The sequence below is a fragment of the Miscanthus floridulus genome, chromosome 9 (genome assembly GCF_019320115.1).
Source record: "Miscanthus floridulus cultivar M001 chromosome 9, ASM1932011v1, whole genome shotgun sequence".
Taxonomy (NCBI): Eukaryota; Viridiplantae; Streptophyta; class Magnoliopsida; order Poales; family Poaceae; genus Miscanthus; species Miscanthus floridulus.
In genome coordinates this window covers 59,904,791-59,976,879 of record NC_089588.1, presented here as the reverse complement: position 1 = coordinate 59,976,879, position 72,089 = coordinate 59,904,791, and the positions used below count along the sequence as shown (strand labels likewise).

General features: G+C 45.8%; 4 protein-coding genes across 4 annotated transcripts; all 4 read right to left on the bottom strand.

The window, feature by feature from the left end:
• Positions 1 to 36,597: 36,597 nt before the first annotated feature.
• Positions 36,598 to 37,491, bottom strand: LOC136479992 (BAG family molecular chaperone regulator 6-like). Its single transcript, XM_066477681.1, has one exon. It carries the CDS (start codon positions 37,489 to 37,491, stop codon positions 36,598 to 36,600), a length of 894 nt encoding a protein of 297 aa, XP_066333778.1.
• A 234-nt stretch (positions 37,492 to 37,725) lies between these two features.
• On the bottom strand, positions 37,726 to 38,301 carry LOC136479991 (uncharacterized). Its single transcript, XM_066477680.1, has one exon. It carries the CDS (start codon positions 38,299 to 38,301, stop codon positions 37,726 to 37,728), a length of 576 nt encoding a protein of 191 aa, XP_066333777.1.
• An 8,121-nt stretch (positions 38,302 to 46,422) lies between these two features.
• LOC136479990 (uncharacterized) lies at positions 46,423 to 54,801 on the bottom strand. The gene is made up of 2 exons (XM_066477679.1): positions 54,731 to 54,801; positions 46,423 to 47,038 (listed from the first exon to the last, which is right to left on the bottom strand). Exons 1-2 carry the CDS (start codon positions 54,799 to 54,801, stop codon positions 46,423 to 46,425), a joined length of 687 nt encoding a protein of 228 aa, XP_066333776.1.
• Positions 54,802 to 66,407: 11,606 nt separating this feature from the next.
• On the bottom strand, positions 66,408 to 70,843 carry LOC136482008 (pentatricopeptide repeat-containing protein At2g13420, mitochondrial-like). The gene is made up of 2 exons (XM_066479266.1): positions 70,179 to 70,843; positions 66,408 to 68,257 (listed from the first exon to the last, which is right to left on the bottom strand). Exons 1-2 carry the CDS (start codon positions 70,791 to 70,793, stop codon positions 67,292 to 67,294), a joined length of 1,581 nt encoding a protein of 526 aa, XP_066335363.1. The 5' UTR covers positions 70,794 to 70,843; the 3' UTR covers positions 66,408 to 67,291.
• Positions 70,844 to 72,089: the final 1,246 nt, after the last annotated feature.

Sequence of the window (72,089 nt, the reverse complement as noted above, 5' to 3'; positions counted from 1 at the left end):
GCCCGTTTGTAACCCCTACTACGAACTTTTTCAGTGCAAATAATACGAGCAACAGCCGCAAACTGGACGTAGGGACATTCTGCCCAAATCAGTATAAACTTTGTGTCTTTGAGCACACCATCAAGGTCCAACATGCAATAAATACAAATTTACTAACTGGTATTTACTTGAAACACCGACAACTAATATCAGTTCCACTTCCATGCCGGCTAGGATTCGACGACAAGCAATTGCCTCATATGTGCAGTTGTGTACGAGTTTGATCCGGCCAACTATAACAAAACACGATCGTGTGCGTATGGACGATTATCACTATCTATTTATACTCCTAATAATAAAAAAAACTAACCAGTCCTGACTATCAGTATACCACCCCGTCCGTATTTCTCCGTGCCAGGAGTCTCGAGGTAACGCTGATAGTAATCCTAATGAATAAATTTCTCCGATCTAATCTGATTTCCTAATAAATAAACATCATGTATTTTTTTCATCGTCGTTTCTGTTTCTGCCTGTTCCATGGTTGGTCAGATGTTTTTTTTTCTTTTTTTTCTTTCCTAATATTAAGCGGGACAGGTAGTCCATCCGCGGGTGTTTTTAGATTCCGTTTTCACGTGGTTTTGTTTTTTTAGTTTCGTCCATCCTTTTTTTTTGTTTTTTTGTTCTGCATCTTTTTTTCTCGGTTTCCTCATATGTTTTTCTTCCGTGTTTTTCCCTTTTTTCTCTCCTATAAAATATTTTTTTTGTCTGCTCTGACTTTTCCTTTCTTTTTGTGGTTTTTGTGTTTTTCAAACTATATAACTCTCATTTTGATTTCTTACTAATGCTTTGATCTCTAGTACTAAATCCCCTGGTCGTATTTTTTAATGAGTATTTTCAACATTTTAATAGATATTTTCACCACGAATTTGTTGCATCCATTATATCCTCTGCTCGAGTTATGTTACATTCACGTATCCGCTTCCTAATCCATGTGTTTATCACCGGTTTTATCTTCGTGTCGAGGTAGAGGTAGCTTTGTTCTCCTTCCCTCTCTCGGGTCCTAACCTGTTCCACATCTAGAGTCTCATCAGCATGTGCAAATGGATTGACGTAGACCTATGGGAGCCCTCGAGAGGGCGTAGGAGAATAATGACGATGAGGCAAGACAAAGGACACATAAAGCATACTGAAATTATGAGGACCTGCTGTTAGGAAGAACGACAGTGGAGTAATCGACTGACCCTCACGTGATCCAACTACTCCTTGCCGGGCTGACCTCCACTAACTGTTGCGTCGTCACGTGCACCAATGGCATGGATAGGTCTCCCATGCATGCCACTCTTCTCTATCGTTAAGGACACTCTAATGATTGCACGCTCGCTCAACCACGGTCAGCGGGCCATGCCTATGTCACGTCCACTCAAGCACCACTAGAGCCACGCCGACACGAGTGTTGTACCGCCCCATCGCGTCATTGCACAGTGCTAGCCCATGTCTTTGTCGGTGTTTGGCGCACTGATGTCCTAGGTTGCCTCATGGTGACAATAGGCGCGAGTGCTGTCATGGCCGCTGTGCCCACACACGGCTTCGCCATGCCGCCACAATCTTGCCACCAATAATGCATTAAATTATTCTCCCGTTGTAACGCACGGCCATATATATTTGCTAGTATAATATTAAAGAAACAAAATTTCTTCACTCATTCTTTTCCTCCGCTCCCAAACTACCAAGGTAATTGAGTGTTTCTTTCATAGCGATTTTTTTACTTCTCAATCTGTACTAATGCCCTTTGTGTCTTGAATGCGATTTGAACTCATGTCCCACAGTTATACAAGTTAGGTTAACTCACGCCTAGCGATAATGAGTATGAATCCGATCTCAATACATATTGGGTTGCATCCTACGTCGTATGTTACCCGGACTCATGACCTAAGCTCATACGAGTTAAAACAACTCATAGCTAGCTATGATACGGAGTCCAATTCCATACTTCTATATCTATATCTATATCTATACTTAATAATCAAGAGGCAAAATTTTCACCTCTTTTTTTTGTTCCATTTTTTTGGTCTGGCCTTCCACCTACTTGTGAGGACGGTGAAAACCCAATTCCTAATCCAAATCCAAATCGAAAAAAGAGTAGAATTCTATTCCTAATAATATTGTTATAAACCGCAATTTTCTTTTTTTGCCGTAGAGACCAACAAGACTGGCCTTCCAACTACTTGTGAGGATGGTGAAAACTCAATTCCTACTCCAAATCCAAATAGGAAAAAAAAAGAGTAGAATTCTATTCCTAATAATATTATTATAAACAGCAATTTTCCTTTTTGCCTTAGAGAACAACGAGAGAACGGGAACGAGAACGGAGTCCAATCCAGACGCCTGTTTCCGTAAGTTCGAATTTCTTTTCCCTTCGAGAGCATGTTCTTTTTTTCCCTATTTATTGGTTGGTCCCATATAGAGGATAGAGCACGCATTCTCTCTTTTTTATATTTTTTTCTCCCTTTCCCTTATCGTTTCTTGTCCGGTTGGTTCCTCTATTTCTTTGTTACAAACTTTGTTTAGATTTCTCATGATTTTTTTCCTTTTTCCATGTTCAAGTAATAATATGAAAATAGAAATAGAAATAGAAAGACAAATAACAATATAGTAATAATGAATATATTCAAGAGCACGTTCTTTTTCCTATTTATTGGCTAGTCCCGTATAGAGCAGAGAGCACACGTCCTCTCTTTTTTATATTTTTTGTTCTCCTTTCCCCTATCGTTTCCTGTTTGGTCAGTTCCTATATTTCTTTGTTACAAACTCGTGTTTGGATTTTTCATGATTTTTTTCCTTTTTTCCATGTTCAAGTAATAACTATGAAAATAAAAATAGAGAGATGACTAACAATATTATACTGAACATAAATATACACATCTATATCTATACTATCTAATAATAATGGTACAATTTCAGCCCATGGCATACAGTTTTGTTCTTTTTTTATTTCAGCCCATGTGCTTTGTAACCGGAGGAGAAAAAAACTATAAAGATTGTATTTTAAATTTCGATGCGGACTTAATAGGATATTGTTGTATTATTGTCAATATTAGCTTATATTATAGATGTAATGATCATCGGTTTGAATCTCTACAAAAAAAAGTAAAATATGAATAGATATATACCATTTTGTCATCTTTTTCATAAATGTAAAATAGTTTTTTTTCTTCCCTTACAACGCACGGGTATATTTTTAGTCGTAATAATTTTCTTCAGCCTCTTCTATCCAACTCGGTTTGTTCCCCGCGTTACCCGACTCCATCGTGTTTTACCATTTTTTCAGACAGTCCACAGTACCTTTCATTTTTTTCGTATCAATTTTTCCTGAGTCTACCCACGCGCTTAACTTGTTGGCCTCGTGCGTTTCACTAGCAGTGCGCCCCACCCGCCTTCGCACCCGCTCCTCAAGGTCTGTTATGTCGGCCCTGTGCACTGCACCACGTCCGTGCCTTAGCTCTGTGCCCTCATCATGCCACGAAAACCGTGCAGATTCCGAACCCTGCCAGCTATGCATGCGCCGAGAGCTCGGACTCTCTGGGCCACGCCGGCCGCACGCGCCCTGTGCAATGAAGAACCACCTGTGGCCCGTGCACGACTATTCTAGTGAAGATAGACGACTAACCTGTGTGTATATATTGTAAGATGTTTTAAAGGTGTCAATATAATATTGTCGCCGACGGATTCAAAGATGACAGAACTGTGAACGTGAGGAAGATGTTAACAACTTAAGAGTGAAAAAAAACAACCCATTACAATGTATTGGCTGTGACAGAACCGCCCAATTTATACAAGATCAAGTACGGTTGTCCCCGCTAATACGTTGACACACCCATACTTTCACTCATATAAACCCGGTAGTCCGCCGAGTGTCCCGAAAGACCTCGGTAAATCAACATCACAACCAAGATCGCGTGATTAAACAAATACACATCACATACATCGAGTTGCAGCGGAAATAATATTACAAAGGGGTTAACAAATAATAGTACAAGTTTGGGTTTCAAAACCGCTTAGTGAAAACAACATAGCTTTCAAATGATTACATTAATATAAGTTCCAAATATAGTGCTAGCATAAGTGACATCATCCGACAAAAGCATATAGATGAGAAGTAAGTATAGAATCACCGAGCCCACCGGTGGTGAGCCACCATCATCAACAGGTCGAGAACATCACCTGCAACAAGGTGGGATAAACCCTGAGTACTCGAATATACTCAGCCAGACTTACCCGTCTTAAATCAAAATAAAGCGACACCCAGGATTATGCATGGCTTTCTTTAGTGGGCTAGCTGACTTATTTGCAAAAAGCATAAGCTATCATGAAGAAACCATTTTAAGTACTTTGCATCATCTTTATTATGACATATCCATCTAGGTAAGCACCTGTACTATAGCAATCACTTGATTAACCAATAACATCCAGTTATCAATTTAGATTTAGCATATCCCATACCATCTAGATAACCATCAATGTTCCATAATAATTACTACGATGCAGTAAGTCGAGTCAAGTGCTCACTATCCAGGAGCGATGGCGATTCGAATCGATTCCTAACCAGCTGGTGATTTATTCCTTACACAAACCTCACTCACCCGCTAAAGTGAGATATTGATCACCGAGTCAACTTTCCAGGAATCTCGAGTTTGCCAGGAACCACATGTACCCGGGGGCCGACCGACTGCACTTTGGTCTTATCATCTCGCCCCCGTGTCCTACCACACGTGCTCCGGCACAGTGCGCTGCGGGCAATCTACTCGGCCCGAAAAATCTCCCAGCTTCGCGGTCGGAAGGTACTTTATCCGGCCAGCTAAATGTAAGGCATGCATTCAACATGACTCGAGGGCCAACAACGGTCGGTCCTTAATCGACACAGATAGAAACTAACAGCACCCCAGAACCCTGTCTGGTTGCCTCCAACTTTTTCGGTCCGGTCTCCAATTATCCATCACACATGATTAATTCCAGGATATCATTCTTTCCATAGCTAAATTCTTCTAGTAACCACCTATAATGTAGGTGACAGGATATCACCGATCGCTACCGGTCTAAGCAAGGCTAAGCAGTTATTCGATCCTGACCTAACAGGGTAACAAGGTAGTAAGGTAGGCAAGGATAGTAATAAATGCATCAACGGTTTCAATCAACTCCTACAACTTAATGCAACAATATAGATAAACTCATATATATAGAAAGAATTGCTTTTATAAAGTAGGAGACTTAGAATGCTCCGGGGCTTGCCTGGGATCCGACACAAGTCAGTTCAGTTAGCTTGCACCATCCTGGTGACATCTCAGGTCCGATCACTGGCTTAGTCCTTCCATCTTCGGGATAGATCCATCAAACACTATCTTCGGGTTTGGCTCCAATCATCATGTTCTTCACGTGGTTCATCTAGCGCACCTAGATGAGATGCAAGATGCGTGTGTATGAATGTGATGAATTGTAACACAAGATGCATCACATAAACATTCAAGACAAACACAAGATTATGCAAGACATAGACACCAATAGCTATTTAACTAACCTCACACCACTAACTATAGAGAGCAAGCCACTCACATAAACTCATATCAAGCAAACAAGTTATTCACAGAAATCACAGAGTCAAGGCTGCAACAGCAGCAGCTAATTTTACTCATAACAGGAGTTGTACTAATCCAAAAGACATGCAACAAGACAATCTGGAAAGCTTATGGAATTTTCTACAATTCATCTTTAATCATCTTATCATGATTCTCAAGTTAACTAAGTCAATTATATCCATTTACAGAAACTGGTCCACAATTGACAGAAAATAGCCATTTCTGAAACCCAACTTTAAACAGCTGTAACTCTTAAACTACTTGTCCAAATGACACCAAATTTTAATAGAAGCGAGATACATGAATTATCTACAACTTTTCTATAAACAAGTTTCACAACAAAGCACATTATCATGAAGAACTTTGCTAAGTTCCCAGATCTGTCCATAAACCACATCGGCAAGAAATAATTATTAACTTATGTTGCAAATACATAATTGGGCAAAACCAACTTTACCAACATTTCACACATGACTAAAGAACACCAGAAAACCTAGTGTCCATGACCAAATAAATTCTTTTAATGCATTTCTTAATTTATTTTAGATAACAAGGTGACTTAATGAACATATACCAAAAGTGGACAATAACTTCTACAAAAATTACAGTGGCTCACATATCCTCTCAATAGTCTACTGTACAAATTTCACTCCATTTGGATATGTATAGCAACCTCTATGAAAAAGACAAGTTGCTAAAGCAAGAATTCATGTGAGAGCAAGATAAACCAATAACTCACTCATACTTCATCCAATACTCATGAAATTTTTACCACACATCAACTATCACATGAGTAGCATGCCACAAAAATTTCACTTCATTTGGAGCCCTAGATCTACAGTTATGAAAAATAACAAATTCAACTAGCATTACAACCTTACTGCACAAATCTATTTTTACCGCAAAATATTTAAACTAAAACATGCCATATCATAGATCCACTGCATAGACAATTTCAGAAGGATTCCAAAAAGTCCTCATTTACTATTTTACGAATTTTCTACGATTTACTATGAATTTCCAAAGTTCCTGCAAAATAATTACAAACCAGTCCTTACGGCACTATTCACATGAGTCTATGACATTGCAGCTAGGCCCTTGACTTTCGTCGAATTGTCGCGCGAGGTCCCTGACGTGAATTTGGAGCAGAGGATCGCTGGGGATCGCTGCTCCGGCCGGAGGAGGCCATTCCGTCGGCGGCTGAGGGGCGGGGGAGCACCAGTGGGTCCACGCGCACCCGTAGGTGGCCGCAGCTTGCTCCGAGGAGGCCCGACGCGGCCTGGCCACGCACGTCGGCGGCCTGGACGACGGCGGGAGGTGGCAGCTTACCGGCGGTGGTGCTCCGGTGGCCGATGGCTTGGGCGAGCGTGCGCGCGAGGTGCAGCACGACGAGGCAAAGGTGGTGGTGCACGTGGCTGTGGCCGTGGGGGCTTAGAGCGGCGAGGACGCGGCGAGGCCGAGCTCGGCCCGCCGACCATGGTGGACGCGGCCGCGCTCAGCGCTACAGAGGGGCAGAGCGAGAAGGGGCGAGTGAGGGAGAGTGCTGAGAGAGCATGGAGGGTGCCGGGCTTCACCAAATGTGAGAGGGAGCAGCAGAGACGCGTGGCGCGGAGGTGGGACGCGCGGCAGCAATGGAGGGCGCGCTCTGCTGCATGGTTGACGCGTCGGCCTACTGTCGAACACCTGGCGTGCGTCGGTGAGGGCAAGGTGGGGAGCCGATTTGGGCCGTCTCGGGTGCGAATTGGACTTTGGGCCTAAAACGAAGTTTGAAGCCCGTGAACTGCTCTTCATTTTTCATTTAGAGACCAAGGTCATTAGAGCTCTTCAACAGCGGGTAATTAGGCCACAAACTGTCAGTGTCAGCGCCTTGATAACGGTCACGGAAATTCACTTTCGGAGGTCAAAACTCGGTCAAACTCAGTGTAACTTTTTGCATGCTCTTCTCCATAGTATAACCTTCAACTTTTATCTTTGGACCAAGTTGAGTTGCTTAATGAATTTTGGAGAACGCGGAATGCCAACTTCGTTGCTTAGCGAAACTGACTTAGAATAATTCTAAGTGTTGAAATCAGCAGCAGGTTCCAACTTCGAGCCTCTGTTTGACTTATTTCCAAGTTGATCTAGCTCTTGGTCCAAATACAAAGTTTGTTCTACATGATATGTACTACAACTTTCATTTAAGGTCCAACCTCAAAACTGGTATAGAACCTACTGTCCTACTTTGACCAAAGTAGGATCACGATGAAGCTTAAATTATCCTTTTTGATCCATTGGAGTATTTTCTTGGCATTTGCCCAACATGAACCTTTCATGACTTTTGTTGTAGAGTTCATCTAGAGTCATTTGGGCATGGTTGCAAGATTTGGTTGACGATCGAGAATTCCATTCACTTTATAAATTAATTCAAGCAAGGACAGAACTCGTCATTTCATGTGACTTTTTGATTCCAAACTTCATGAAACTTTTCGAGTGCCCAATATAGATGGGTATTGATGTGAGACACATGAAGATATCCCAATCACACCACCCAAGCATATATCTTGAAAAGGGGTCTATAGGCGAGCAAAGGTGCAATATCCAAGTTTAGGTTGGGGCTCGTTTCCATAGGTTTGACCTTGACATTTTCATCATCACTTAATATGCCATGTTTGAGCTCAAACCCATTGCTTAACTGGTGGCAAACACCTAGGGTGTTACATTGGCATTTTTGCTAGTATTATTTATTAGATTTCATTGCAACATATGTGCTTTTGCTAGTAAAAAACAGAAAAGAAAAAGCGGCGGAACAGACGATGGAAAAACCAGCGGAAGAACTCAAAACTACCAAAAAAAAACCCCGGACCATGTAAAAACAGAAAAGAAGAAAACAAAAAGAAACGGATCAGAAAAAAGCGGAACGAACCAAACGAAAAAACGGAAAAGAAGAAAACATAAAAGGCGGCAGATGACAGAAAAAGCGGACCAAACGTATAAAACAGAAAAGAAAAGATGGAAATTAAGAAATTCTTCGTAGTTTAATATTAGGTTAAGATAAAATTAACATGTTTTCTTTTCACTCGATTCGATTCCAAGTACCATGCTTAGACCATTATTTCTGGTTTGTGGATGTAAAACATGACTTCAAATTGGTAGGGTATCAAAGTATTTTCGGTTGCGAATCATATGATATCAGATTTGTATAGTATATATTTTTTAAATTTTACTAGCAAATATACACATGCTTTAGCCGACTTATTAAACTTGGAGATTTAAGCAAGATCATGACTAGTTTACAACAACGTTTATATTTGCACTTCTCCTATATTTGAGATACCTAAATTTTAAGATGATTTCAGGCAACACTTTTGTACTACCAATTAGTATAAGTGAATTGTGACTTTTATGATATGTTATTTGTCTTTGTGTCATAACATATCAAATTTTTGTCTGTATCAGACTATAGAAATAATTATAAATTGTTGAATTGTCTTTGTGTCATATCAGATTTTGTTAGGTTTTTGGTTTTATCTAATGAGTTTTTTATTCTCGGAACAAAAAATTGTAGATTGTGTCTATAGAAATTGCAACGTGCTAAAACTACAATTTTAGTATAAAATATATTCAATAATTGTCGCTGAAAAAAACCTAAAATTCAGACACTTGAAATTTAGCAAATCCCTTAAGTTTGGTTTAAAGTAAATTAGAAAATACTAAAGTTAATTTAATCTTTGTGTATTATTAATAATATTAAAACCTATTTATAAATATACTATCAAATAGTTCCCATGCATCATTAGTAATATTAAAATTAAATAATTAGTCACTATTTATGGAAATAAAACTTTTAATTAGATTCATGATACATTGTTCTTTGCGGATATGAACGGATATTCCATATTTTTTACAAATACAGATCTAGAATCGGATAGAGAAAACCTAAAAAATGAATTATATACATTCATTTAGTATCCACATTAGAAACTGATAAGAATATAGATATCAATATTAAAGTTTTAATTGATACGTATGTTGGATAATTCAGATATCTATTTTTCATTTTCCATCCCTATCTGGCCGTGCTTGTTGGCGTCGATTGGCTGCATGGCATGGCTGGTTTTGAAGCGTAGCTGCAATGCGGTGTGGGAAGTCCAATTGAGTTGGGTTAGCACTTTGGCAGAGTGGAGCCGGGCCGGCAGCATGTCAGGGCCGTAGAGGAAGCTTGTCGTGGTCTTGATCATAGTGGCAGCAGCAGTTGTTGTGATTGGCTGCGGCCCTGGCCTCTGTCTTGTTCCAATGGGAACCTTAAGCAAGGCCGGCGGTGCCTGCATCAAGGAGCCGGGTCACCGCCATGGTAAGTGCCAATGTCCAAGTTGCCTCAGTGTGAGTCAAAACCAGTGATCACCGAAACCACCCACAGCTCCAGGACCTCATCCCTGATGTGTACATTGGAGAACTCCAGCAGCACGAACCGCAAACGCCACCATCACCGATGTATTGGAGAACTCCTGCAGCACGAAAGGTTGCAAACACCATCTGGTGATGTCGCATGCGACGACACAGGCACCCTTTGTTGTTGCGCAACCCCTTGTTGAGCACTTTTACGGACTCCATTGCCATCCTTTTTTGTGTTCAGGAGACAGCGCAGCTCGTCGTGCTCTATCTAGTTCACGCTTACGCTCTTTTGGATATGTGATAATATTGTTGATGAAATTGGATGTATTTGCAGCACCTATATATTGATAAAAAGTACGGTCTCAAATAAATTACTGAAGGGCACATATTGCAAGAACATTAATTCCTTATTACATTGTCATGAATGACATTTGGATTGCCCACTATATTTTTTCTTCTCAAATAGATAACATTAATGAAAAAAACAATGTACCTGGGTTTAGATCCGGTGATGCATCAGTCAAGTCAATTATGCCACTTTGATCTATACATCTATCGGAGTACTCATCAACATATATATAATAACATAATATTAACCTTGGTCTCGGCATCATACAAACACAGCAAAAAAAATAATTAGTATTAGGAACAAAAGAAACCAAAATGGTACATATGTTATCTTTATCAATCTGCATGAGTTCGTATGAGTTGTTTCGATGTAGCCAGTCACTATCTTCATAGCCATCAATGTTTTCCGTGGTTGATTCAACTCTAACTAGTACAACATAATTACACAACAAATAAGCGAACCAATGACTAATGCAAGTAGGTGGTATCATTCATACACAGCAAAAAAAAACTTTTCTTAATTTGCAAAGTTTTAGTCCATCTGATTTTTTCCTAATTTGCACAAAACTTTTAGCTCAATGTATATACATTTACAATATATACATCACTATACATTAAATAAACTAAAAAATGGTAATACTGAATTCAGAAACGGAAAATCAGAATGTGGTGGACCTCTCGACCCAGCAGCTAGTGCAGTTTTTGCCTTTCTCAGAAGATACTTTTCTCTATGTTTTTTATTTTTTTCATCCCTTTCTTCTTGAGCCATTGCTGCATGTCATGTTTTTTCTCTTTCTCTTTTACGCTGCGTTGCGCTTGTGAATTTGATGGTGTCTGACCAGTTGTTTGTAAATAAGTTGATAGATATTTACTTAATCACCACAAATAATACAAGTGAAAGCGTCTATGGACATGTGCATAAACAATTACCTCCATTGATGGTGTTTGTCAAGTCTGCAAATGGTGTATGACCTTCATTATTTTACATAGGTTCCATTACAATGAAACTGAACATAAAATTAATCCCTAGTTTCAATCAGAAATTAATCTCTGAAAGTGGTCGAAGTTAGCAAGCATAATACATATTCAGGCCAGACCACAAGACTTGGTTCCGAAACAAAGCAATTAACAAACTACACTATTTAAAAATTCAACAGGAAATGCTCTAACTGGTTTAATTATGAAGTACGCAGCTATTGAAGTGCCTGAACCGTTACTTAGGTATCTTGCTGGGTTTCAACTAACTGAGATTAATCAGTTCAGAATAGACCAATTCCCTAAGCTTTCTACTATTGCCAGAATCTTGGAGAATGAAAGAGTGAATTAAAAGGCCTTTCAAAATGATAACCATTAGAACATATTGTCAATAAGCATTCTAAAAATACACATGCCTACGGTATGTAGTGTTTAGTTCTTTAATTTTTTTATGCAAGACCATTAGAATGGCTTGATTGTTTCTACAGCTTGTGAATCTTTTATACAAAAGAAATGAACAAGAAAACACTAATCCACAACGAGCAACACTGGCAGAAAATGAGAAAAAATTGAGGATCTAAACAACACCATAGATTTCAAACTTACCCATCCCCAAGCATAGAAAAAGCATGGCTGAATCTTTTGTTTTTAGAGGTGGTTGCAATAGCCGGGGCAGATGAGGTACATTAACAACTACTAATTTGCCAGCGATCACAACTTTGGATTAAAATCAATTTAAGTAGAGAAGACTTATTGCAGCCAATTTTGCATATTTTTTATCTAAAGATATTCGTCTCAGTCATAGCATTACTTGCTCCTAACTGGATTTTGATAGAAAAAATGGAGGCCTCAACAAAAAAAATGAAAGCTAGAGAAGCAACCTGAATACTATAGGGAACAAAACAAAAGGTTGAAACAAGGAAGAAGAGTCAATTTTAGATTGGCATTCAGATGTTCAAAGAGCACTGCCAATGATGACTAAGTAACTAACCAAGGATGTACCAAAGACTATGAAAACTATTAAAGTCGTCTGCAAAAAAAACAAATTAAATTAATTTAGTGACAATGCAGATGCTACCTGGGTTCTGTTGCCACAGCGGAAAGGTCGAGCTCAACGAACCGAACATACCTGATGAGCTTATGAGGGTTTGGTCAAGTGACGATGCAGATGCTAGGCACTTTTGTAACAACATTAGGTTTTTAATGGCTATTTCTCCTTCACTACTCTAAATTGTCGCCTCGATAGCGCTACAGCAAGCATGGAAAACAGTGGCATATACACCTTCCATGCACACAGCTAGATCTACCACAACATAAGCTCATTTGGCGAAGAAGATTGTAAAGAGCCAAGACATCTTGAGCTTTACTTATACGACAATGATCCAAGTCTTGAGTACCGCTATTGACGATGCCGTGAAGACAAGTGCTAGAAAGACAAGGAAGTCATTGAGAGGCTTATGGCCATCCTTCGTGACAACCCATACTCACAACATCTTAGGAGTGTGGGCTAGGCTGAACACCTCGAGGACTATCCTGTCACACTAAACCTTGACTAGAGACTGGACCAAAGAACATACAAATTGTTGTTGGCTTCAGAGGTGGCTGCTATTTGGATCGAGGGAAGCGAACTCCTTGGTTAGTTCGAGAATAGTGTTGTCCTACATGGGAAAGATAGAAGCAGACACTACATTCGCTCATATCATGGATGTTATGATGCTCTTTCATACCCTCTATTCTTCCCTAAGGTTGAGGTTGGGTGGCACATGGATATTCTGAAGAAAGGAGTTAGTATGGAAGAAATCATCGTGTACCGTGCCCTACAGAAGGCTCATAATGGGTCAGAAGAAGAAATAGGTTTGTTGTTCTTCTTATTAATACTTTGCATACATGTACCTCAATTGTTATTCTACAAATAACTCTAATTCATGGCTATTTTTTGAAGACTCCCCTGGTAGATTATGTGTCGGGTTCATAAACCCAGGGTCCCAGATGGGCCCGCTTCCTAGCGAAAAGCTCGGCCCAGCAGACGGCATTATAACAACATGCGACTCCTAGGCCGGCCCAGATACCAAACGACAGGCCAGAAGATTGATCCAGTCTCCAACCAGAAGGCCTAGCCAAGGAGGGGACAGCGCTCGCTTCTAACTCTGACCCTCTTTTCCAATCGGGAATACGCCGAACCTCTGCTTACAGCTCTTCTCTGACCGGCACGGTCGGAGCCAACTGGGAATGACCGACTGAGGATGCCCGCTTAGTGAGGACCCAAGAATTAGGCAGAGCAGATAAGGCAAGGTGCTCAAGTCAACCGCAATACTAAGGACCATACCTTGCACGCCTGCAAGACGGTACTACCAGGACATGCCAGAAGGGTGCTCTGCAACCTTCCAGGTATGTCAGAACCCAAACAGTGTTGTGGGTGCCAACATTTGCCTTACAGTGTTGTGGGTGCTGTCATTTGCCATACCAGGCGAACACTGTAAAACCTACCACATGCGTCTGACATAAATAGTATTGTGGGTGCCGAACAACCGTCTTGTACCCGATAGTGTGGGCAACAAGACTTAATAGCATACGCACACACACACACACACTCTCTCTCTCTCTCACTCACTTGTAAGGCCATCCCCTTCACCTATAAAAGGGGATACACTGTCTCCCAACAAAGGAATGGTCATTCCAACTCTCTCTCTCTGCTAGCTTCAGACATTCTGAGCACTCGAACAGCTCCACGGCTCTAGAACTCTAAAGCTACATAGAGTATACGTTCTCATACTTAGCGCACTGTTGGAGCTCCCGTCACTCTAACCCTTCGGTTCAGAGCCTGACCAGACCTTCGACACCCCCTTCTTATTCCCATTCATTTGTAACCCCACAACAAACTTCGAGCACCTAGGCTCAGGAATAAAGTCACCGACTGACTGAAACTGGACGTAGAGCACGTTGCCTAAACCAGTATAAACCTTGTGTCATTGAGTGCTAGGCCACATCCAATCACAACAGCACGACAAAACTACAAATATTTACCTGTTGATCACTTTTCGCACCGACAGTTAGTGCCAGTCCATGGGGATGACGCCGTGCAGTTCACACTTTTGGTCATCGGATGGCCCACCTTTCCACCATCTTCATCATGATGGGCTCAAGCGATACAGTTTGCTTTGGCTTGCTATAATTTCCCACAGCACCCACCTATTAGGATGTGGGTTCCTCGCATCTTTGAGCTATTCCTAGACCTTTCTCTTTGGAAGCCTAGACTTCATCGCCGACAGGCTTCGGCGTGCTTCGCCTCTCGAGGAGGCACTTGTCCCGATGCCCATTGGAGGAGGAGCGCCCTCCGTCGGCTCTGGGCCACCCGACGACCTCAACGATGAGACACCTATGCTTCACCTCGAGCCCAAGCTGGGCTCAAACCCTATTGTGAGTAATGTACATATTGTTCTTTACTCACTATTTAATATCTTCCGCTAACTCTTCGGAGGGACCCCATTGTCCCCACTGCAACCGCCATGCGACCGGTTCCCCTACGGCCTCGCGTTCCCCTACAGACGCATACACGCGGGGGCTCCGAAAGATGCTGACTGCCATCCCCTCTCACATCCGAATTCATGGGGATGTCGGGCTACACTCCCTGCCTCTTTCCACGACCTCATGGATGATGAGGTTGAAAGCGACAGCTCCAGCATCAGTGATGTTGTGGCACCTCGCCACCCTCTATCCCAGGAGTGTGCTATGGCAGATGCTCCGGGGCAGCCACCGGTGGTAGCGAAGTCTCTATAGACTCACACCCGTTCGGACCCTCGTGTGGAGGCCCCCGTGCATGTGTAGGAGCACGGCAAGGAGTTATGACAAAGGCATCAGAGCCAGCCACCACCTGCACTGGCACGCTTGGTGTAGCACGCTCGCCACGCACACGTAACCCGACGAGCAGCGCCCGGGGTCATGCCCGTCAGGTCCAGCGCAACATCCTAGATAGAGGAAACGATCCCCCATAGTTTACTCAGGCTGGCCAGAACGTCACCGTTGCGACGATGCTTCTACACGGCCTTCCCGAGCCTGTCGCCCCCTAGGAGCAGGCGATCCACCGGAACCTCCGGGCGCTAGTGGAAACATCCACTGTTCAATAGGTGAAGAGCTCCGCGTCGCGACACTGGCTCGCAGCCTCTTTCCCCACCAGGGAATGGGGGCGCACCAGTCGAATCGCTCCATCTGCTCACCACTACAGTCGCCGAGCGTGGAACAGGAGGCCGCATCTATGCCATGGCCTGACCCAGCGCCCGCTCCACACTAACCACCTATGCGCGAATGGCTCAGGCCAAACTATGACGCTCGCAGTGTCATCAACAATTGGCGTCAAGCTCGGCGTGATGATGACATCCATCAAGGGGCGCTAGGAGCAGGCGGCACGGGCTCCGGCCAGACCATCGAGGGGAGCGGGGACACACACATAGGCATGGTCGCTGACCAGACGACTGAAGCCCCAGCCTAGATGGCCTAGGACCATGGGCCATTGGCCGTCGCATCCAGAAAGCGCCGTTCCCACAGCGCTTCCGACCACCCACCAACATCACCAAATACACCGGGGAAATGAATCTTGGTATATGGCTCAAAGACTTTTGGCTCATCTGTCGAGCTAGAGGGGTGGATGATGACCACTTCATGATTCAATACGTCCCCATCTTTGTAGGAGAGCATGTTTGAGCATGTCTTGAATTCCTCCCACCTGATAGCATCCGTGACTAGGCAGATCTCAAAAGGATCTTCATCGAGGATTTCCAGGGGATGTATGGTCATCTTGGGAATTCCTAGGACCTCAAGAGCTACCAGCAGGAGCCCAACGAGTCCCTGTGAGATTACACCCGTAGGTTCTCAAAATGATACAACTCCCTTTCTGATGTCGTTGACGCGAACGTCATCAGTGTGTTCCTCTTTGGGACAACCTATGAGTCCTTGATCCACAAGATCGACTGTCTAAAGCCCTGTACCACCCGCGACTTGCTCGACATCGCCATGAACCATGCCTCCGGCGAGGAGGCGGTTGGAGCGGTATTTAGTGGAGGCCAAGACAATGGCAAGACCAAGCGTGCGGACCAAGGCGAGGGCCCCTCCACGCAAAGGAGCTAAAATAACAAGGGGGATTGGCGTCGATCGGCCAACTCTGCTTTGGTCATTGCGGCCGATCGTGCGGGCAAGTAGCCCTAGCAGGGTCAACCCAACCACTTCGATAAGCTCATGGAGAGCCCATGCACCAACCACTGCCTACCCCATCAAGAACCTCTACAAGGACTGTGCAAACTCCTCAAGCGCTTTCTACGATAGGACGATGGGCCAAAGGAAGGAAAGGGCAAGGAGGCAGCAGCCAAGAAAGGTGGCGCGACAGGCAAGGATGATGATGGCTTTCCCGACCCTAAGTAATGCCTCATGATCTTTGGGGGATCTGATGCCATCTACTCCAAGCACCAACACAAGGTGCACTACAGAGAGGCATGCATCGCCTCTTTCCTTACCTAGTCAGAATCTCTGATAACTTTTGATCAGAGGGACCATCCTTCCCACGTTGCTAGACTGGGTCACTACCCACTCATTGTCGACCCCATTGTCTGCAAGAAGCACCTCACCAAGGTGCTGATGGACGGAGGACAGCGGCCTCAACATTATCTATGTCAACACCCTCAACGCCATGCGCTTCCCTCGGTCGAAAACTCCTGCCTAGTGAGCTCTCCCTTCCATGGTGTGATCCTAGGGGACTGCAGGCATACCCGCTTAGATAGATCGACTTGCCCATCATGTTTGGTGACCAAGCCAACTTCCGCTCAGAGGTCCTCACCTTCGAGGTGGTGGACTTCCTAGGGTCCTATCATGCCATCTTGGGGCGGCCATGCTATGCCAAGTTCATGGCGATCCCCAACTACACCTAACTCAAGTTTAAGATGCCAAGACCGAATGGTGTCATCATTGTGGGTACCACCTTTTCGCACACCTACACATGCGACCATGAGCATTACGAGCTCGCCACTGCCATCATCAACTCAGCTGAGCTCCCTCAGCTCAGAAATTTGTCGATTCTAGTAGTCCTAGACAGCAACAAGCCAACCTCCTCAACTGCCTTCCACCCAATCGAGGAAACTAAGGCAGTGGGGATCGACCCCACCGACCCAACCAAGACGGTGCTGATCGGGGCCAAGCTCCTGGCCAAATAGGAATGCGATCTTGCTGACTTTCTATGCGCCAATCATGATGTCTTCGCATGGAAACCTTCTGACATGCTGGGCATACCACGGGAGGTTGCCGAGCATGCATTATGCCTCAGTCCTAGGCTCAAAGCCCACCAAGCAATGCCTGTGTCAGCTTTAATGGTGAGAGGCGTAGGGCCATAGGCGAGGAGATCGCCAAGCTCCTGGTAGCTAGATTCATCAAGGAGGTATACCACTCTGACTGGCTAGCCAATCCTATTCTTGTTAAAAAGAAGACCAGGAAATGGAGAATGTGCATTGATTATACTAGTCCTCAATAAGGCATGTCCTGAAGGACCATTTTCCTTTGCCACGCATACACCAGATAGTCGACTCCACCTCAGGATGTGAAATCCTCTCCTTTCTAGATGCCTACTCAGGCTACCACCAGATCAGCGATGAAAGAGTTTGACCAGCTCGCAACTTCATTCATCACCCCATATGCTTCGTACTGCTACATAACCATGCCTTTCGATCTGAAGAACGCTGGCGCCACCAATCAACGATGCATGCAGTAATGCTTCGCCGACCAAATCAACCCGCTCGACCAGCCTGACCAAGTCGAGTAGCCAAAACCAACAATCACCATCTATGTAGATGACATAGTGGTCAAAATGGCTCAAGCTTGCGACCTGATCACAAACTTGGCCACAACATTTGCAAACCTTCGAAGGTTCAACATCAAATTGAATCCCAAAAAATATGTCTTCGGGGTTTTAAAGGGGAAGCTGCTTGGATACATCGTGTCTGAATGTAGCTTCGAGGCCAACCCCAAAAAAATCATAGCCATCTCCAACATGGGCTTTATACGCAACATCAACAACGTACAAAGGCTCACCGGTTGTTTGGCCACCCTAAGCCGGTTCATCTCCCAGCTAGGCAAACGGGGGATGCCTCTCTACAAACTTCTCAAAAAGACAGACGTGTTTGTCTAGATTGAGGAAGCGCATCATGCTTTGTAAAGCCTCAAAGCATCACTGATGTCGGCCCCAATCCTCATCGCTCCTGAATAGGGAGAACCCCTCCTCCTCTATATCACGGCAAGCAACCACGTGGTGAGCTCCGCCCTAGTCGTCGAAAGGGAGGAGCCGGGACACCACCTGAAGGTCTAGCGACCCATATACTTCGTTGGTGAGGTACTCACCAATGCCAAGGTTTGGTACCCCTAGGTGCAGAAACTTCTATACGCCATGCGGATGGCGACCTGGAAGCTCCTGCACTACTTCACCGACCATTAGGTCATGGTCGTCACTTCATTCTCGCTGGGAGACATCATCCGCAACCGTGACGCCGTGGGATAGATCTCCAAGTGGGCACTCAAACTAATGGGCCATGACATCATGTATATCCCCCCGCACCGCTATTAAGTATCAGGCTCTCGCAGACTTTATCGCTGAATGGATGGAGGTCCTAGCTCCCGACCCCAGACATCACCCATGAGTACTGTACGATGTACTTCAATGGGTCTGTGATGGCACTCGGCTCAGGGGCTGGAGTGGTTCTGATCTCCCCAGATGGGAGCAGGCTCCGCTACGCGAATCCGTCTCCATTTTTTGGCCTCAAACAATGCCACGGAATACAAGGCCCTCATCAACGGACTGCGCATCACCATCGAGCTCGGTGCTTTGCGGCTGTACTGTTCGTGGTGACTCAGAGTTGGTCATCGACCAAGTCATGAAGGAGTCCTCTTGTAAAAGTGATGTTGACTAGGCCCGATCTTCCGAAAGGTATGATAGCGTCGATTGGTGGAGACTCGACGTTCATGATCTAGGCTTCAAACCAAGACTAATTCGGACCCCCGCAACCGTTACACCACTGCTCCATTGGTTATCAACCACGTGAACACGATTGACCTCGCCGAGAAGGCTTTCCTGCAAGCGAATCGAGAACACAAGCAAGAACGGGATGAACGCAATCTAAAATTGCAAATAAATATGAGGCTTATGAAATCAAGAAAGATTTCAAGTCTTTATTCGAAAGGACTAATCGCCACAGGCGAATAAGATCAAGAACTAGGGCCCTGGTTCACAGCAAGCGGCTTTGGCGGCGACAGTTGCAGCAAAACAACGTCTGTTTCATGAGGAAATCAAGAACTAAACAAAACCCCCAAACCCTAAGGAGAGCGACGGCTGCTATTTATAGTGTCTTGGGCGTCACCCCCCTGGACGCGCCCCCTAATGGGCCCAAACACGATACACGGTCCAACGGACCAAAAGATGGTGTCGCAGCACCCTGGCAGATTCTGGACACTGACTTGTTTCGATTATTCCTGTTGATTCCGAAGGGATTTTGATGTGAGACAAATTGGGTTGGCTTCCTTATCCAATTAGCTTTCTATCCATATGTGGATCATCAAAAACGGAGTCCGGATGCGTACTGGGTGACCAGTTTAAGGCAGACTGGTCCTGGAGGCCGATGTAGACTCGAACTTGAGTTGCTTTGGGCCTCCACCTCGGGGACTCGAACCGAATTAGCCTCGGACCTCCTTCTTGACTTGGACACCCTTGCTGGCCTCCTACCCCTCCATACCATGTGCCAAACATGGTCATATGCATGGGTGTCATGTCCTCATCATCCTCCCCTTCTTGACGAAAAGCCGTCCTCGGCGTCGATTGTGCTTGAAACTGATCATGCACAACATAAAGGAGAACGGGGTTGCGAAAACAAAGGGAACTAAAATAATTGTGAGAAGGAACGTGACCATGTTTCCAAGTTTGTAGCAAGTCATCTCGCATAAAAATTTTAGCAAGCATGTAGACTCCATGATCCGAATGCACACGATGTATGTCAACACTATCCTGCAAAAGATTAGAACTAACCAAAGACAATGCAGGAATAGATGATCTAGCAGACATAGGTAGCAACCAACAATGCTCCCCTTCTTGGAAGTGAACTTGTTTCTTTGAGGAACATGAGAAAATGTTTGTATTATTATGGCTGCCCTCTAAACGATCATAATCTTGTACAACAAAAGGAGAATCCATATTACTACGAATGTATACTCGATGTATCATATATTGTCCCTTGTTGTTATATTTGCCAATAACATGATATGTATGTTTTGAAAACCAAGGCAAATCAACATATTTAAATAGGCTCTCCTCCAAACAATCTAGGTTACACAAAACATCAAATTCAATGTAACCCAATGTAAAGAAGACAACAGTTTGAACTCATCAGTTTTAGTAGCAATACGAATAACATGTTTATTTTCAGCACAAGTGACTGGTTCCAAAACATATAAAACTGAGGCATCATCAACCAATTCATCTTTATCATAAGAAACTTCAAGCAAATTATCATGGGACAAAGATAAATCAAGAGAGGGTTCCACTAACAATTGCTCTATGATAGCATGGTTTGTGGAAGAATTTAGTACATCAAAACTATTCTCACCTTCCGTGAGTGTAGCACCATGGGCATTACCTGTGTTCTCAGTAGTAGTAATAGGTGCATTGTGAAGTGATGGTTCTGAATTTGCATATGAGGTTGTGAGCTCCTCATTTTCTTCCATGTCATCCTCTCGCTTATGTACATTATCCTGTAGAAGGTTAGTCATAGCAAGAGGAATAACAACAGACTCTTCCTCTAAATGGTGCACCTCATCATATGAAGTCAAAATAGGAGGTGGATTAACAAAGGTTTCTCGCATAAGAAGTTTCATATCATTCCAAGTTTGAGGCTTATCAGAAGGATCTAAAGACTCCCACCAAGATAAAGCAGAATGTCGCAAAACACTAACTACATTTTTTACCTTCCTCCTTGGACATATAAAGCGAGTAGCAAATATGTTATCGATGGCAATTTCCCACTCCATGTACTCATCAACACCTATACCATCATAAGTCGGTGGATACGAACAACATGTCATTGTTAGAAGACAGCAAAAGACAACACAAAAGTATTATCCCTATCAACTACTTAGGTTGTGGACAAGGAAAAATAAGACACTCAACTCTCAAGTGTCTTACCACGGGCTTACAAGTGTTCTTACCAAAGCAACATGTGGTGCAATCGGTCGGTGACTGTGATACCGTTGTAGCTTGAATGTAACAGTTGCAAGGCGAACCTGTACTTGATTAGAAGAAGGTGGAGCTTGGACAGGCACAATATAGTAGCAAGGAATAGCAAAATTTGCAACTGAATAGCAAAGCTGAATAAGTATCCCAAGTACTTGTCTTAGTTGCCAGGCCTACTCACGTTCCAAGTACCAGATGTATCAAGTGATGTGAACAGCAAGAATATGATTAGGAACAAGGTAGAAATCAGCACACGCAAACACAGCTCAAATGGCGCTCTCTATGTGCTCCTCTAGATATTGTTCCTCTTTTACCCCTCTCTTTTTTCTACTTTTTTGGGCTGTCATTGTTTTTTTTGAGAAATTTTGACTTTTTCTTTTTCTTTTTTTGATGTTTTTTCTTCACTTAGGAGCACAAAAGAAGTAACCACAGAAAATATGAGCTTAAACAAGTGAAAGACATGGCCTGTGGAATTTCTAGAAGACGTGCTCGAAATCGACAAAAACCTTGTGACCACGAAAAGAGGATCTTGTGACCACTTTTTGACCAAAATAAAAATCTCCGACCCCAACAAGATGGGGATGGACGGATCCGAAAAATTTTTCTGATCAATTTTGATATATGGAACGTCAAAATCTGAGTTCATATGCGAAAACTAGACCAGTTTTACGAACGCACTTTGAATTAGAGGACAAAACGGGAACAATGCGCGCAAAATTGGTCACGGCAGCAATGATTTGAGGGAAACAGTGAAGACAAGTATAGGAAATTAGATTGTGTGGACTAGGGTTTGATGGATACAAAGGAAACTCAACAAGACTTGGAGATGTTCATGGATTATGATAAAAAACAAAGGGGAAAACACAAACTGGACTCAAAAACGATCTAAAACCAGCAACAAGAACTTGACCTAGGGCACAAACTCAACAACGCGAAACAGAGATGAAATTGCATGGCACAATGAGGCTATAGGACAGGGAATATGTGACGATGTATATTTTTTTGGCTTTTTGTGGACTATAGGTAATGCAAAAATAGTAACAATCTAAAGGGGGAAACAAAGTTATACCTAACGGGCAACAAGGTCTCTGATACCACTTGATGTAGACTAGGCCCGATCTTCCGAAATGTATGATAGCGTCGATTGGTGGAGACTCGATGTTCACGATCTAGTCTTCAAACCAAGACTGATTCGGACCCCCGCAACCGTTACACCACTGCTCCATTGGTTATCAACCACGCGAACACGATTGACCTCGCCGAGAAGGCTTTCCTGCAAGCGAATCGAGAACACAAGCAAGAACGGGATGAACGCAATCTAAAATTGCAAATAAATATGAGGCTTATGAAATCAAGAAAGAGTTCAAGTCTTTATTCGAAAGGACTAATCGCCACAGGCGAATAAGATCAAGAACTAGGGCCCTAGTTCATAGCAAGCAGCCTTGGCGGCGACAGTTGCAGCAAAACAACGTTTGTTTCATGAGGAAATCAAGAACTAAACAAAACCCTCAAACCCTAAGGAGAGTGACGGCTGCTATTTATAGAGTCTTGGGCGTCACCCCCCTGGACGCGCCTCCTAATGGGCCCAAACACGATACACGGTCCAACGGACCAAAAGATGGTGTCGCAGCACCCTGGTAGATTCTGGATGTTGACTTGTTTCAACGATTCCTATTGATTCCGAAGGGATTTCAATATGAGACCAATTGGGTTGGCTTCCTTATCCAATTAGCTTTCCATCCATATATGGATCATCGAAAATGGAGTAAGGATGCATACTGGGTGACCAGTTTAAGGCAGACTGGTCCTGGAGGCCGATGCAGACTCGAACTTGAGTTGCTTTGGGCCTCCACCTCAGGGACTCGAACCGAATTAGCCTCGGACCTCCTTCTTGACTTGGACACCCTTGCTGGCCTCCTACCCCTCCATACCATGTGCCAAACATGGTCATATGCATGGGTATCATGTCCTCATCAAAAAGCCCCCTCATGGCAGCATACTGCCAGGAGGTACGCAAGCTCGAGGACAAATTCTAGAGGATCGAACTACATCATGTCCTTCGAAAGGACAATGATGCAGCCGATTTTCTCACAAAATTGGCTGCTAGACGGGTTCCATGTCCAGATGGGGTCTTCATCAATGACCTTCATGAGCCGTCTGCCCGCATCCTAGAACATCCGATCCAGACACGCTCCGACACCAACCTAGCACTCAGGGGCTCCAACCTTGGTGCCTCCATGATGATGTCACCCGATGAAGTCATCGTGGTAGCACTTGATCAAACTGACTGGAGAGCACTGCTACTCGCCTACCTCCTCGAGGAGATTCTCCCACCAGAATGGACTGAAGCACGATGAATCGCTCAATGCGCCAAGACGTTCATCACATTCGGTAACAAACTTTACAAGCAAACTCCATCAGGGGTACTCATGAAGTGCATCCCTACTGACCAGGGAAATAGCTCCTCCTCGAGGTCCATGCCAGAATCTATGGACATCACGCGGCCCTGAGGTCGCTAGTTGAAAAAGCCTTTCACCAAAGTTTTTACTGGCCCACTATGCTACGAGAGGCAGAGGAGGTCGTCCTGCAGGTGTGAGGGATGCCAATTCTACGCTCAGCAAACTCATTTGTCGGCGTAGGAACTTTAAACCATCCCCATCGCTTGGCCATTGGTGGTTTGGGGCCTCGACATGGTCAGACCCCTCAAAAAGGGCTTGGGTGGTTTCACTCACCTACTCGTAGTGGTGGACAAATTCACCAAGTGGATAGAAGCGAAGCCCATCACCAACATTTGCTTAGAAGAGGCGGTCAAGTTCTTCCTCGACATCATCTATTGTTTTGGTGTTCCTAACTATATCATCACTGACCATGGAACTAACTTCACTGGGAAGAAGTTCTTGGACTTCTGTGATGGATATGGCATCAGGATCGATTGGTCCTTGGTCAGACATCTGCATACTAACGGCTAGGTCGAGCGGGCCAATGGCATGGTCCTCCAAGGAATTAAGCCACACATCTTCGACCGACTCAATAAGTATGTCGGGCGATAGGTTGTAGAGGTCCCAGTGATCCTCTAGAGCCTGAGAACAACCCCTGAACCTGATCCATAGGGTTCACACCTTTCTTCCTAGCCTACGAAGTTGAAGAAGTGTTGCCCTCCGACCTCGACCATGGTGCCCCAAGAGTGAAGGTCCTTCGACTAAGACCTGAGCCGTAGAGGCTCAGCAGGATGTGGTTGACCTACTCGAGGAGGCTCATTAGATGACCGTCATCTGCTCCGTTCACTACTAGCAAACTCTCCACAGGTACCATGAAAGAAAAATCAGGGGGGATCCTCGAGGTCGGTGATCTTGTGCTCTAGAGAACCCAATCAACCATGGAGAAACATAAACTCTCTCCACCATGGGAAGGACCCTATGCGGTGACTAAGGTGATCCAACCGGGCACCTACCGACTGAAGGAGGACAACGACAACATTCTCACCAACACATGGAACGTCGAACAGTTACGTCGTTTCTTCCCCTAAAGCCTAGTCTTACCATTTTCTTTCATTCAACGTTTGCTCCTATAAGCACCCCAGCTCGAGCACTCTCGGCCTAGTCACTAGGGGCTCCACGAGGGTGCGATACCACCTCTCTTTTTTACTATCATATAGTAATACTTTTCACCCAAATGAAAGGGTAGTCCGTTCCTTTAATTACCCTACATAACTTATGTTTTAAACTCCTGACCGATCACAACCCACCATGACCTACGGTTATGAGCAGCTGAGCCTCGCGGGCCATGCCCAGGTTATTAAGGTTGTAGCCTACAGGTCAAACGAGCAGGTGCAAAGAAGAAAGGATAAAAAACAAAGCTATGCTAGGGTAAAAACAACGACGGATGGGACAAGCTTCCCCTTATGAGTAATTCCATCACAAAATGAAATTGAAGTATTCACGAATGTAAAAAACTATTCACACGGGGGCTCCCCCATGAACTTATCTTTTTACATATACTGACTGTTTCTGCTCTAAATTCTATTATGGCCGCCCGACGGTATCGGTTGATGGCACGATCAATGAGGATAAGGGCAGCTCGCTTTCCTACAGGGCGATGTTCGGCTAGGTCAGAGGTAGGACGACACTTGCTCCTGACCCGGTCCCCACTCCTTCCGTAGGCTAGATGACATCTTCCTAGCGCACGCCTTCAGCCACGCTCGAACGGTGAGCCTCCATCACCCACTGCGCGGAGACTTGCTCGGCAACCATCTGTGCATATGGCACCAAGCCCTCCCCAAGCGCATGGATTTCATCCATGCTCTAGCCATCGACGTACCCTCTACAGATGGCGGTGAAGTCTAGATTCAGGTGGTGCGTCGCCACTGAGGTCAGCACCCCCGACGTCCCGTAGAACATGCCGTCAGAGATGAGCGTCCAAACTTCATTCGGGACCTTCGCCAGCTGGACGGTGGATGTACTGGTGCTCGGTCCCAACCCGAACACCTCGGAAACGACCACCTAGGCGATGTTACGAATCTGGTCGAGCTCCCCATTGAGAGCACATCGCTATTCAAGGGACTTGGCTAGTGCCTCCATGCTCTGACCGATCGCTGCCTTGGCTGTCTCTAGCTCTCGCTCCAGAGAACCAATTTTCCACCCAGTTCTAGAGAAAGGACGACAAGTTCAGAAGCAAAGCAAAGGAAAAACCGAGGCATCAACCGAAGGCAGAACAGATACATACCAAGGCTGGTGCTTTTGAGGATGGAGAGTCCTTCCTCTTGCTAGGTCACCTTCTTGAGCAGTCAAGCATTTGACTCCTCTGCCCCAAGCACCTGCCCCCAGAGCATGAACACTTCTTTTTTAGCCTCCGACCAGGCCTTACGCTCTGTCTCCAAGCCTCCAAGGACATCTGAAGTGCCACCTTGGCCTCAGCCAAGTGGACCTTTGCTGCGTTGAGTTCCCGCTAGGCAGTACTCACCCATTCCGCCATGAGCAGTTCCATAGCCCACGCTCCTGTCGCCTCGGCCGCCCGGTCTTGGGACTCACAGTGGGCAGATTCCAGCTGGCGCTGAAGCTTGTCAACCCGCCATGACAACGTTGCTTCTTGCCCCATCCGACCATGTTTCTTCCAAAGGAACGCCTCTAGATCCTGTAAAGCGAGAAGCAAACATGCTGAAACAACCAGTGAAAGACTAAGAAGTCAAGGATGAATGCTAAAAACATAGAGAACAACCAGTGAAACCACCTGATGGATGAGCTCAACCCTCTCCAAAGCCTCCTTGAGCCTCACCTTGGTTTGGGCGAGATCGAACTCCATCGACAGTCCTCTCTCCCTAAGGAAGTGCTAGAGCTTCACCTTCTCCTCATCGCGAAGGATGAACTGAGCCTTCCTCAGGTCACTGGGGTAGGGCCACACCAGCTCATGGGTTGCCCCTGACCCGCTAGAAGATCCAACCATTGCAATATTGCACGATGACCGGATCATCACCAACTCCTATGATGGCAGGATGGCTGGCAACTCCACCCCACTACCTGCCTCACCGGAGCAAGGGATCTCCACTATCTAGACTCCGTGGCTCACTAGAAGATGTTCTACCTCCGACCTAGCCACATCTCCTCTCAACCCCTCTAACTCTGACCAGGAGAGCGAGCCATGCGTTCCTCCACCGGACGAGGCATGGAGATCGGTTTCCCTCCTCTCTTCCGCCATAGCTATTGGGGGAGGGATTGCAAGGGTCACCTCCAACCCAACCTCTGCCGTCACCACGAGGATTGCTGCCATCACCGCCGTCGCCGCCGTACTCATGACCGGCCAGGAGAACGCAACCCCCAGAAGGGAAGGTCGCGCCGCCGCCAATCGGCTTTCCCCGCTGCTCGTCGCAACTCACTGCAGGCTGGGTCTCCACTCCTCCTACATGGGAGGTGGGGCAATGCCCAGTCCCGCTAGTCCCTGGCCACTATCAAATAAGTACAGGTCAGTTGCACTCAAAAAACTCAGCTATGAGATCGAAAAGGAACATAAATGCATACCTAGACGAAAGCGACAGAGCCCTAAAGACCTGACCCGCTGGCGACTAAGCCAACTAAACGAGGAAAGCTCAAGGGTCGCGACCTATGCCCCCTCATATCGATCGAGGGAGGAGCTGACCCGGCCGGTTCCTGATGGGCCCATGAATGGCCACAAACGTTGGCTTGTGGTGCACCCACCAGAGCAACTGACGGGGCATCTCTCCATTGTGGGTCATGCACATGCAGCCGACCCCAAAGATGCAGGGGTATGAGCACGCTCCTCTGACCGGCCGATGTGCCCCGCCACACTCGGAGTTAGGGGGTGCATAGCCAACGATGCCTCCAAAAGGCACGACAACCGCGCCCGCTTCACCTCTCGCTCGACGGTGGTGTCTTCGCTCATGGTGTGCTTCCTCAACTCGGGAATGTTGCCGGGCTTCTTTGCATCCCACCCACCACCGATGGACACGGCCATAGGCTCACGATGCTCCACCGAGGTCGCGATGATGCCCCTGTCTCCTTCATCCTCGGAGGTACTCACATTGCCACCCATCTCCATGGGCTACTCCGACTCGAGCTCCGCCTCCACGTCGCTCTGGTTTTCACCTCCCCAGACCCACCGGCCGATCTCCTTCTCCTTCTCAAACCACCTCAGGGCCTTCTTAGCTCTCTTATTCTTCTTGGCAAGCACTGCCTCCTTCATGGTAGCTTGCCGAGCTACACGCTCTAGCCCTCTCGGAAGATGCGGCCAAGATTTGTAACCCACGAGTCCCTATGAAACGGACAACTCGAAATCAAAATAAAGGAGAGCAAGAGGGAAAAGGACACGGAATAAGAAGAGGGGAGCATACCAGATTGGATAGCTTCGTGGCATGAAGAGGTCTGGGCGTTCCTTCAAGGGAGTCTTTATCCCTTAGTTGGAGCAACCGGTCGAGTCAACTTTAGACTTTGTCCTTCGGCAACTCCTCCGACGATGCGTGGTCGGCATCCGTTGGGCTGGAGTATGCCCACATCAGTTGCCTCCTCTCTGCTAGTGGGGCAATGTGATGGCGGAAGAAGGTGTGGAAGACCCTAGCCCATCGAGGCCATGCTACACCAGCTTCTAAAGCTCTGCCTCGATGACCTCTAGCTTGTTCTATCGACTAGAGGGACCCCACGACCAGCTTTCCTGCCTCTCTAGCCTTCTTCTGGTGAATAGTAGGAATGGTGCCTCTACTGGGTTCCTGATATAGAACCACTCACCATGCCACCCCTGATTGGAGTCATAGGGTGAGTACGTGGGGTAGGAGCCCAATGGCCTCGACTTCTTCTGCAAAGCGAAACCCCCAACCGGCGTGGTTCCTAGGCGAATTCCCTCAGACAAGGCTCGCTCGATGAAGATCTAATAGAAGAGGTCCACGTGCGGCTCTATCTCAAAGAACGCCTCACAGATGGTGACGAAATCGGTGATGTGCAACACCTCAGTCGGATTGAGGTGCTGCAGCTCCAGACCCCACTCATTGAGGAGCCCACACAAGAAAAGTGCATGGGATATCCAAGCCATGCTCTGTGGAAGGCGAGGAAGGAGACAACCTCAGTCGACCCATGGTCACGGAATAGCTTCCCCTAGCGCAGGAGCCCTCCAATGTGCCACCTCCTTCGATGGGAGCAGCCGCTTCACGGCAAAGGCGGTCAGCACCTCTTCATCTACGTTGGATGGCCTACAGTTCGACATCACACCATGGATTCATGAACTGGATCTGTGAGTTCTCTACCTCGCTCTACCCTCTCTCCTAGAAACCGCCACGATGCATGAACAGGCTTGGCAAAAAGGAAGAAGGAGAAGTGGCAGCTGTTGGAGAAAGGCAAAAGAATAGGAGGAAAACCCTCTCCCTTCCCCCTATTTAATGCGGATAGGCATGCGGTGGGACGTGTCCTGACTGATGGGATGCGCCCTGCCCAACGAAATGTCACCTAGTTAAGATGGGACGTGGCCTAGGTAGGGCCCACCACTACCACAACCCGGGCGTAGGAAATCAAGGAGCAACCACATGAAACAACCCTCCGCCTTCCTAGGCAGGGCTTGGAAGGGCCCAACAATGGGATCTCCATCAAGGAGAGACCACAGGCTACCTGAGTCGATCAGATGGCTCAGGCGACTACTAAGAGATAGGTAAGGAGCAGTGGGATGCCCCGTGCAGGCTATGCCATCTCTGTCACGAACAATGGACACGAATCCCGTTCGGACATATCGATAAGAGCTCCTCAAACCCATCACTCGAGTCATCAAGGTAACTTTACCAAACTTTCTTACTTTATTTTATTTTCTAATGCATGATCATCCTTTCTCATACATGCATTCACACATTCATCCATACAATCATTCATTCATCCCATACATCCAAAGCATTGCATATGCAATTGATGCATCACAACGCTTCGTGTTGCGTCACGAAGCGGTAGTCGCCTCATTCGACATGAGCGACGACCGATCGGGGTTCGAAGGCCGGCCCACGAAGGGCTCAAGGCCACCACACGTCAAATAGAGCTAGGGGAGAAAACATAGATGAGCCCTAGTGGCCCTCGCCCGATCTGCTAAGAAGCAGACAGGGTCATCTCGACCTTCTCGTTTGATCCTAACCTCAAGCCATGCCCACAGAATCTTCATCGAGGGGAGGCCAGCGGGTCTCCGGAATGGCTCAGGAATCTATCAGAAGGCGGGTTAAGGAGAAGTGGAGTGCCACATGAGGGCAATGCTGACCCTGTAACGAACGACGGACCCAGATTCCACTCGAACATACCCATTAGAGAGCTCACCGAGCACGTCACTTGAGCCATGAGGCAAGCGATGTTAGCTTAGCCCCTCCGGTTGCGGAAAACATGGATGGGGTAACGCACGAAACTAAACCAACCCCTTGGCCACGCCCGACACTTAGGTCCATGCTCTGTCACGCCTGACCCCTTGGCCGCGCCTAATGTTTGGCTTGGCGCCCAATGCCTGGGTCTGCGCTCCCAGAAACGATGGCTCAGAGCCTAGGAAGGGGAGACATGCAAAAATAGGAGACTTTTTTCCTACTGATTTCACTATCCTCTCCTTGATCTTTAGTGACACTTGATCCCAGCAACGGCAAGGGGTCGAATCTCACATGGGGGCTACACCCACTAGGTGCAGCTCGCGTGCACCCGCTGGCAACTCGAAAAATCCCCTAGGCGATTCTACTCGAATCGCCCGGGGGCTCAGGGGCTACACCCACCGGGTGCGCTCACGCGGACCCGCTGGCGAGTCAAAAAAATCCCCCAGGTGATTTCTAGGACCACTAAGGCTACATCCCTTGCTAGGCTCCGCCTCACCCGACGTCTGAGGGCTAGCCCCGCCTCGCCCAATGTCCGAAGGGCTGGCCCTGCCTCAACTGACCCCCAAGGGTAGGCTCCACTTCGGCCGATCTCTAAGGGTTAGATCCGCCTCGCCCGATGTCAGAGGGCTAGCCCCACCTCGTCTGACCCCTAATGGTATGCTCCACCTTGGCCGACGTCTGAGGGGTGGCCCCACCTCACTCGATGTCTAAGGGCTGTCTCTGCTTCGCCTAATACCTCAGATACGGTTCCTAACGGAAGCTCACGCCATCGCCAACCACTATGGGCTAGAAAGTACAACCCTAGGTCAAACTTTTGGCATCGTGCAAGGAGTGGTCACGCCTCAACATGACCCGTCTCTATGACATATCGCTCAAGGGGACTCACATCGACCCACAATGATGGATGCATGGTCACTATGCCGCCTACTCCCTGTACGGCTGTTGATCAGCATGCTGGTTCGTTGGTCCTAGCACCTAGGTCCACGCTCCATCTCGCTCGACCCCTCGGTCACGCCTGACGCCTGAGTCTACGCTCCGTCGCGCCCGACGGTGACTTACGTTCTTACACCCACCTAGTTGCTCTCATACAACGAGTATAAACAGCCCCTTCATGACTTCGTAGAAGTCCCAAAAGGGCTCTAGGGCTCCTATCGGATTCATAAACTCAGGGTCCCCGATGGGCCTGCTTCCCAGCAAAAAGCTTAGCCCAACAGATAGCATTACAACAACGCGTGACTCCTAGGTTGGCCTAGATACCAAACAACAGGTCGAAAGAGCAATCTAGTCTCTAACCTGGAAGGCCTAGCCAAGGAGGGGACGATGCTCACTTCTGACTTCGACCCGCTTTTTCAACTAGAAGTATGCCGAACCTCTAGCTTACTCCGACTGGCACAGTCGGAGCCAACTGGGAACGATCGACCGTCTTGTACCTGATAGCGTGGGCAACAATACTTAACAGCATATGCACACACACACTTCTCTCTCTCACTTGTAAGGCCAACCCCTTCACCTATAAAAGGGGAGGCGCTCTCTCCCAACAAAGGATGGTCATTCCGACTCTCTCTCTCTGCTAGCTTTAGACATTCTAAGCACTCAACACAGCTCCATGGCTCTAGAACTCTAAAGCTACACAGAGCATATGTTCTAATACTTAGCGCACGTTGGAGCTCCCATCACTCTGACCCTTCGGTTCAGAGCCCGACTGGACCTTCGACACCCCCCTTCTTATTCCCATTCGTTTGTAACCCCACAGCAAACTTCGAGCACCTAGGCTTAGGAATAAAGTCATCGACCAACTAGAACTGGATGTAGGGCACGTTGCGTGAACCAGTATAAACCTTGTGTCATTGAGTGCTAGGCCACATCCGATCACAACGCATGGCCAAACTAGAAATATTTACTTGTTGGTTACTTTTTGCACCAACACTATGTGTGTTTGTGCGTGACTACTACTGCTACAAATTTCAGATGCTTCCAAGAATATTTAACCCCATACATTACTGCAAATGTTTGTTCCAATGGTTTGCTGTTGACACGTATATCAAGATTGAGAGCTCTCAATTAGATTATATACGCAACCATCAGAGGGAGATTAGAGCCGACCTATACCAATGATTGGTGGATAGCCTGCATGCGTGTGAAGGTAGAGCAGAAGCTGTTGGAAAGCGGACAGTGATGCCTTCATCATTTATTAGAGGCCCATGTGACATGAGGCGTCGATACATGGATGTCATGGCTCTGGTACAGAGGTTTGGTAAACCAGACATCTTCCTCACTATGACATGTAACCCAAACTAGGATGAGATCAAGCGTGACCTCTACCCTGGTCAGACGCCACAAGATCATCCAGATCTCGTTGTTCGGGTCTTCAAAGCAAAACTGGAAGAGCTAAACGATAGGCTACTAAAAAGGATATTCTTGGAAAGGTCCGAGCGCATGTATATGTTGTGGAGTTCCAAAAGAGGGGTCTACCATACGCACATTTTTTGCTAATCATGGAGAGGAAGTACAAGATCATGTGTCCAGAGCAGTATAATCTTCTCATCTCGGCTGAGCTCCCAGACAAGAAGTACCTAGTCTTGTACAAGATGGTTACCAAGCATATGATGCATGGCCCCTGTGGAGTGCTTAATCGCAATTGCCCATGCACAAAAGGTCATGATTCATGGAAGAACCGTTACCCTTGACCTTTTTGTGATGTCATAGTATAGGGCTAGGATTCATACCCGATTTATAGACGACATGAAGATGGTTGAAAGGAAAAGGTTCATGGCCACGAACTCAACAACAGGTGGGTCATGCCTTACAATCCGTATCTCCTCCGTTTGTTCAATTGCCACATCAATGTTGAGGCAGGGGAGTATCAAAGTAGTCAAGTATCTGTTTAAGTACATCTACAAGGGTTATGACTGAGCGTCTATGGCTGTGAGAGAGGCTGATAAGGAGGACAGTGAAGGGAACATCAATGAGATCAAGCAGTACAGGGATGCTAGATGGATAACCCCTCTAGTAGCCTTGTGGAGGATATATGGTTTTGATTTGAGCAATAGGTCCCTGCTGTTTTGTTCTTACAGCTCCATCTTCTAGACATGCACATGGTGTCATTTCACCAGCACGAGGGGGGTTCGACGAGGTGCTTAATCATCCAGGTGTTGATAAGTCAATGCTTACAACGTACTTTGAGATGAACAAAACAGATGAAAGAGCCCGAGGTATATTGTATTGGGACTTTCCTAAGCTCTATACATGGCAAGCACAGGGCAAAGTTTGGAACAAGAGGGTACGTGATACTACATTACAATAGATTGGAAGAATCGTGTCTGCTAATCCAGTTGAGGGGGACTGTTACTATCTTAGGGTTCTCCTAAACTATGTGGTAGGTGCAACCTCCTTTGAGTGTCTAAGGACCATTGACGGCGATATCCTACCAACCTTCCATGAAGCTGCAGAAAGAAGGGTCGTAATCGAAGAGGACAACTCGCTCGACGAGAGTCTCTCAGAGGCAACTAGGAGAAACATAAGGAGGCAATGTCGGAGGACTACAGGCACAACAATCAATCCAACTTCATGGTGGAACAGATGGTCCTCATAGATTTTCAAAAATTGCTACAATCAATGTAGAAGGATATGAAGATGTACCCATTTTCTAATATCGATGACACATATGACGCATCTTCTGATATTCCTAGAGAGATTTTTGAGAAGGTTAGCATTGAGGCAAACGAGGATGATGTGGCTCTGTTAGACACCCTTAATGAGGAGCAACGAGTTACATATGATGAGATTATGTCATCGGTTGATACCAGTCACGGGGGTCTCTTCTTTGTGGATGGTCCTGACAGGACCGGAAAGACTTATCTTTACAAAGCCCTTCTCACCACTATATTTAGCCAGAAAAAGATTGTCGTGGCAACAACTACATCTGGTGTTGCGGCCTCAATAATGCCTGATGGCAGAACTGCCCACTCACGCTTCAATATTCCCCTCACCATTGATAATGGGGCCTTCTGCAACTTTACGAAACAGAGTGGTACCGCCAAGCTACTTCGAGCATCATCTCTCATCATTTGGGACGAGGCTACCATGACAAAGAGGTAGTCTGTCGAGGCACTGGACAATAGTCTCCATGATATAATAGACCGACCTGAGCTGTCGTTCGGAGGGAAGACCGTGATGTTCGGTGGAGATTTTAGACATGTTCTTCCTGTTGTTCGAAGAGGGTCGAGAGCTCAGATAGTCGGTGCCTCACTGCGGATGTCATACCTTTGAGGTTCCATGCGACATCTAAAACTAGTGCGCAACATGAGGGCACAGAGTGACCACCCGTGGTTTGCAGCATACCGATTGCGCATCGGTGGAGGTTCTAAGGAGGTGAGTGGTGATGATGAAATCCGTCTTCCTCATAATATATGCGTACCACACACCGGGGAAGATAGTGATCTTGATATTGTAATTGATTGCAAATTCCCTAACCTCAATGTAAATATGTCAAGCAAAGATTATATCACCTCCCGAGCGATATTATCTATGAGAAACGACTAGGTTGATATGATAAATATGAAGATGATAGGACGTTTCTAAGAGGATAAGATGGTGTACCATAGCTTTGACTGTGCGGTAGACAATCCACACGACTACTACCCTCAGGAATTTCTTAACACTTTGACACCCAATGGTCTACCTCCACATGTATTAAAGTTGAAGATTGGATGTCCGATCATATTGCTTAGGAACATTGACCCTATGAACGGACTTTGTAATGGTACTAGGCTTATCATATAGGGGTTCTAAAAGAATACCATAGACGTAGAAATTGTGTTGGGATCGCATGCTAGAAGACGGGTTTTTCTGCCTCTCATACCCTTATGATCGTCAGACGATGAGATGTTCCCTTTTCAATTTAAGCGAAAGCAATTCCCTATTCGTCTCAGCTTCGCAATGACCGTTAACAAGGCACAGGGGCAGATTATCCCTAACGTCAGGGTATACTTGCCGGAACTAGTGTTCTCACACTGCCTATTGCATGTAGCGCTATCAAAAGCCACGACAAGATCAAACATTAGGATTTTGGCCGTGCCGGTTGCTTAGAAGGACGTTAACAATGGGAAAGGAAAAGTGAAGGAGAAGGGGACAAGAAACTGATAAAGGATATATTCACGAAAAATATCGTATATAAAGAGATTCTAACTTCATGAAATGGTAATATCTCATGTGTCGATACATATTTTTTCAAGATAGTCAACAACACTTTAGCTTTAAAAATTAACGAACAATTTATATGCAGGATACATTCAACTATAGCTTCAGCCATTTGCATGCTTCACCTGCAAGAAGTCAGACACCGCATCTTGAAAATCTTATGGACCATTTTTGATTTGTGACCCGCTACAGCTTGTTGGTGTCCGTGCAAAACACGCTCTTTTGATCGAACTATTTTAATTATCTTTTTTCTTGAAGACATATGTAATATTAATGTTCCAAACATCACGTTGCAATATCTTTTTTATGTAACAGTAGAACAGATACTCGTACATATGTTATCATAGTATTAAGTTTTCCCGTTAACAACGCACGGGCATTTACCTAGTAATATAAAATAATCATTTCCTTTAATTCCCTGCTTTGAGATCCGTACCATTTTTAAAAAGGGAGTAATGGAGCAGTTGCCCTTATCTTAAAGGTAAATGTGGAGTGACCTCCGACGGTAAGCGCTCAAATAGTGTGTAGTCTAAGTACCAAGAGTTCAAAAGGCAAAAAAAAAAAAAAAAAAACTGTGAAGAACTCCATTACTATAATAAAATAAATATAAACAATCTAGTGTCTGGAATAGTAAAGGCCGAGATTAGAAGCAATGTAAAATTCTAAAACTGTTTAAATCTCTATTAATGGCTGGCGTGTCATCAATCTCTGGAAAATGTTGATGCTTCACTTGGCCTATGTGCTCAGCTTCTTGGGCCGGCGCCGGCGGCTCTCGGCATCCTCCATCCGCCGCACGGTACGCTCCAGCGCGTCCACACGCTCGGCCAGCGCGCCGATCACCGCGCACTGTTGCGCGCTCTGCTCGCACAGCGCGGCCACCATCTCCATCACCTTCCTCGCGTCCACACCGTCAGAGGCGGCGCCGGCACTTGCAGTCCCCATGGTCTCCAACGGACACGCCGGTTCCTTGCGCGGTGGCTCCTGGTCGTCGGGCGTGGCTGCCACGAGTGCGTTTTCCTCCATCACCATCTCCCACTCGCCCTCCGCGTCCGAATCCTCCGGCTCGTCGACATCAACATTGGCGTCGCCCGGCACCACTTCCTTTTCCTCTCCTCTCCCTCTCCCGCTTTCGCCTCAGGATCGCTGGCGGCTACTGCTTCGTCGACCTCCACCTGGGTGGGCGTGTCAACCGCTGTCTTGATGCTCTCCATCTCACCACCGCGCTCCACGGCGTCTGCCAACTCCGGCGCTGCCGCGCTCTCCTCCACCGTCTCGACGGCCGTCGCCTCAGGTGCGTCGGCCTCTGTCGCGTCCTCCACAGGCGCCGACGCCGGCGCCGGCTTAGTCTCGAGCGCGTCGACGGCGTCCTGCAGCACAAGCACTCGCTTGGTGACCCTCCTCCGGTAGTCGCGCGCGCCGCGCACCGCGTCGAGCCGTAGCAGCATCCTCATCAGCGCCTCGCCCACGGCGACGCGCGCCCTGGGGTCCGTGACTAGGGCCTCCGCCTCGGACGCCATCTTCTTCCGGACTTGCTCCGCCTCGTGCGCGACCTCGCGCACCGCCCGCACCGACTTCCTCGCCAGGAACCCGCGCGCCGCCGCCTGCATCCTCACCACAGCCTCCTTCGCGGACATCGCCGGCGCCACCGGTTTCGCGCGCGCTCCCGGGGCCTTCTGCTTCAGCTCCGGCTCCGGTTCGTTATCCGAGTCGGGCCCGTGGACTGGGATCGAGAACGACGTCTTCGTCTCCCTCGTCTTCCTCGCCCTTGGCGCGGGTTTCGCGGCCGCCGGCTCGGCGCCCGCAAAGATGCCCCTGGTGGACCTGCGGGTGGCCGCGGGCTGCTGCTGGTAGTAAGAGTCGTAGTTGTACGGGGCGTAGCCGTAAGGATTGTAGTCGAAGAACCGCCGATATGCCATCGCCGTTGCTGTCTCAACCCTCGAGCTTTTCTTCTTCGGTGTCTGCGTTTGGAGATGCAATAGGAACGTGGCGTGTTTATATGAGTACTGAGCAAGGGGGCAGGAGGTGCGAGTTGTGGTGTTCTACGAATCGCCTCGGACACGGTGGGGTCAGGTGATTCGGATTCGGCCATGAGCCCACGAGCAGTGGAGCAGTCCGGAGGAGTCCAGTCCAGGGCCTAGGCGTTCGATTGACTATTCTTGTAGCGGCAAATCCGGCGACGACCATGAGTCTTGACCCCTCCTCCGGTAGTCGCGCGCGCCGCGCACCGCGTCGAGCCGTAGCAGCATCCTCATCAGCGCCTCGCCGACGGCGACGCGCGCCCTGGGGTCCGTGACTAGGGCCTCCGCCTCGGACGCCATCTTCTTCCGGACTTGCTCCGCCTCGTGCGCGACCTCGCGCACCGCCCGCACCGACTTCCTCGCCAGGAACCCGCGCGCCGCCGCCTGCATCCTCACCACAGCCTCCTTCGCGGACATCGCCGGCGCCACCGGTTTCGCGCGCGCTCCCGGCGCCTTCTGCTTCAGCTCCGGCTCCGGTTCGTTATCCGAGTCGGGCCCGTGGACTGGGATCGAGAACGACGTCTTCGTCTCCCTCGTCTTCCTCGCCCTTGGCGCGGGTTTCGCGGCCGCCGGCTCGGCGCCCGCAAAGATGCCCCTGGTGGACCTGCGGGTGGCCGCGGGCTGCTGCTGGTAGTAAGAGTCGTAGTTGTACGGGGCGGCATAGTAGTAGCCGTACGGATTGTAGTCGAAGAACCGCCGATATGCCATCGCCGTTGCTGTCTCAACCCTCGAGCTTTTCTTCTTCGGTGTCTGCGTTTGGAGATGCAATAGGAACGTGGCGTGTTTATATGGGTACCGAGCAAGGGGGCAGGAGGTGCGAGTTGTGGTGTTCTACAAATCGCCTCGGACACGGTGGGGTCAGGTGATTCGGATTCGGCCATGAGCCGACGAGCTGCTCTTTTTATATGAAGTCCGGCAAATTAACTCGTGATCGAATTCGAATCAATCAGCCGCAACGGTTCAAGTTTATAGACGCGTTCAAAATCTTGGCTACATCCATTATTGCAACCGCAGGAGATACTAATAGACATGTTTTTACTCTATTTTTTTCTTCTAAACTATCAAATATGTTTATAGTCGCATCGAGAAAAAAAAAGCAATCAAACATTTATGAAAACAACAAAAATATTACTTATCTAATCCTCGGTTTTTTACATGGCAGCTCTCATCATGGATTGCAGTATTACATCATATCCATATAGTTTGCAAAGACATTTATTTAGATTAGTTGGATAACAAGCTGCTCAAATTTTGAGTTCATGGTAAGATTAGTTGGACAATCAACTTATCCATATTTGAACAATAATATGTTTTGTTCTTAGTCAAACCTACGTTAACAAATTAATAGTGGAAATATTTGTATATTAGTGAAAGGTCAAGGTTCAATTTTTATGTTTACAAGCAAGCATGCCCATTCGTTGCAACGGGATCTAATACGTAGTGAGTTGTACCACGAGTCATAAGTTCGAGTCAAAAATTAAATTAACTTAGTTGTAAAAATCTTTGTTTCCTAAGAAGTCAAAGATTAAAATGGATGTGATCTCTTATTTATTATTTGTTTTTATTATTATTATATTTATTAGAACACAAAAAATCAGGTGAAGAAAACAATAAAAACAAAATCAGAAAAGTGGAGCCAGTATCAAAAACATCCACGAGAAAAAATTCTGAGCATACTCAAAACCAAGTAGAAAACGGTCATGATAAAAATTGGAATGTATTTTAGAAAATAGCCACGAAAAAAATCAGAACATATTCGGAGCCTAATAAAAAACATCTAAATGAACGTAAAGCAACACATACTCGAAGCAAGTAAAAACGGACAAACCAGAAAAAAGTGAAAAAGAACAAAAAAAAGAAAGGAAAGAAAGAAATTCTACCCTTCTTTCCTCTTTATTAGATTTCTATTCTTATATTTTTTACATTTGAATTAAGATTCCTATTCTGGTTATTCGGAATTAGAGAGATCTAATTGGATTAAGATTCCTATTTATCCATATTATTATATTTTTCTATTATGATTAAGATTCGTATTCACCCGAAATCATAGAGATCTAGTGGATTAGGATTCCTATTTATATAAAGAGAAGGGCTATAGACAGTTTTTCACATTCATAAAGTTAGTTAAGTAATGGCCGGACAAAAAATAGGTGGAGAGAAATTTTACCTTTTTTATTATTAGGTATAGATATAGATATTTATATATATACAATGTATATATCTATATAATAAAGAGGTAAAATTTTAGACCATTTTCTTTGTTCGTCTATTTTTTTTTTTTTGTCCATCTCCCTCTACTACCATACGATGGAGAGTTTTTTTTGCATCCGGACTTTAATATATAACTTATGCTCATACGAGTTAGAATAGCACTGGTATCAGTTCCACTTCCATGCCGGCTAGAATTCGACGACAAGCAATTGCCTCATATGTGCAGTTGTGTACGAGTTTGATCCGACCCACTGTAACTAAACACGATCGTGTGCGTATGGACGATTATCACTATCTATTTATACTCCTAATAATAAAAAAAACTAACCAGTCCTGACTATCAGTATACCACCTCGTCCGTGTTTCTCCGTGCCAGGAGTCTCGAGGTAACGCTGATAGTAATCCTAATGAATAAATTTCTCCGATCTAATCTGATTTCCTAATAAACTAGATAGCGTGCCTGTGCATTGCTACGAGATAACTAACAATTTATACTGAAAACACATGGATCGTACGATAAAATAACAATACTGTTAAATTAAATGCTAATGTTAAAGTGACATTTAATCAAAAAAGCAAAGTTTATGAATTTAACACAGTCATGGAGCAGCTCACCATGGCACCCACAATGTGCAGCTCACCGTTTCATTCCAGGTAGCTGCGGTGGCAGAGCCCCGTAGGTGGCGACAGCGATGGTAGTAGCGTCGCGGTTGGAGTAGCGCCGACGGCGTTGACGATGGACCCCACGAAGAACTCCAGTTTTGTGTCGAGAAGCGTCCATGCGCTGTCGACTCCAACCCGACAGAACGCGACCTCCGTGGAGCACCCAAGCATGGCCATGGCCACGTACTAGCGGCCGGCGGTGTCAGGCGGCGCCGAGAGCACGATCTCATGGAAGAACACGTCCCTCATGTCTTCTAGCTTGATGGCTCTGCCTGTGACATCCGCATTCCCGTAGCCGTTGGTGGGATGGAGGACCCACCGGCCGTGGACCCTAGACACGCGTTCCGATGAGGACGCCGCCGCGACGTGTTCGCCTACTGGTGGGAGCTCAACGCGGGGGCACGGGCACCGGCGAATGGATTCAGCAGCGTCACGGACGCCGCCTCGTCCATGAGCGCCAGCCACCCACACGAGGAGCCGCACGCCACCTTGTCGCGCACGCCGGGCAGCGTAGTTTACCTTTTACTGAAAGTACCCTATAAATAAGTAGATTAGAGTATCCGACCAAAGGAAGGAATTCCCCTTATATATAGAGGAAGGCTGCTATTCTACTCTACTCTCTTCTCTACTCTACTATCTTTTATTCAATATAGATAGGTTATAGCGCTATATCATTCCTATTCTATGCTTATGCCATAACAAGGATGTTGCTACGCCCCCCCGGGCGAGGGCTCCGCTCGCTCAATTCCACCACCCGTATAGTATGGAATACCCAAATCTAACAAACTGTTCAGTCAAGTATATTCCCCTAATGGGGCGGAGCAACCACTTTCAAGGAGGGAGATCTCTACTAGATAGGAGCGTAGAGATCAGCTCTAGCCAGACAAGACCTTCTTCTCCGGGAACCAGTAGAAGCCGACGCGGTCCAAGTCGGGGTCAAACGGGAGCAGCAGGAGCGGCCTGAAGGTCACGAATGTGACGGCGGCGCGCCGTGGGGAGCAAGCGGATCAGAAGGACGCCGTGTCGTGGCCTGACGCGAGACGCTGCCCGATGGACTCAAGGAGATCCTCTGGCAGGCTGAATCTCCAATCAGGGAGAGGTAGGGACCTTCTCTTAGGATTGGGAGGCTGAGCCAAGGAAGACAGATGACATCCACTATGGTTTACGCAAGAAACAGCAAGCGAGGGCGATGGAACACGTGAGCGTGAAACCAAATGAAAGGAGAAAAAAATTGTCCCTTTTACAAATGCAAAGAGGGAAAGTAATTAAATTTAGGCAGATTTAGCAAGGTTCTCATAAATGCAAAGAGGTTACTTTTGTCTTAATTCTCTTTCCTTCTGTGTTAATTCTTTTTTCTTTTGCTTGTTGTCATGTATGCTAGTGCATGCAAACATGCAATGTGTATATGGATAGCATAATAATTTTTTACTTCCTATTTTACCGTGATTCCTCTATCACATGGCAGACAATATTCAATCAAGGAGAATGGCACGATCAATTAGTAATTAAGATGTCGTGGGATCACAGGCATGGGCAGACGGACGAACCAAAACAAATGTCACACCAAAAAATGTCCACACTTTATTCTTTTTAGTTGTATAGGAGAAGCACACGGATCGCACGAGAAGATAACAATACTGTTAAATTAAATACCAACATTAAAATGACATTTAATCCAAAAAGAAAAGTTTATGAATTTAACAGTCATGGAGTGCGCGGCGTCGCAGGCTTACAAACTCTAGAGCTTCCAGAGATTGGGTTGAATCCAACCTATACCCTCAGAACCCTGCATCTTTTCCTGGACGGGCTTCACTTCGGATGCGCCGGTAACAATATCAACGATCTTCAGTCAATGGACCAAGTCGTATGGATCCCCATACAATGGCTCAGACATATAGATTTTGTTCTCCTTGTACTTGGGTACACTTGTTCCACTAAAGCTTTCATTGAAATGTTTAGACACGAACAGTGTCTGATCACATATCTCCCTCACCCTAGACCACTCTGGCGTACGATCGTGGAGGTTGCACTTATAGATCGCGCTGCTGTAGGTGAAGCTCTGTGTCTCATGGAACATGCTCACCATGGCACCCATAATGTGCAGCTCACCATTTGATTCCAGGTAGCTGCAGTGGCAGAGCCCCGCAGGTGGCAACAGCGATGGCAGCAACGTCGCGGTTGGAGTAGCGCCGGCAACGTTGCTGCTGTAGACGGAGATTTCTCCAGTGTAGTTGATCCCCAAGAACTTGTCTTGGCAATGGACGATGGACCCCATGGAGAACTCTAGTTTGGTGTCAAGCAGCGTCCATGTGCTGTCGACTCCAACCCGGCAGAACTCGACCACCGTGGAGCACCCAAGCAAGGCCATGGCCACACACTCGTGGCCGGCGGTGTCCGGTGGCGCTGAGAGCACGATCCCACGGAAGAAAACGTCCCACATGTCTTCTAGCTTGATGGCTCTACCTGCGGCATCCACGTCCCCATAGCCGTTGGTGGGATGGAGGACCCACCGGTCGTGGACCCTTGGCACGTGTTCCGATGAGAACGTCGCCACGACGTGTTCGCCTACTAGCGGGAGCTCAACACAGGGGGGGCACGAGCACTGGCGAATGGATTCAGCGGCGTCACGGACGCCTCCTCATCCATGAGTGCCAGCCACCCACACGAGGAGCCACACACCACCTTGCCGTGCACGTCGGGCAGCGTCTAGGACAAGACCTTCTTCTCTAGGACGCAGTAGAAGATGACGTGGTCCGAGTCATGGTCGAACAGGAGCAGCAGGAGTAGCCCGAAGGTCGCGAACGGGACAGCGGCGCGCCATGGGGAGCAAGCGGATCGAAAGGACGCCACGTGGTGGCCTAACACGAGACGCTGCCCGATGGACTCGAGGAGATCCTCTGGCAGGCCGGATCTCCAGTTAGGGAGAGGTAGGGACCTTCTCTTGGGATTGGGAGGCTGAGCTATGGAAGACAGATGACGTCAACTATGGTTCACGCAAGAAACAGCAAGCAAGGGCGATGGAACACGTGAGCGTGAAACCAAATGAAAGGAGAAAAAATTTGTCCCTTTTGCAAATCCAAAGAGTGGAAGTAATTAAATATAGACAGATTTGGCAAGGTTCTCAGAAATGCAAAGAAGTTCCTTTTGTCTTAATTCTCTTTCCTTCTGTATTAATTCTCTTTCCTTTTGCTCGTTGCCATGTATGCTGGTGCATGCAAACATGCAATGTGTATATGGATAGAACAATAATTTTCTACTTCCTATTTTGTCGTGATTCCTCTATCACATGGCAGGCAATATTCAATCGAGGAGAATGGCACGATCAATCAGTAATTAAGATGTCGTGGGATCGCAGGCGTGGGCAGACGGACGAACCAAAACAAATGTCGCACCAAAAAATTTCCACACTTTGTTCTTTTTAGTTGTAGGAGAAACACACGGATTACACGATAAGATAACAATACTGTTAAATTAAATACCAACGTTAAAGTGACATTTAATCCAAAAAACAAAGTTTATGAATTTAACACAGTCACGGAGTGCGCGGCGTCGCAGGCTCACAAACTCTAGAGCTTCCAGAGATTGGGTCGAATCCAACCTAGAGCCTCGGAACCCTGCATCTTTTCCTGGACAGGCTTCACTTCGGATGCGCCGGTAGCAATATCAATGATCTCCAGTCGATGGACCAAGTCGTATGGATCCCCATACAATGGCTTAGACATGTAGATTTTGTTCTCCTTGTACTTGGATACACTTGTTCCACTGAAGCTTTTATTGAAATATTTAGACACGAACAGTGTCTAATCACCGATGTCCCTCAGCCTGGACCACTCCGGTGTACGGTCGTGGAGGTTGCACCTGTAGATCGCGCTACTGTAGGTGAAGCTCTGTCTCATGGAACGTGCTCACCATGGCACCCATAATGTGCAGCTCACCGTTTGATTCTAGGTAGTTGCGGTGGCAGAGCCCCGCTGGTGGCGACAGCGATGGCAGCAGCGTCATGGTTGGAGTAGCGCCGGCGGCATTGCTGCTGTAGACAAAGATTTCTCTAGTGTAGTCGATCGCCAAGAACTTGTCCTGGCAGTGGACGATGGACCCAATGGAGAACTCCAGTTTGCTATTGAGCAGCGTCCATGCATTGTCGACTCCAACCCAGCAGAACGCGACCTCCATGGAAAACCCAAGCATGGCCATGGCCACGCACTCGCGGCCAGCGACGTCAGGCGGTGCCGAGAGCACGATCTCACGAAAAAAAATGTCCCACATGTCTTCTAGCTTGATGGCTCTACCTATGGTATCCGCGTCCCTGTAGCCGTTGGTGGAATGGAGGACCCACCGACCGTGGACCCTAGACACATGTTCCGATGAGAATGCCGCCACGATGTGTTCGCCTACTGGTGGGAGCTCAACGCGGGGGGCACGAGCACCGGTGAATGGATTCAGCAACATCTTCGACACCACCTCGTCCATGAGCACCAGCCACCCACACGAGGAGCCACACGCCACCTTGCTGCGCATGTCGGGCAACGTCTTGGACAAGACCTTCTTCTCCGGGACGCAGTAGAAGCTAACGCGGTCCAAGTTGGGGTCGAACAGGAGCAGCAGGAGCGGCCCAAAGTTCATGAACGGGACGGCGGCGCGCCATGGGGAGCAAGCGGATTGGAAGGACGCCGCATCATGGCCTAACGTGAGACGCTGCCCGATGGACTCGAGGAGATCCTCTGGCAGGCCGGATCTCCAGTCAGGGAGAGGTAGGGACCTTCTCTTGGGATTGGGAGGCTGAGCCATGGAAGACAGATGACATCAACTATGGTTCATGCAAGAAACAGCAAGCGAGGGCGATGGAACACGTGAGCATGAAACCAAATGAAAGGAGGAAAAATCTGTCCATTTTGCAAATGCAAAGAGGGGAAATAATTAAATATAGGCAGATTTGGCAAGGTTCTCAGAAATGCAAAGAGGTTCCTTTTGTCTTAATTCTCTTTCCTTCTATGTTAATTCTCTTTCCTTTTTCTCGTTGCCATGTATGCTGGTGCATGCAAACATGCCATGTGTATATGGATAGCACAATAATTTTTTACTTTCTATTTTGCCATGATTCCTCTATCATATGGCAGGCAATATTCAATCAAGGAGAATGACACGATCAATCAGTAATTAAGATGTTGTGGGATCGCAGGCGTGGGCAGACGGACGAACCAAAACAAATGTCGTACCAAAAAATGTCCACACTTTGTTCTTTTTAGTTATAGGAGAAACACATAGATCGCACGAGAAGATAATAATACTGTTAAATTAAATACCAACGTTAAAGTGACATTTAATCAAAAAACAAAGTTTATGAATTTAACACAGTCACGGAGTGCGCGGCATCGTAGACTCACAAACTCTAGAGCTTCCAGAGATTGGGTCGAATCCAACCTAGAGCCTCGGAACCCTGCATCTTTTTCTTGATGGGCTTCACTTCGGATGTGCCGGTAGCAATATCAACGATCTCCAGTCGATGGACCAAGTCGTATGGATCCCCATACAATGGCTTAGACATATAGATTTTGTTCTCCTTGTACTTGGATACACTTGTTCCACTGAAGCTTTCATTGAAATGTTTAGACACAAACAGTGTCTGATCACAGATGTCCCTCACCCTAGACCACTCCAGCGTACGGTCGTGGAGGTTGCACCTATAGATCGCACTGTTGTAGGTGAAGCTCTATGTCTTGTGGACATGCTCATCATGGCACTCATAATGTGCAGCTCACCGTTTGATTCTAGGTAGCTGCGGTGGCAGAGCCCCGCAGGTGGCGACAGCGATGGCGACAACGTCGCGGTTGGAGTTGTGCCGGCGGCATTGCTGCTATAGACGAAGATTTCTCTAGTACAGTCGGTCGCCAAGAACTTGTCTTGGCAGTGGACGATGGACCCCATGGAGAACTCTAGTTTGGTGTCAAGCAGTGTTCATGCGCTGTCGACTCCAACCCAGCAGAACGCGACCTCCGTGGAGCACCCAAGCATGGTCATGGCCACGCACTCGCAGCCGGCGGCGTTAGGCGACGCCGAGAGCACGATCTCACGGAAGAAAACGCCCCACATGTCTTCTAGCTTGATGGCTCTGCCTGCGGCATCCGCGTCCCCGTAGTCGTTTATGGGATGGAGGACCCACCGACCGTGAACCCTAGACACGCGTTCCGATGAGAACGCCACCGCGACGTGTTCGCCAACTGGCGGGAGCTCAATACGGGGGGCATGAGCACTGGCGAATGGATTCAGTAGCATCACGGACGCCGCCTCGTCCATGAGCGCCAGCCACCCACACGAGGAGCCATACGCCACCTTGCCGCGCACGTCGGGCAGCGTCTTGGACAAGACCTTCTCTAGGACGCAGTAGAAGCTGACGCGGTCCAAGTCGGGGTCGAATAGGAGCGGCCCGAAGGTCACGAATGGGATGGCGACGCGCCATGGGGAGCAAGTGGATCGGAAGGACGCCGCGTCGTGGCCTGACACGAGACGCTGCCCGATGGACTTGAGGAGATCCTCTGGCAGGCCGGATCTCCAGTCAGAGAGAGGTAGTGACCTTCTCTTGGGATTCGGATGTTAAGCCATGGAAAACAGAAGACATCAACTATGGTTCACACAAGAAACAGCAAGCGAGGGCGATGTAACACGTGAGCGTGAAACCAAATGAAAGGAGGAAAAAATTGTCTCTTTTGCAAATGCAAAGAGGAAAAGTAATTAAATATAGGCAGATTTAACAAGGTTCTCAGAAATGCAAAGAGGTTTCTTTTGTTTTAATTCTCTTTCCTTCCGTGTTAATTCTCTTTCCTTTTGCTCGTTGCCATGTATGCTGGTGCATGCAAACATGCCATGTGTATATGGATAGCACAATAATTTTTTACTTTTTATTTTGTCGTGATTCCTCCATCACATGGCAGGCAATATTCAATCAAGGAGAATGGCACAATCAATCAGTAATTAAGATGTCGCGGGATCGTAGGTGTGGGCAGACAGACGAACCAAAACAAATGTCGCACAAAAAAATATACACACTTTGTTCTTTTTAGTTGTAGGAGACAAACATCATCTATTTTTTTTTTCATGGTTTCTGTTTATGTTTCTGCCTGTTCCGTGGTTGGTCAGATGTTTTTTTTTCTTTTTTCTTTTTTTCTTTCCTAATATTAAGCGGGAGAGGTAGTCCGTCCGCGGGTGTTTTTAGATTCCGTTTTCACGTTGTTTTATTTTTTTAGTTTCGTCCATCTTTTTTTTTGTTTTTTCTGTTTTGCCTCTTTTTTTCTAGGTTTCCTCATGTGTTTTTTTCGGTGTTTTTCCCCTTTTTACTCTTCTATAAAATAAAATTTTTGTCTGCTCTGACTTTTCCTTTCTTTTTGTGGTTTTTGTGTTTTTCAAACTATATAACTCTCATTTTTATTTCTTACTAATGCTTTAATCTCTAGTACTAAATCACCTAGTCGTATTTTTTAATGAGTATTTTCAACTTTTTAATAGATATTTTCACCACGAATTTGTTGCATCTATTATATTCTCTGCTCGTGTTATGTTACATTCACGTGTCCACTTCCTAATCCATGTGTTTATCACCGGTTTTATCTTCATGTCGGGGTAGAGGTAGCTTTGTTCTCCTTCCCTCTCTTCGGGTCCTAACCTGTTCCACATCTAGAGTCTCATTAGCATGTGCAAATGAATTGGCATAGACCTATGGGAGCCCTCGAGAGGGCGTAGGAGAATAATAACGATGAGGCAAGACAAAGGACACATAAAGCATACTGAAATTATGAGGACCTGCTATTAGGATGAATGACAGTGGAGCAATCGACTGACCCTCACGTGATCCAACTACTTGCCGGGCTGACCTCCACCAACCGTTGCGTGCACCAATGGCATGGACACGTCTCCCATGCATGCCACTCTTCTCCATCGTTAAGGACACTAAGGATTGCACGCTCGCTCAACCGCAGTCATCGGGCCATGCCTATGCCGCGTCCACTCAAGCACCACTAGAGCCACGCCGACATGAGTGTCGTACCGCCCCATCGCGTCATTGCACAGTGCTAGCCCATGTCTTTGTCGGTGTTTGGCGCACTGACATCCTAGGTTGCCTGATGGTGACAATAGGCGCGCGTGCTGTCGTGGCCGCTGTGCCCACGCATGGCTTCGCCTTGTAGCCACAATCTTGCCACCAACAATGCATTAAATTATTCTCCCGTTGTAACACACGGCATATATATTTGCTAGTATAATATTAAAGAAACAAAATTTCTTCACTCATTCTTTTCGTCCCCTCCCAAACTACCAGGGTAATTGAGTGTTTCTTTCGTACCGATTTTTTTTACTTCTCAATATGTACTAATGCCCTCTGTGTCTTGAATGCGATCTGAACTCATGTCCCATAGTTATACAAGTTAGGGCAACTCACGATGATGAGTATGAATCCGATCTCAATACATATTAGGTCGCATCCTACGTCGTATGTTACCCGGACTCATGATCTAAGCTCATATGAGTTAAAACAACTCATAGCTAGCCATGATACGGAGTCCAATTCCATACTTCTATATCTATATCTATACCTAATAATCAAGATGCAAATTTTTCACCTCTTTTTTGGTTCCATTTTTTTGGTCTGGCCTTCCACCTACTTGTGAGGACGGTGAAAACTCAATTCCTAATCCAAATCCAAATAGGAAAAAAAGAGAGTAGAATTCTATTCCTAATAATATTGTTATAAACAGCAATTTTCTTTTTTGCCGTAGAGACCAACAAGACTGGCCTTCCAACTACTTGTGAGGATGGTGAAAACCCAATTCCTAATCCAAATCCAAATAGGAAAAAAAGAGTAGAATTCTATTCCTAATAATATTATTATAAACAGCAATTTTCCTTTTTGCCTTAGAGAACAACGAGAGGACGGGAACGAGAACGGAGTCCAATCCAGATGCCTGTTTCCGTAAGTTCGGATTTCTTTTCCCTTCGAGAGCATGTTCTTTTTTTCCCTATTTAATGGCTGGTCCCATATAGAGGATAGAGCACACATTCTCTCTTTTTTATATTTTTTCTCCCTTTCCCTTATCGTTTCTTGTCCGGTTGGTTCCTCTATTTCTTTGTTACAAACTTTGTTTAGATTTCTCATGATTTTTTCCTTTTTCCATGTTCAAGTAATAATATGAAAATAGAAATAGAAATAGAAAGACAAATAACAATATAGTAATAATGAATATATTCAAGAGCACGTTCTTTTCCCTATTTATTGGCTGGTCCCGTATAGAGCAGAGAGCACACGTCCTCTCTTTTTTATATTTTTTGTTCTCCTTTCCCCTATCGTTTCATGCTTGGTCAGTTCCTATATTTCTTTGTTATAAACTCGTATTTGGATTTCTCATGATTTTTTTCCTTTTTTTTCCATGTTCAAGTAATAACTACGAAAATAAAAATAGAAAGATGACTAACAATATTACAATGGACATAAATATACACAACTATATCTATACTATCTAATAATAATGGTACAATTTCAGCCCATTTTTTCGTCCATTTATTTTTTTTGTCCCTCTCCCTTTAACTACCGGACAATGAAGAGTTTCTTCCATCTGGACTTTATATATATATATATATATATATATATATATATATATATATATATATATATATATATATATATATATATATATATATATATATATATATATATATATATATATAACCCGTGCTTATATAAGTTAAAATAGCTCTTGTCTAGCACGATACGGAGTCTGATTCTAAAATATATTGGGTCCGTGCTCATATGCATTAGAACAACTCTTGTCTAGTGATGATACATACGGAGTCCGATTCAAATATATATATAATAAAAGAGTTTCTTAGTTTTGTTTTTTTTAATTTTTTTTTATCTCCAAGGATGTCTGATTCTGTTATTCTCATGTCATACAGTTTTAAGTTTTTCCACGTTAGGTCCATGTCGTATGGGTTTAAGTTTCTTTTTTTTCAGGTTTTGTTCCTTTATTTTTCCTTGTCTGTTTTTCTTCCACGTTCTACTTCCTTTTTTTTACCTTTTCTTTTGTCACGTTCGGTCTCTGAATGTTGACTCCCGAGTCTTTTTCTTCGTTTGATTTTATATATTGTTTCGTTCTAATTTGTTCTGTTGTTTCCATAAAATTAAAAAAATACAAATATAATATTATGGATCTTTTAACTCTTGGTAAAATAATTTTTTTATTATAACCGGTTAAACTTTTGATCTAACTAATCAAATTTTAAATTGAAATATTGACCAATTTGTTGTTTGTCTGGTCTAAATAAGTTTGTCTCTAAACTCAGTGCAATCTCAAACAATGGTTACATGTGGCAAACTTAAAAAAAAGTCTCCCGTCATATTCATCATAATCATCAGCAGATATGTTAGTTCTTGATTATGGGCCTATAAAGAAAGTCGTATAACTCGATATTTCACTATATCAATGCATATAGATGGTAAATATTTATGTGCTTTGTAACTGGAGGAGAAAAAAACTATAAAGATTGTATTTTAAATTCGATATGGACTTAATAGGATATTGTTGTATTATTGTCAATATTAGCTTATATTATAGATGTCATGATCATCGGATTGAATCTCTATAAAAAAGTAAAATATAAATAGATATATACCATTTTGTCATCTTCTTCATAAATGTAAAATAGTTTTTTTCTTCCATTACAACGCACGGGCATATTTTTAGTTAATATAAAGAGCCAAAATTTATGTCGTAATAATTTTCTTTAGCCTCTTCTATCCAACTCGGTTTGTTCCCGTGTTACCCGACTCCATCGTGTTTTACTTTTTCAGACAGTCCACAGTTCCTTTTATTTTTTTTGTCTCAATTTTTCCCGAGTCTACCCACGCGCTCAACTCGTTGGCCTCGCACGTTTCACCAGCAGTGCGCCCCACTCGCCTTCGCACCCGCTCCTCAAAGTCTGTTATGTCGGCCCTATGCACTGCACCACGCCTGTGCCTTGTCGGCTCTGCGCCCTCACCACACCACGCAAACCGTGCAGATTCCGAGCCCTGCCAGCTATGCATGCGCCAAGAGCCCGGACTCTTTGTGCTACGCCGGCCGCATGTGCCCTGTGCAATGAAGAACCACCTGTGGCCCGTGCATGACTATTCTGGTGAAGATGGACGACTAACCTGTGTGTGTTGTAAGATGCTTTAAAGGTATCAATACATATCATCGTCGAGGGTGTCAATATAATATTGTTGCCACCGGATTCAAAGATGACAGAACTCTGAATGTGAGGAAGATGTTAACAACTTAAGAGTGAAAAAAAACAACACGTTACAATGCACAGACATTTTTGCTAGTATTACTTATTAGGTTTCATTGCAACATATGTGTTTTTGCTAGTAAAAAACAGAAAAGAAAAAGGAAAAAGTGGCGGAACAGACGATGGGAAAACCTGCGGAAGAACTCAGAACTACCACAAAAAAAACCGGACCATGTAAAAACAGAAAAGAAGAAAACAAAAAGAAACGGATCAGAAAAAAAGCGGAACGAACCAAACGGAAAAGAAGAAAACATAAAAGGCGGCGGATGACAGAAAAAGCGGACCAAACGTATAAAACAGAAAAGAAATGATGGAAATTAAGAAATTCTTCCCTCGTTTAATATTAGGTTAAGATAAAATTAACACGTTTTCTTTTCCCTCGATTCGATTCCAAGTACCATGCTTTGACCATTATTTCTGGTTTGTGATGTAATACATGACTTCAAATTGGTAGGGTATCAAAGTATTTTTGGTTGCGATATGATTGTCGATGTTTGACCACTGATAGCCTGTCACGGGGTCCTCGGGGCAGTATGTTCCGGGCTTCAGCGTATGCAGAACTCGACAGTTAACGCAAGAGACAGTCGATTTATCCTGATTCGGGCCCTCGATCATAGATCGAATAATAGCCCTACGTCCAGTCGACATTAGCCTTTGCGTTGGATTGGTTGTAAAGTGTCGCGTTGTACAATTGTTGTCTGAACCCCCGATCCAAGGAGCCCTGCCCTCCTTTATATAGTCAGGAGGCCAGATTCCTAGTCAGTTTACAATGAGAGTTCCTAGTAGAATTACAGAATAATACTACTACTAAGATTACAGAGGAAGAATCCTAGTTAGGCTAGTTCTTCTCCCTTCCTTGCGGGGTATCCCGTGGGTCCCGCACCAACAAGCCCCCGAGCACTTCATAGTTGAGTTCTGGAAGCCTCGTCTTGTTCCTTTAAGTTTTGTCGAGCAGGAACAAGCGTCGTCCAAGTGCTTTCTTGAGCAAAACCGTGCAGCGCTTCGTGGGATCTTTGCGTGGTGTGTACCTTCTTGAAGAAAAAAGTACCCCCATTTGGATGTAGCCCCCGAGCCTCTTGCTGTTTGGTACAAGGAGCTTGAGGGTCTTTCCTTGAAATCTTCCTGATTCTTCGTTGAAAGGTTCCTGAGCATATACCCGGTTTCCTTGTTGAAAAGAGCTCTGATTTAGCTATGTTCGGGTTCTTTTGTCGAAAAGAGCTCGGATATAGCTATGTCCAGGTTCTTTTTGTCTTGTGGCCTTGAAGTCGTCTGTCTTGAAGAATTGTTCTGAGTGATGTGCGCTTTTTTTGAAGGAAAAAGTGCACTCACTGAGTGTAGCCCCCGAGCCTCTTGCTATTTGGAACAAAAAGTTGGAGGGTCTTGGGTCTGAGTTGTTCGAAAGAACTATATACCTCTCCTTTTGCAGCCCCAAGCATATATCCGGGTTGTTTTGTTCAGGAAGAACTCGGATGCAGAGTCTTTGCTTATTCTCTGGTGGTCTGCTGTTGTTAGATGTAGTTGTATGGTGGTGGTTAAGTGTAAATGCCTTTTGTTCACGGGTTATACTGTGTTGGTATATTCTTCCGAATATACTCATCTTTGAGTACTGTTCCTTCACGCCTGAGTCCTCTTTCACTGAATTCTGTCTTTTCACTGTGTCCTTCATTAAGCTTGTTTCGTTGGTGCTCCTAGTCCATGTGCACCGCTCCTTCGGTCTATAAATACCCTCCTGGAGTGCTGTCTTGATTCGTTGAGCGTTTTGTTTTTTGTTCTGAAGCCTCTACAGTTATGAATATGGTAGTTTGTGAGATAGAGTAGCCCTCGGGCGTGTTTCGTAGTTCCTGTGTGTCTTATCGTAGCTGGAGGAAGTCTTGTGATAGGGATTAGAGGTAGGCTAATCCCGCAGCAGCAATGTACCAGGATGTACGTGGTGGTAGTTGGAGGAAGTCTTGTGATGTGGGCTTCATTCCTTCATCTGGCAGTTCTGGGTTGATCCTCGTCGCCTGTCCTGAGACTGTCCGGTGCAGATCAACACCATATCCAGCATCACATCGGTCTTGGGTAGACAGATGCCTGCCGGCCTTCTCTGCTCCATGTTGTCCTGCCGTGCTGCTGATTTCCATCTTAGATGCACTGCGTCCGTCCTTTGAAGAAAACAGTGTAGCCAAGGGCGGTTTGTCCTTCTGAGTAGCAATTTGGGACACGTAGTCGTTCCAGAGCCTAGCCGTGTTCGGGTTCCTTTTTGCTACTTTGCTTTTTGTGGTACCGAGTTCGTTGGGTCTTGTAAGATTTATAATCTTCTATTTTTGAAGTCGCTTGTAATGGAAAGAATCTTGTCTTCTGAGTTGTCATTTATTTTTCTGCTGTAGTTCCGGTTGTTCATGAGATTCCCAAGTTCTTTCCGTAAGAACCGAGTTCTTATGTTCCTTGTGAGGTAGCCCTTCTTTTCTTCATTGTTGACGGGTTGTTTTTGCAGTAATCTAATAACTCTGCAGTAGTGCTAGATGGATAAGTCTGAAATCTACCCGTTGAATTGTACCGTTGTGTGGATTTGTGCCCTCTGTCATTTTAGCTGTGTCAGTAAATGGACCATTGCATTCTCACACGGTGCTTTAACAGGCCTGGTGGGCCGTTTTTATCGCTGTAAAATCTATTTAATGACCCTTCATCTTCTCTTTCTTTACTGCCCTTCTCTTGCCTTGAAACCCTAGCTTTCAGAAATCCGCCGTCGCCATTGCCGCCGCCATCTTAGCACCGCCGTCCAAGCCTTCTCTTCCCCTAGTTCCTTCTTGCCTCCGTTAGTACATGGGTAGGAAGAAAACCGTGAGCAAGTCCCAGGAAACCTTCATGGACGAGGAGTCGTCTCTTTCCATGATCGAAAACTAGGAGTTCGTGGCCATGAGGGCTGCCCAGAAAGCTTGGCCGGCTCCAACTGCGACTGAAGACCAACTTCGTGAGCTTGTCGGCGATGGTCTGATCCAGAGCAAGGCCATTGCTGAACGGAGAGTTCCAGGCGAACATCGGGTCCCTGCTCTAGGTCCTGGTGAGATCATCCTTTTCGTCTCTTTAATCCGTGCCGGTCTTTGCCTTCCTGCTTCCACCTTCCTTCATCAATTTCTTGGTTATTTTGGGGTTAGTCTGAACCATCTAACTCCCAATGCCGTCCTCCATATTTCTATTTTCGTACACTTCTGTGAAGCTTTCCTTGGAATTCCTCCTTCTCTTTCTCTTTTCTATCACTTTTTCGTCTGAAGCCTCAACCCCGCCGTGAAGATACCAATGTTCTTGGCAGCTATGGAATTCAGTTTCGCCAGGGTCTAAAAAGCAAGTTCTTTGACTATGACCTGGTTGATTTTGTGAGGGATTGGCGCGCTGATTGGTTCTATGCCGCCAATTTGATTCCTTCTCTTGTCGTGCATTCTAGATTTGGTCCCTCGGTTAACGTCCTATGGGAAAAGAACTCCCTGACTCCAGTCGAGCTCCAGGCGATCCAGCCATTCCTTGAGCGGATAAGCACTCTAAAACAGCAGGGCTTGACCAGTTTCGGAATCATCTCAAGTTTTCTTCGCCGTCGTGTCCAACCTCTGAAGGAGCGAGAGAACTTTGGCTTCGAGTACTCTGGGGCTGAGGATCCTTCGCGAATGGTCCCTGCTCTTGAGTTGACCAATGAGGAAGTTCTCAAGCGTCTTCAGAAGATGCTGAAGGGGGCAAGCGTTGTCCTGCTTACTGTCTCTGAGTTCTCTGCCAACAACCTCCTCCAGCTGTGAGTAGTTTTCTCTTCTACTTTTTGTATTTCTTTTGCTGTATCTATTTTTGCTTAATTTTCCTTGTCTTGTTGTTTTATTCTTTTTGTAGGAATTGGGGCGCAACTTTGTTGACCCGATCTCTCTTGATGCCGCCCCTGCCGTGGTGAATACTAGGGAGAACCTTGCTGGGGCTTCTGTAACCAGTAAGTTCCCAATCACCACTGTGTTTCCTAGAGTTTCTTCCGGAGTTGTTGATGTATATGAAGAATATGTTCCACGTCCAGTCCCTCGAGGTCCTCATAGTGTCTTGAAGAGGGGGCGAGCAGATGGTTCTTCATCTAGTTTACCCGCTTCCAAGAAGTCTCGCCAGCCAAGTACTCGTCCAGGTACTCCAGTTGTAGCTAGCATGCTCTTAGGTGAGCATATTAATACACTCTGTTCCTTTGCCTTCTTGTTTTTGTCTTGAACCGAGTACTTTTGTTCTTTTTTTAGCTGGTGCTATGGTGGCCTTGGCCGAGACTGAGGAAGAAGAGGGTGATGACGCACCCCTTATCACATGGCGGTGAGTTATTTTTCTTATTTTGCTGCTATCGAATCCCTCCTCTTTGTTTTGACTTTGGTCTTGACTTTTTGTAGTAAGCGGTCGTCGGGTATGAGTTCTTCTGAGGCTCCTGCTCTGGGTTCTTCTATGGCTCCAGAGCCGGGTTCTTCCGTAGCTCTGGTACCGAGTTCTTCCGGGGCTCCGGTACTGGCTATACCGCTCCTACCGCCTAGTGGCAGGGATGTTTTTGCTACCGTGGTTCCTCCCACGAGGTCTTCTTTTTGTTTTATGAAGAAGAAGATAGCTGGGTGAGTGGATTCTTGTTTCATCTCTTTGCTTCTGTTCTCCTTTTCTCTTGTTCTCATTGGCGAGTTCTTTTATCAACTTTCAGGCCTTCGTCTTCTCTCGTCCCCCGTCGACTTCTTCTCAGCCCTCTGTTGTGCCGCCGAGTACTGAGCCTCAGGATTCGCAGTGCACTGTTAGTGAAGTGGTTGTGGGGGCGACAAGGCCTTCCGGTGACGATGCTACTGCTGTCTTGGCTGCCCCGGAGGTGATCGTGGCCATTGCCTCATCTAGGGAGGCAGCCGGGACTTCCCATGATGTGTCTTTGGCCTTGTCTTCTCCGCGTCGGCCGTCTTCTCCCTCCGCTCCTCTTTCTGCTGAAGATGTGGTTCATCAATTCGATGCCACTCATCGGTTGTCAGAGTTGACCGCTTCTTGGGGAGAGTTCGCGACCTTTGCGACTTCTTTTGGAGAAAAACTCCAAGTAAGTTTTCTAAAGTTCTTTCTTTGGATGTCCGTCTTTCTCCTGTTCTTATGCCTTCTTTCTCTCTTTCTTTTTTGTTCAGTCCTTCTCTCGGGACCATACCAGCTTCTTCTTCTCGTCGGAAACTGAGAAGAAGTTGTCTTCTGAGTTGAGCGCCCTGAAGGCAGAGCTGGATCTCTGCCAGGCCGAGATGGAGGCTGAGCGTAAAACGCATCAGAAGGAGGAACAAGGTCTTCATGCCCGGGTTGTTGAGGCCGAGAAGCAGAGGGATGCCACTATCCAGGAGGCCTCAAAGAATTTGGAGGCCATGAAAAACTTGGAGGCTGTGAAGAAGGAGTGCAACGGTATTGCGGGTTCTTTTTGTGTCCTTCTGCATTCAAACTCTCCTCTCTACTGACTTGTTGTTTGTTGCCTTGTCCAGCTCTTCGGGTCGAAAAGCAGAAGCTCTCGGAGGGCGTTGATGAAATGAAGACTCTTGTTCGCACGAGTCACAACAAGGCTGAGGAGGTAATTACTCATACTGAGGACGAACTTGCGCTTGCTAAGTTGATTAGGTGTGGAGCTAATAGAGATCTTGTGCAGGCCCAAAAAACTATTGAAGACTTGTCTGGCAAGTTGGTGACGGCTACTGAAAACTAGAAAGCTTTGTGGAAATCCTTTCGTTCAGTAGCCGACGTTCTCTGAACTCCAGCGGATGATGGGCAATCTTGGGCTCAGTTGATTCCTCGAATTCCAACTCGTTTCCAAGAGTTCATGAAGAGGTGCGCCCAACTGTGTACCAAGAATGTCCTGGCCCAGGTTCGAGTTCTTGCTCCAGCGGCTCCTTTGTCCAAGATAGCAAAGGAAGCTGACAGTCAACAATACATTGATGCCATTGAGAGGATGGAGCCTGAGGTTGAAGACTTAGCTAGTAGAATAGTAGATAATCTTAATATTGTTATCTCTTCTCCTGATGATGAGGCTTGATGTATTTGCCCGTGCCTTGTAATATGACATTATACTTCTTTTTGAATGAAATTTTTTTGTTGATGTCTTCTTTGTCTGGATGCCTTGTTTATTCCTTGGATGATTTGTCCAATTGGTCAGAGTTACTTGAATTGCCGAGTACTTTGTCTTGCTTTCGTCTTTGCCTTGTAAACAATTCTGTGTGCTATCTTGTCAAACTTTCTTGATTTGTCGAGTACTTTTCTGTCCCATGTAAACAACTCGTTATATATAGATCTTTAGTGTTTGACAACCTTTCTTGATCTATCGAGTGCTTTTCTGGTCTTCTTTTGTGCCATGTAAACAACTCGTTATATGTAGATCTTTGTGTTCTTGGGTATCTCCAGTGTAGCCCCCGAGCCTCTTGGTATTTGGAACAAGTAGCTGGAGGGTCTTGTCTTGAAATGGCTCTGGTCTATGCTCAGGCTTAGTTTTAGCCATTTTACTTTTTATTTCGGGTGTTAGCTTGTTAGCTACCCTCATCGGCGGGCTCAAGCGTCTTTTCAGCTATTTTGCTCTCGGCCGGGATGCTCAGGCATATTTTCAGCCATTTTTCTTTTTAGTTCGGGTGTTAGCTTATTAGCTACCCTCATCGGCGGGCTCAAGCGTTTTTCAGCTATTTTGCTCTCGGCCGGGATGCTTAGGCGTCTTTTCAGCCATTTTGCATTTTATTTCGGGTGTTAGCTTGTTAGCTACCCTCATCGGTGGGCTCAAGCATCTTTTCAGCTATTTTGCTCTCGGCCGGGATGCTCAGACGTCTTTTCAGCCATTTTGCATTTTATTTTGGGTGTTAGCTTGTTAGCTACCCTCATCGGCGGGCTCAAGCATCTTTTCAGCTATTTTGCTTTCGGCCGGGATGCTCAGGCATCTTTTCAGCCATTTTGCATTTTATTTCGGGTGTTAGCTTGTTAGCTACCCTCATCAGCGGGCTCAAGCATCTTTTCAGCTATTTTGCTCTCGGCCGAGATGCTCAGGCATCTTTTTAGCCATTTTGTATTTTATTTCGGGTGTTAGCTTGTTAGCTACCCTCATCGGCGGGCTCAAGCATCTTTTCAGCTATTTTGCTCTCGGTCGAGATGCTCAGGCGTATTTTCAGCCATTTTGCTTTTAAGAAACAACTCGGAGGAAGCCATGATGAGACATATGTTTGTCGAGAAAGAATCATCTTTATTGATCTTGAATATTGATATGTCACAATGATACATATGTTTTTGGTGAGCGCTATCTTTGTTGATCATGAACGTTGATCTCTTGTGTCTTGTATACATATTTTCCCTTGATTTGTTTTTATGCGTAGAATCTTCGTAGCTGACTGATGTGCCATGTATTGTTGACATCTTTTCCATCTTCAGTTATGAGCTTGTATGTGCCCAGACCGATGACTTTTGTGACGATAAAAGGACCTTCCCATGGACTGAGTAGTTTGTGGTGTCCATTGGTTTTTTGTATTTTTCTCAGTACTAGGTCTCCGACTTGTAATGATTGAGACTGGGTATTCTTGTTGTAGTGGCACCTTAGTCCTTGGAGGTATCTTGCTGATTGTAGGGTAGCGTTTACTTTGACTTCTTCTATACTATCGAGTTCTAATCTTTGGGTGTGCTCTGCTTCTTCTTCGTCGTATTGCTCTATTCTTAGTGACATCCAGATCAAGTCTGCGAGTAGTACGGCTTCTGATCCGTACACCACGAAGAAGGGTGAGTATTCGGTGGCTCTGCTTATTTGAGTCCATAGCCCCCATACAACCTTGGGTAATTCTTCAATCCATTTTGATCCGTAGTCTACTAGTTCTTCATATAGTCTTGGTTTTAATCTAGCTAGTATGAGTACATTTGCCCTTTCGACCTGTCCGTTGGCCTCTGGATGTGCGACTGATGCATAATCTATTTTGAAACCGCAGTCCTGTGCCTAACTTTGGAATTCTATGGCCGTGAAGGGAGAACCCAAATCTGTGATGATTCGATTGGGCATGCCGAAGCGGTGCATAATGTCTTGGATGAACTCGACTGCTTTGGTTGCGCTGTATTTTGCTAGTGGTTTGAATTCAATCCATTTTGGTGAACTTGTCAATTGCCACGAAGATGTACTTGAAGCCGCCTTTTGCTTTCTTGAGGGGTCCTACTTGATCCAGCCCCTAGCAGGAGAAGGGGCAAGCAGGTGGTATGCAGATGAGGTTGTGGGCTGGCACATGAGCCTGTCTTGTGAACATCTAACAACTTTTGCATCTTCTGACAAGTTCTTTTGCATCTTTCAAAGCGGTTGGCCAGTAGAATCCTGTGCGAAATGCCTTGCCTACTAGTGTTCTTGAAGCGGCATGATTTCCACAGCAACCTGAGTGTATTTCGCCTAGGATTTCTTTGCCTTCTTCAAATGAGACGCATTTTAGGAGTACCCCTGATGATGCGGCTCTTCTGTAGAGCTTGTCCCCTACTAGGACGTAGTTTTTGCTTCTGCGAACAACTCGGGTAGCTTCCTCTTTATCTGCTAGCAACTTATTTTCTTTGATATAATCAATAAAAGCTTGTGTCCATGAAGTGTTGATTACCAGAATCTAGTTGCCTTTAGCTGTGAGTTTTGGGGTTGTCCCACCGGGTTGTTTGATAGAAGAAGCTGATAACTCCTCTATGAATACGCCGGGTGGGACCTTTGCCCTATCTGATCCGAGCTTGGCGAGGACATCTGCTACAATGTTGGAATCGTGCAGGACATGTAGAATTTCTAATCCTTGGAAATGTTTTTTGAGTTTTTGGATTTCAGCGTAGTAAGCACCCATGTTTTCTTTGGTGCAATCCCAATCTTTGTTGACTTGGTTGATGACTACTGCCAAATCGTCGTATACGAGTAATTGCTTGATTCCGAGGGTAATTGCCACTCGTAGCCCGTGGATGAGAGCTTCGTATTCTGCTTCATTGTTGGTAGCTTGCCATAATATCTGAAGGACATACTTGAGTTGTTTTCCGTCTGGAGAGATTAGGAGGACGCCCGTACCGGCTCCGCCTAGCTTGAGTGGTCCATCAAAGTACATCTTCCAGTGGTCAATGATTGTATTTGATATAGGTTGTTGAATCTCTGTCCATTCGGCAACAAAGTCGGCAAGGGCTTGAGATTTAATTGCTTTCCGTGGGGTGAAATCAATGTTGAGAGCACCGAGTTCAACTGCCCACTTAGATATGCGCCATGTTGCGTCTCTGTTGTGTAAGATGTCTCCGAGTGGGAAATCTGTTACCACGGTAATCTTGTGGCTTTCAAAATAGTGGCGAAGCTTGCGTGAAGTGATCAATAGGGCGTAGAGTAGTTTTTGCACATGTGGGTACCGGATTTTTTATTCTGACAGTACTTCGCTGGTGTAGTATACTAGGTGTTGTACTTTTATACACGTGCCCTTCTTCCTCTCTTTCCACTACTATTGCCGTGCTGACTACAGTAGAAGTTGCCGCAATGTATAGCATCATGTCTTCGTCTTGCTTTGGAGGTGTTAGGACTGGTGAGGATGTGAGGTATGCCTTAAGTTTCTTGAAAGCTTCATTGGCTTCTTCTGTCCACTCGAACTTGTCTGTCTTCTTTAGTAGTTTAAAGAAAGGTAATCCTTTTTCGCCAAGTCTTGAAATGAAACGATTGAGTGCCGCCATGTAGCCTGTTAGTTTTTGCACATCTTTAACGCTTCTAGGAGGGCCCATCTCTGTTATGGCTCGAATTTGCTTGGCGCTTGCTTCGATTCCATGATGACTGACCAAGAATCCGAGTAGTTGTCCTGAAGGAACTTCGAATACACACTTGTTTGGGTTCAATTTCCACCTCCATCTTTTTAGATTCTCGAAGGTTTGTTTTATGTCTTCAATCAGTGCATCCGGGTTCTTTGTTTTTACAACCACATCATCCACGTATGCTTCTACGTTTTCGCCGATCTGATCTCCAAGGCATGTTTGGATAGCTCTTTGGTAAGTGGCTCCAGCATTCTTGAGTCCAAACGACATGGTCTTGTAGTAGTAGGCGCCGAACGGAGTGATGAAAGATGTCTTGCTTTGGTCCTGTTCTTTTAATGCGATCTGGTGATATCCGGAATAGCAGTCCAGAAAGGATAATAGGGCAGATCCTGCTGTTGAATCGACTATCTGATCAATGCGTGGTAGCCCGAACGGATCTTTCGGGTAGTGTTTGTTGAGATCTATGTAGTCGACACACATGCGCCACTCATCCATATTCTTTTTCTGTACTAGAACTGGGTTTGCTAGCCAATCTGGATGAAGGATTTCTCTGATGAATCTGGCTGCCATTAGTTTTGTAATTTCTTTTTTAATTGCTACCTTCTTGTCGGGAGAGAATCATCGTAGTCGTTGTTTCACACGCTTAGAGCCTTCATTGATATCAATTCTGTGCTCAGCCAACTCTCTTGGGACCCATGGCAAGTCGGCCGGCTTCCAAGCGAAGATATCTTTGTTGTCCTGAAGAAAGTTGGTGAGCGTGAGTTCCTATTTTGCTGATAGGTGTGCATTGATGGTTGCCGTTTATGAGGGATCACCGGTGCCCAGGTCGATTTGCTTGACGTCGGTTTCTTTTGGTGGTGCTAGGATGCCTAGCTTTTTAGCCGGTATCTCAAGTTTTTCTTGACTTACTTCTGCGGCAATAGTGGCTATTTCTTTTCTCCCATTGTTTGCTTGTGCTCTTGCTGTAATTTGAATAGCCTGAACATCACAGTCAAATGCACGCTTTAAATCACTCCGAAGAGAAAGAACACCGTTAGGCCCTGGCATCTTAAGCAATAGGTACGGATAATGCAGTATTGCCATGAATTTTGCTAGTGCCGGGCGCCCGAGGATTGCGTGATATGATGAATCGAAGTCTGTGACTTCAAACTTGATGAACTCTGTACGGTAGTTTGAGGGAGTTCCGAAGGTAACCGGTAGAGTGATTTGTCTAAGTGGCATTACTGCCTTGCCGGGTACTATGCCATAAAAAGGTGTGCTTGTTTGTGTGATCATCCCGGCGAGTTGTAGTCCCATCTTCCTTAGAGTTTCTGAAAAATGATGTTGAGTCCGGCTCCTCCGTCGATTAGTACTTTTGTAACAGTCATACCGGCAATGGTTGGATCTAGAACCAATGGGTAATGGCCTGCGTTTCCTACGCTGGTCCATTGGTCTTCTCTTGAAAATTAGATTGGATACTCTGACCAATTAAGATATCTTGGTGTAGCAGGTTTTGCTGCCATGATAGTTCGTAATGCTAGTTTTTCGTGATGTTTGCTTCTGGAATCTGGAACCCTAGCAAAGATTACTGCCACTATTCCCCTAGATTTTTGGAATCCCTTGTCTTCAAGGTTGTCTCCTTCTTTTTTCTGATTGTCTTCTTTATTGTTTCCCTTGCTATCTTTTATAGTGTATCTTTCGTTGAAGGTGTAGCAATTTCCGATGGTGTACTTGCTGTTGGGGTGCAAGGGACAACATATGTTCTCAATGTCGTCATTGCTATTGTGTTGTCTGGACCACGCTTTCTCTCCTGATGTCTGCTGTTTCAAGGAATTTGCCTATCCGGGTTGTCTCTGTTGTTTCTATCCGGGAATCTTTCTCGTGTCTTCTCCTCTGCAGTAATCATTTTTCCACTATTCTTCTAAATTCTTCATTGTTTCTTGGGTTTTCTTTGCAGAAGTCTTGAAATTGTCACCTAGCCATGATTCCGTGAGAGAAGGCTTCGATTACTTCTCGTTGTGTGATGTCATGTACTTGAGCTCATAGTTCGCCAAATCGTCGATAGTAATTTCTGAGACTTTCACCTCCTTTTTGCTTGAGTCCTTTTAACTCTGTGTGGGTGATTGGATGTGTAATAATTCTCGTGAAATTTTCACAGAAAGCTCTTTGCAAGTCTTCCCAATTTCTGATTGATCCTGGATTTAATTTGTCAAACCATTGGAGTGGCATGGTTTCTAGGGCCATGGGAAAGAACAAGGTTTTGATGTCATCGTCTCCTCCGGCCAATTCAATGGATTGTGAGTAAATCCTGAGCCATTGCTTTGGTTCGGTCTTGCCATCATACTTGGAGTGGTTGGACGGCTTGAACTTGTGAGGTAGTCGTATTGAAGCAAGTCTGTTCGCAAAACAGGGGAATCTATCGTGCGTTCTGGCTTCCGTATATTCTGATTTTGCGCCCCCTTCTTGCCAACTATTGTCTTGGTGAGAGTAGCTCTGCGTGGCTGTTCGAGTAGGTGCTTTGCTTCTGGTCTTTCTTGGTTGCTCGACTCGGTTGTTTTGACTGTGATTTCTTCGGCTCTCTCCGTTGTGACTTCTAGTTGGTCCAAGTCTTTCGAAAGCGGACTTCCTTTGATTTTGATCTTCCTATTCATGAGATGTTGCCCTTTCGTCGTGCGTTTTAAGAACTGTTGATCGGAGAAAATCTCGAAGCTGTTCTTGTTTTTCATTGGGATATGAGGTCGCCCTGAGTTCTTCTAGTGCTTCTCGTATCTTATCGTAGGGTGTATTTGCTGCTCGTCCTTCTTCAATCTCTCGTTCTGATTTTCTTCTATTGTACTCAGCTAGGTCTGATTCATATTTGATCCAAGTGTCCTTTCGCTGCTTAGCACGGCGTTGACATCCTTGTTTCAATTTGTTCTTTCTTTCTCTCGCTTGCCTCTGACTCTCAGTCTCACCATCGTGCCCCTGGATAAATGGTGATATGTTGGATTCGGATTCATCTGAAGACCTCACGTCAGGTACTTCTAGGGGGATCAATGGTGATCGAGGACAGCGGATCATGAATACTTCTCTAGCATGAGTTGTTCTGTCATCGTCGTTGATTTCCGTACTGCCAGAGCTGTTGATAACTTCAGTAGATGTTTCAAGGTCATAGATCGAATCTCCTTCTTGGTAGGGTAGAGTTTTTGTCATCGTATCGTCGACTAGTTGGGTGTCGTCATCCTCAGGAATGGTACCTGGCCAGTGAACGGTGCAGTCTTAAGAAGTTATAGTTAGAACAAGACCTTCCCGGGCTCCCTTCAGTGGCATTTTGAGCACCGGATCGAGGAATCCTTCGGGCCGTGTCTGATTAGATGTCGCCATGTTGTGGAGTCCGAACGGAAGAGGACCCAACTTCTTTGAAGTATTCTGAGTGTATTCTGAGTAGTATTCTTGATAGGTTGACGTCATGTTCCGGAGCTTTTTCAGAAAAGAACTCGGTTTTCCGAAAGAACTCGGATAAGACTTCGTCTCGGAAGTGGAACTTGAGTTCAAATCGGATGCGTGAAGTCGCGGAATCCAAGTTGGATCGGAAATTACAGGCTGCGCGAATCTTTCGACAAGCTGATCTGTTGTTGTCGTCGAAATGAAAAAGTCCTGATGATGATCTGAATCTTCGAGGAGACGACCTTGGAGCTTACCGTCGTCGACTGCCTCGCAGATCCATGAACCGAAGATGAAGATTGATCCCTTCGAGAAGATCATGTTATCGAGGTCCATCGAGCTCTCGGATGCAAAGTCGCCGAAAGCCCCTACCTGGCGCGCCAGCTGTCGATGTTTGACCACCGATAGCCTACCACGGGGGTCCCCGGGGCAGTATGTTCCGGGCTTCAGCGTATGCAGAACTCGACGGTTAACGCAAGAGACAGTCAATTTATCCTAGTTCGGGCCCTCGATCGTAGATCGAGTAATAGCCCTACGTCCCGTCGGCGTTAGCCTTTGCGTTGGATTGGTTGTAAAGTGTCGCGTTGTACAATTGTTGTCTGAACCCCCGATCCAAGGAGCCCTGCCCTCCTTTATATAGTCAGGAGGCCAGATTCCTAGTCGGTTTACAATGAGAGTTCCTAGTAGGATTACAGAATAATACTACTACTAAGATTATAGAGGAAGAATTCTAGTTAGGCTAGTTCTTCTCCCTTCCTTGCGGGGTATCCCGTGGGTCCCGCACCGACAATGATATCAGATTTGTATAGTATATATCTTTTAAATTTTACTAGCAAATATACACATGCTTTAGCCGACTTATTAAACTTGGAGATTTAAGCAAGATCATGACTAGTTTACAACAATGTTTATATTTGCACTTCTCCTATATTTCATATACCTAAATTTTAAGATGTTTTCAGGCAACACTTTTGTACTACCAATTAGTATAAGTGAATTGTCACTTTTATGATATGTTATTTGTCTTTATGTCATAACATATCAAATTTTTGTCCATATCATACTATAGAAATAATTATAAATTGTTGAATTGTCTTTGTGTCATATCAGATTTTGTTAGGTTTTTGGTTTTGTCTAATGAGTTTTTTATTCTCGGAACAAAAAATTACAGATTGTGTCTATAGAAATTGCAACGTACTAAAACTACAATTTTAGTATAAAATATATGCGATAATTGTCGCTGAAAAAAAAACTAAAATTCAGACACTTGAAATTTAGCAAATCCCTTATGTTTGGTTTAAACTAAATTAGAAAATACTAAAGTTCATTTAATATTTGTGTATTATTAATAATATTAAAACCTATTTATAAATATACTATCAAATAGTTTCAATGCATCATTAGTAATATTAAAATTAAATAATTAGTCACTATTTATGGAAATAAAACTTTTAAATAGATTCATGATACATTGTTCTTTTGCGGATATGAACGGATATTCCATATTTTTTACAAATACAAATCTAGAATCGGATAGAGAAAACCTGAAAAATGAATTATATACATTCATTTAGTATCCACATTAGAAACTGATAAGAATATAGATATCAGTATTAAAGTTTTAATTGATACGTATGTTGGATAATTCATATATCTATTTTTCATTTTCCATCCCTATCTGGCCGTGCTTGTTGGCGTCGATTGGCTGCATGGCATGGCTGGTTTTGAAGCGTAGCTGCAATGCGGTGTGGGAAGTCCAATTGAGTTGGGTTAGCGCTTTGGCAGAGTGGAGCCGGGCCGGCAGCATGTCAGGGCCGTAGAGGAAGCTTGTCGTGGTCTTGATCATAGTGGCAGCAGCAGTTGTTGTGATTGGCTGCGGCCCTGGCCTCTGTCTTGTTCCAATGGGAACCTTAAGCAAGGCCGGCGGTGCCTGCATCAAGGAGCCGGGTCACCGCCATGATAAGTGCCAATGTCCAAGTTGCCTCAGTGTGAGTCAAAACCAGTGATCACCGAAACCACCCCCAGCTCCAGGACCTCATCCCTGATGTGTACATTGGAGAACTCCAGCAGCACGAACCGCAAACACAATCATCACCGATGTATTGGAGAACTCCTGCAGCACGAAAGGTTGCAAACACCATCAGGTGATGTCGCATGCGACGACCCAGGCACCCTTTGTTGTTGCGCAACCCCTTGTTGAGCACTTTTACGGACTCCATTGCCATCTTGCATTCTCGGTGCCAGAGACCCTGCTCCAGCTCCTCCACTACCATTCGCCACAAATCAAGTTCAAGAAATCAGCATCCGTCACAACTGCACTATTTTGTTAGTGACAACATTTTTAAGTGGTAGCAACCCGATGATGAACAGATCACCTCTTATATGGCTTCATATGATAGAGTTTGAATTCATCACTGAATTTTGCTGCTTCTTCATCAACCCTTTGTTTCAGCCTCCTCCAGGTCCTAAGCATGTCTGCCTGTATTAGGCCACCATACAGCGTCTCAAAGGTGATCTTTTGGGGAAGAAAACCTTTCTCTATCATCTCCATGAAGAACTGGCATGCCTCCCTCCGCTTCTGACTTGCACAAAAGCCATGGATCAACAAGGTGTATGAATCAAGATCAGGACCTACAGTGCTTTCACACATATCGCTCCAAATGTCCTTAACAGTTCCATGTCGATTCAGCTTTATAAACATTCCAAGCAATATGTTGTAAGTGTGAATATCCGGTGCAGTCAGTGAACCAGGTTGCTTCATCTTATTGTACAGTTGCAAGGCACCACTCACATCATTTCTCCCCCGATATTCCTTGAAGAAGCAATTGTAGGTAGCTGGGGAGGGACATACTCCCTCAGCAACCATCTCATCAAGCAAGGTCTCAGCATCTTCCAATCTCCCACAGGAGGCAAGGCACTTTATCACAGATGTGTATGTTGCCACTGTGGGGCAAATGCCTCTATCTTTCATTGAGCGGAACATACAGACACACAACTCAGGTTTATGTGCACGACTGTAAACATGCAGGATGATTGAGTAGCTGGTTACATCCGGGTCAATTCCCCTGTCACGCATCTCCTTCAAGACATCCTCTGCGGAATGAACTGTTCTATCAAATCTGTAATCAGGGTGCAAACTTGCATGTCTGCAGATACCATTTAGAAGAATGTTATATGTAACTATGTTGGGTTCTATCCCATGATCAAGCATATCTCTTAGTAACTTCTGAGCCATGTCACTCCGGTTAACCTTGCACCATCCATATATTAAAATAGTGTACATCTTTTCATTTGGATCATACTTGTATTTCCTCTTATTAAATATCTCCATAGCAACCTGCAATGGTGATAAAAAATTGAAAAGAAAAAAATAGTAACTGAATCTCATGAATTCCTCAAAAAGAGAAAATAATAAGCTAACCAAGGTTAGAGTGATAGCTCATAGCTGAGATATGAAGTTCAAACACTAGGTAGCCAGATAGTGTTTTTATTAACTTTCTGATTTCCTAGTTTGGTTGTCAATTCAAAAGCAGAGGCTTCCACTCAAACCATAAGCACTATTGCTCATACTGTCACTAACATTGAAGAATTTATCCACTAGTTATGGTAGCTAAAGCCTACATTAGTAAGATGTTAACTTTATGATAAGGCTAGCTCATAGTCAACACAAATAACGTCACAAAAAAAAGATCCACTTAACTGAAGTCATCTTCTTTTTAGGTAAGTCACTAAAATTGTCATTCCAAATCAGAATCCAGAATAACATAACGAAAACTGTGTCATAAGATTCCATACTCAGTTACAGACAAGTTATGAGATGAGATTAGAGTATAAAATGGCAACTCCAACTTTATTCAAATACACAAAGTATAAATAAAAAATTAGAAGGACATCATATCGAAAGATAGCCAATTCTCAGGTTACTAATAACATAAAGCAAAAAAAAAGCTTAATTTGATAAAAGCCTCTTCAATAAACTAGAGAACCAAGTTTAGTGAACAATTTAAAAACGCATCACTCTTCCATAGCAACCATAAGCAGTAAGCAAAATATCTAGTTTCTGTCTCCTGAAGCCCTTATAGATACTCTGAGTATTGATTTCTCGAACATGCTACCTTTGACCAATATGCCATTTCATTTTAGAATAATAAATTGTCATATTGTGGTTGATCTCAAAGATGGCCTAGACAGAGATCATAGGCAACCAACAGAGACAATATATATGCTTTAGTAATCTATTGCTCAAAATAAACCACTTGTGATGTTTAGCGTAACACAAAACAATTCATATGAAAATATGAATATTGAGGATTCACATGAGACTAAAACCCGAAGCCCATGTCATATACCATGTGTGCAACTCTCATACCACAAAATAATCATAACATGATAATCTCCGAAGCAAACACTTGTATGCATCAGAATGTAACAAAAAGGTCAGAAACTGAATAAATCATCCAAATAGCAGATAACAACAGTTTCATTAGAAGTTAATACACACCGATCACCATTAAACTACAATCATGGAACACCAATATTCATTCAGACCTGCCAAACTGCATACAACAGACACCAAACTACAATAAGAAGCTAGGATCTTGAAGCCAGGCCACAAAGAGCCGCAGTATGTTGGATAATCAGACTCAGGGCTCCGCGCTCTATCAGCTATCAGTTAGTTGGCACTACGTGTGACTTCAGTTGACAAAAGCGAACAAGATAGCACTAGTGCCCGCGGAGAACTTTCGTTTGTTCGCCTTCTAAAAGGCCTACTGACCTGCCGGTGAAAAGCCGGTTACAAAATCCATAATAAGACGTAGGTAGCGCAAAAGTACCAAAACAACTTTAGCCTACATCCCACTACGCCTGGGTTCCCCTTCCTATATATGAACCTTGAGTAAGGTAGGGTCAACTATACCAATCGTACAGAAAACCAAAAATCTACCACACCAATTTGCAGAAACCGAATGACATCTCATATGAAGATGAAGGGGCTACTTCAAAGCAATGAACTGTCACTCGAATCTACAGAAATGGCCTACAAGTTTCCGACAAGCCAAGAATTCAGGATAAAATCTTTTACACTGAACTCATTCAGTTCAAGAGCATCAGAGGCTAAACGATAAAGTTGGCATATAAATGAACAATTCACAGAAAAGACACCACATTTCATCAAAATATTGAAAAATGAAGTTCTAACCAACCAATCAAACAACAGTCATATCACCAAAAATGCAACTATAGGTTTCCAGATCAAAAACCTTCGGGTACTTGTACTTGCAGAGCGTGTCGAGCAACGTGGCAAACACGGCAGAATTGGCCTCCCTCCCAACAAACGCCTCCATGTCGTCGAACGCGCGGACCGCCTGCCGCGTCATACCCGCGGCGATGTACCTCCTGGCGAGCACTGCGAACGTGCGTGGCGAAGCGGCGCCGTCGGCGGAGGCGTCAACGACGACCCGCCATGCGGCGTCGAACTGGCGCGCGCGGGCGAGGGCGTCGATCACGGCGTCGTAGGCGTCGGGCGGGGGGCGCGTGTTGACGAAGGATGGGTGGAGGCGCGCGGCGTGGAGGAGCGAGAGGGCGAGCTTGGACGCGCCGCGGAGACGGAGGAGGAGCTGAACGAGGAGATCCCCGGTGAGGGAGACGCCGCCGCCGGAGAGGAGCTGGAGCGGTGACTCAGCCGAGTGGAATGGATTGTGGTGCGCGAGGAGGACTCGCGCGAGCTCGTCCGCATCGGGGGACCGGGCGATGGGCGGCAGCGCGAGGGCGTGGGATAGGGAGGCGGTCTCAGGAGGAGCCACGGCGGTGCAGAGCAGGCGGATGGAGGCGGCACGAGCGACGGATCCGCCGTGGGCTGGGAGAGGCGGCGGCATGGCAGGCGGCGGCGAGGCTTCGAGTGTGGAGACTGGAGGACGATGGATCTGCACCGTTGGTAGTTTTGACTTTTGACTCAAAGACCATGACACGATGAAGCCATGTCAGCAGTGTCATAAGGCCTTCCGCAGTGTGTAGGCGATGCTCAAAAAATAATGGACCCCACAACTAAGAATAGGCGCCGGTGCTTCCTATATTGCAGTGTGGTGCAGCTTGTGGCCATCACTTATAGGGCCCACTAGATATAGTAAAGGCCCACTAGATATAGTAAAAAAATCAATAAGGAAAGGTAAAGGACATCGGATTTGTGGTTGGCAGGAAAGATGCATGTAGAGTTTTCACTTGTTGAGCAGCACCGGCACAGAAGCATCGACACAAGAAATCTTTCTTTAATGTTTGGGCATCGGCGCAACTACATGCTTCGCTCCGAGTTTTTCTGGCATCACTCGGTTTTGGGCATCGCCAGCCACAGTGGTAGGAGTGATGCTCCAAATTTCTCTCACCTGTCTAGGCATCACTCTCGGCTCACACTGCGGAAGGCCTAAGGGCACCAGCGATGGGTTGGCTGCTTAGTGTATGCATTCTAATTCTAATATATTAAGGCAGATGGGTTTAACCGCCAACCAGGCTATCCACGTCACCTCCATTTCTCTCATCTGTTGGATCTTCCATCCTATGGCTCAGAAAGCTCGGAGCAGCTTTCGCTGAAAGCAGTTTCCGTCGCTCCTCTTGCCTTCCACCGTCTTCCTCTCTGTATCTCTCGCTGCTATCCGACTTCTCTTCTGGAGTCGGCCCAGCAAATATATATGCGGGCTTCCGATTCTCCATCGTGATCCTTCCCACAGAAAAAAAACCATGCCTCCGCCTCGTCTCGTCCGCTCCTCTCGCAGCGCGCCGCCGCCGCTCGCGTCCCGCCCGCGCCTGCACCTCCCCTTCCTCTCCCTCCCTCCCGACGCACCGGCTGGGCCCGAACGCGGCCGCCTCCATGCCCCACGCGCGGCTGGCCCTAGGTGCCCGTGCTCAAGGAAACCCTAGGTACCTGTGCTCGAGGGTCCAGCTATGCGTGGCGTCTTTCTCTACGGCGGCACGGCGACGCACCGGTGCGGTGACGTGGATGCCCCCCTCCCCCGGCGTGCCCCCCAACGCAGCATTGCGGGGCAAGCGCAGCAGTGCAGTGTGCGCGGATGGTCCCAGAAGGTGTGCGCGACAGGATGCTCCTGCGTCAGCACACCTCCCCGTCTTCACAAGCACCGACAGCGCGGTGCGTCATCGCCTCCTCCTCTCCTCCCCTTCTA

What these genes read in the sequence shown, in the direction of transcription:
- LOC136479992 (XM_066477681.1), bottom strand. Translation starts at nt 37,491, where the DNA reads ATGGCATATCGGCGGTTCTTCGACTACAATCCTTACGGCTACGCCCCG.
- LOC136479991 (XM_066477680.1), bottom strand. Translation starts at nt 38,301, where the DNA reads ATGGCATATCGGCGGTTCTTCGACTACAATCCGTACGGCTACTACTAT.
- LOC136482008 (XM_066479266.1), bottom strand. Translation starts at nt 70,793, where the DNA reads ATGCCGCCGCCTCTCCCAGCCCACGGCGGATCCGTCGCTCGTGCCGCC. An exon ending in GCAAGTACAAGTACCCGAAG is followed by an intron (nt 68,258 to 70,178) that starts GTTTTTGATCTG and finishes TCACCATTGCAG; the next exon opens with GTTGCTATGGAGATATTTAA.
- LOC136479990 (XM_066477679.1), bottom strand. Translation starts at nt 54,801, where the DNA reads ATGTTCGCCTGGAACTCTCCGTTCAGCAATGGCCTTGCTCTGGATCAG. An exon ending in ATCGCCGACAAGCTCACGAA is followed by an intron (nt 47,039 to 54,730) that starts GTTGGTCTTCAG and finishes TCCCAAGAGAAG; the next exon opens with GTCACTACCTCTCTCTGACT.